Raw genomic sequence first — 72089 nt, 5'->3', positions numbered from 1 at the left:
GATGCAAGTAGAATCATCAAAAGTTCTATTCACTTCGTTTACTCCAAGCATTAATTGCATCATGGCTTTATCCACCTCTTCTACTACAACTGGCAGATTTATGCAGTCACTTCTGAATAGCGCATTGTTTTCTATTGTATTTGTAAATCTACAGCTCTTTGCAACACTCATTGTTGCATTTTATCTAAAATCACGTTCTTTTCCCTAATGAATATTCCATGTAGCTGTTCCATAACGTGGTAAATGTACTTGGGGATGAAAGTGTAGCAGAATTTTTAAACAGTGGTATTTGCAATCGTTGATGTTGAGAAGCAAGACATGTCAAATTTAAATCTTCCCTTCAAAGAAATTACTATGAGTTGTAACAAATGGAGTTGAATTCAAATTCAAGATTATCACAAAAATAATACCTTCGGAAAATCGGATGCAAATCATGCTTTTTCAGTCATGTTTTTTTAAAGAACATTCGAATCGTAAAACGTAAATCAGTGCTCCATTCTTGCATTTATTCAACCATTTTTTTTTCTAAAAGGAAGGCTACGAAACGTCTCGGATTAGAAAAAAATGCACAATATTTAACAAGCTTTTACCTCCTAAAAATCCTCCATATCGGTTATGGACTTCTATTCCATAAAACGAATCTCAGCGCTTCCTTCCTTTATGTATAGGTGTACCAATTCTGAGTTTCTCTAGATTCCTTATTCGCTTCAGGTTTACCTTTCATTTTACCTTCTGCGGTCCGTTTTACACTTCTCGACCTCAAAGACAATCGGCGGAGCTCTCGATCCGTGAGGAGTTGTCGTCGCTCTATTTCGTATTTGATTTTCATAGCCAGCCAAATTAATCAAACTTTTGGCAGATTTTTTGTGACCCATCAAACGTTCGGTATTTTCAGGATTACAGTGTGTCACTCGATCAGAAGTCAAGCCTGAATCATCTGCTTAAATTCATCAAGCGAAAGTAACCATCTTCCAGAGCTTAGTAATGAAGAATACCACCGCTCCCAGAATTATTTCAGAGAAGTTGACACAATCTGGCTAAGCTGCATACTGACATTGGATATTTCTAGTGTCTTCATTTCTTCTTTCTTGTTGAGCCGTGGTATATCGCTGATAATGAACCCATCTAGTGCTCATATAATTTTTTAATGGCACTCTTGTCACCGAAGCCATTGAAATTTTTCAATCTCTGAAACTTTCTACGAAATTTCAACTCTGTTTACGTAGAAAGAAATCTTTATTATATATATCAAAAGTTTTAAAATGTTAAGAAGTTGAAATCTTTCGAATTGCTCATAAAAATATCGAATCTATTGACGGCAATAGCTCTAAATAAAAAAAATCACGTTAAGCGACATAATATTTATTTCGGTAGACCGAAACAAATTTTTCAAGAGAAGTCGTGCCTGAGCAATGGCCTCAAGAAATATTCCGCATTCGAACTTAGCCCATAATTATCAAATTTAAACTTTTGCTTTTTTTTAGTTTTAAGTGCGTTAAAAATGCTTTGAAAGTAACCGAAATAAATTATTCGGTAAATTAAAGAGTACTGTAAGGCGAAAATTTGTAATGCTTGTCGACTTTAAAAAATAATGCATAAAATTAACATATTTTATTAAAGATTAACATGGATTTCAGATGCTGTAATAATGATTGATTTAATAATGATACTTTAAAATTTTAATATGTCACTATTTTTGTAAATGAGAAATGCATGTTCTCAAGGAAATTGATATATCAATTTGGTCAGAACGTACGATTTCTAAAATATTTATCCGAAATAGAGGCAATAAACAACTAAAAAAATGGATTCAGAATTTTATCAATATATTTATTGAAGAATTTTTATAAAACATTGAACAGAACATTATAGAAAAAAATTTCTTTCAGCTTTCATAGATCAGGGGGTCAAACGCTCCAGCCAGTTTCTCCATAACTGAGTTCAGCACTTTTTTCAGGGTTTTTGCGTGTAATCCATAAAGCAACTTTCATTTCGCTATCTGCATGACTGTCCGCCAAGAGCAGTGCTTCGCATGCATTACGTGTGGAGAGATTATCCTTCATATGAGAACATTCTTCAAACTCATTGTAGTACACAGCTATTCGCTGTATCATACAATTTAGAAACAATCGCTATAAACATCTTATTTAAGGTATGGATAAAGTGAAAAATTAGACTGACCAACATATTTTCACTCGGATCTTTGATATCGTACTCATTTTTTTTTTATCGTTCATGTTATTCGAATACGTTCTTTTAAGCACAGTAGAGACAATTGAGAAAATAATCTTGTGTGCCTAAAAAAAGTCGGTACTTGTTTAGCTAAACACAGGAGATGAACTTAGTGTTAATCTGAAAGGCTGAAGAAATCCCTTATCACTATTCATTTTGTGATCTTCAGAAACATTTTCAAACATCGAGTATCCAAATTGAATTTTTGACGTTGCATCCCACCTCATTATTTTCGGGGGGAAATATATCCCCAAATCAATAGAACGTTTTTGGGTCGAAACTTTCTTTTATTAGGCAAAAGTATTTTCTTTGTAAAAAAAAGAATGTGAGTACGAGCTCTCAGTGTGCTCATCGTACCAAAATTACTCTATCGTTTTTATATCCTCGAACTATTTTTGTCTTGTAACATCTACAAAAGAAATTCGGTAAGTGCAACATTTCGTTGATTCTTATTTAAAAGAAAGTATTCGTTGAACATTTTGATACAGACTTACTCCTTTCGTCACAATACGATTTACTTATATAAATGGTGCATTGTTCATATGTGACTTAAAAAGATTGCAATTAAAATTGCACTTTTAGTCACAATTCCATACCAAATTTGATATATTTAAATCATTGTACTTCTGAGTTATCGCGTTGCCTTTTTTTATTATTTGAAGATCGTTGGAGATTTTCAGGTTTAAACTGTGCTCATCCCCAGTTTACCAAGAGAGGGTGTAAAACCAACGAAAGGACACGGGAAAATGGAACCAACCAAGGAAGTCGAAAGTCCCACGAGCCCAACCAGACCAACGGAGAGATTTATTATACCTCAAAGAAACTTTACAAGCATTGTCCCTGACATGGGTAGTAATTTATTACAGAATTTTCAGTAAAATGATACAAGGCTCAACTTTTTTTGTTGGGGAGGGTAAAATAATAATTGCCCTATCAGAAGATAGCAGAACTGATGAAAGCAAAAGTAAAATTGAAAAAAAAATTAGAAATTCGCAAATGAAGAAAATAATGCGCCTTGGGGGCAGGTATCAATTGTGTAACAATCGCTCAACACTAATTCGTTTATAACATTTATTTGTTATTGTATTATAGCTTGTTATTGGTATAACTTATATCTAGAAAATATTCAAATTTATACTCTGTTAAATCAGTTAACCGAATGAAGTGAAATTCATGCCTGCCAATCCGTGGACGATCCACTATGCTAGCCATTTTCTTAGAATGGTATGCTAAATTCAGTATCCATTCATTGAAATGGGACTTTAATTTGCCCTCTTTCCTTTCACCATGTAGAACTTTCGCAAAAATGAAAATGGGAAAACCAAATCTTTTAAATCTCACTTTTATAAGTAGAAGGTACACAAATCGAGGCCGCACCGAGGAAAGCCTCAAATCTTGCTTATCATACAACAGCGGATATCGAAAGCGAAAGATTCCTTTCATTGAATTTAACAGCTGCTCTGGGTACTGGGTGTAAACTACAAGACGTTGTTTTGTCTTTATCCGAAATAAAGCTTGCGTTTGCTCTCTCGATTCGTCTTCGTTATTTGCTAAAATTTGGGTTCCGGCTCGCTTTTACCGTGCTCCAACTAGTGAGAGAGCGAAATCCTTACTTTGAAAGTAAGAATATCCCAGAATTTTCTTGCATGAATCCCTTCACAGGATTTAATAAATCGTCAAATGATCCATTTATTTTTAAACGCCTGTTTTGGGATTATCGCTATCGGTATTCTTCTCTTATACCAATTTTTAACGATGGCTCAAAATCAGATGTTGGTTGTGAGACAATTCTTTCTTCTGATACGCTTCATTATTTATACCGATAGTTTGAGTGCTCTGGAGACACTTTCGCACTACAGCAATTGGATGCATCCGATTGCGATTAGAATTCTATTCACTCTGCAGCTCCTGCAAAATGGTTTCCAATATCCTGTTTAGTAGACTTCCGAGTCATGAAGGTATCTCAGGGAATGAAGTGGCAATATTTTTTTCTGTCCAAAGGACTTCCATACTGTGACATTAAGAGGTCTTTCACCAAACATATTCTTTCAACCTGGCAATATCATATGGATTCTTTCTTTAACTTCGTTAAAATCGAATGCACTAATGATACTGCCACCTTGTGTTTCTCATACCCTAAAATGCATAAATTTCTCAGGATCACATGCTGCCTTTTCCATAACCTCTTCAGTCCTGAGGTACACATGTATGTACCTGCAATTTTTTCATTTTTCTTATCCGGTAAAGTTAAATTTTGACGAAATAAATGCATGTATTTCAAGATTTATGAATATAGCTTCCATTTTGGATCAATAAATAGCACTTCAGTTCGATATTTTTTCATATCCATCGCTATTAGAGATGTAACGAAAATGGCATTGAAATGAAAACACAACAAATATGAATACATTTTTTAATATTTATTATTAAAATAAACGCATATTTTCTTTATAAAATACTATGTGTCTGGTTAAAGTCATTACGAAATTATCTTGTTATCTATAATAAAATCGGTGAAAATACAAATTTAACCAAGGTACACATATGTGTACCTCTAGGCGTTTTCGCCCCCGTTTCCTGACTGCTCGCGATTCATTGCGCTGTTTATCTTTTGAACGCTAGTTTTTAAATTGTCATTTCTTGTCCTTGAATATTTTGTATATCTTTTTTATAATAATTCATATATTACATTACAGAACATAAATTTAAAAATATTTTTCTTCTTGACTTTAGACAGAAATTTAATTGTATAAATGTCTTGTAGTTAATAATTGATATTTCAAACCGACATCATGTATAGAATATACGGAATTTTATAAGCTAATAATTTTTTCACGTCAAGTGGCTTCAACTCAAGGAGGTTATTGGATTTTTAGAAAAAAGCGATTTGAGGAGAAGCAATCGAATTTCTCGTGTATCGGAAATAAGGAAACCTGACAAATAGGATGAATGGGCTACAGACGATAGTCAAATGTGCCTTGTGAAGTAGAAAGATAATAAATCCGTGACTATTTTCCGCATGTATAGGTAATGAGTCAATTGGAATAGACAGAAGACAGTCAAAATATTTGAAACAATAAGCTGATATAAAATAATCATTATTGTAAAAGCATATTATATGGGATGCATCGACAATTATTTTGCACAATTGTATGCAGTAATGATAAAAAATGACCGACGCGAGTATTAACGCATTTTGTAGATATAGTAGTTGTCAATTGCTTGATATACTATTAAATGGTGGTAAAGCGACAAGCTGAGCTATCGGAATGAAGCCGGAAATGTTATAACCTTATTACAATTTCAAATGCATATAATTCGATCTCTGTTGACATATGAGGGAAAATTCTCATCAACTAGAACGGAAACCAAGAACAAGTAAAAAATCATCTTTGAATGAAAATTAATAGAAGGGTCATCAAATGATGGAAATGCAACTACAAGACCATTGGAGATTTCATTACTACCATTTGGTGAAAATACCTCTAAAAGAGCAAGAAAAATTGTCCCTTCCCAGTTAAAAAGAAATAAGACTAGATATGTCAAGTCATCTACAACATTTTAAGGTTAAGGACGTATCAAAATGCAGGTACCAGGATATAAATCTAGACGAGTCAAGTGCTCAAATTATAATATCTACTTATGTAATATTTTTAAAAATGAAATTTCATTAAAAATGAGGTTTAAAAGATTATTATATTAATAAACTTTGTATTTTTTTTATTTACAAGGCCTTAAAATAGGAAAAGTATAGATATTAAATTACCAGGAAAATTAAATATTTTTTTGTCGAGGATGCTTTAACTTGAGACCTGAGTTACATATACGTGTACCTTAAAATTATGGGACTTAAAATTTTTTTATCAGCAAATATTTTTTCCACGAACTATTGAGATGTAACAAAGGTAAAAGATCTTGAAACCCTTTTTAAACCAGTTTTTAAAAAGTCGGATCTGAAGAGGATATAATGCTCTCGGTGGAATTTGGAAAAGGAAATGATTCTCCTTAAAATAAAACCCCCTCAGGGGCTCACCTACTATAGGTGAGTAAGGGTGTCCCAATCCCGAGGTACCCAGGGATCTTTACTCCCTTTAAGTTTATACTCCTCTACGCCTTCTGCTGTATTTCTTCCTTCCCTCGACGGCAAGTGAGGGAGCTCTCCATGAGAAGCTGTCGCCGCTCTGTTTGCTTCTTGCTTCTCATGGACAGCCAAAACCCCACGTGTTGGCCGTGCGTGGCAACCCATTAGAAAGACGAGTGGTGCACTGTGGTCCCCGGTGTATCAATCGGCTGGTACCTAGTCACCTGAGTGGCTAGTCTGCTAGGGATCAAGCAAAGGGGTTACTCCTTGGGCTTGGCGTTAAGGGTGGTCACTGTCCCCGGGGGTAACTCCGAGCGTATAGGTTCCGGCTAGCACCAAGGTAAGCGCCGAGGCTGGGAATGGCCAGAGCCGGTGGCTGCCTTCCCTTGTTGGGCTCCGTGGTGGGTGGTGCCGTCGGGCCCGAATCTTTTTCAATATCGTATGGCTCCTCCCAAAAAGGGTCCCCCCCTCAGGGGCTCACCTACTATAGGTGAGTACGGGTGTCCCAATCCCGAGGTTCCCAGGGATCTTTACTCCCTTCATGTTCAAACTCCCCTACGCCTTCTGCTTCCTGCTGTTTTTTTCCTTCCCTCGACGGCAAGCGAGGGAGCTCTCCATGAGAAGCTGTCGCCACTCTGTTTGCTTCTTGCTTCTCATGGACAGCCAAAACCCCCACGTGTTTGCCGTGCGTGGCGACCCATTAGAAAGACGGATGGTGCACTGTAGACCCCTGTGCATCAATCGGCTGGTAGGTAGTCATCTTAGTGGCTAGTCTGCTAGGGATCAAGCGAAGGGGCTACTCCTTGGGCTTGGCGTTAAGGGTGGTCACTGTCCCCGGGGGTAACTCCGAGCGTATAGGTTTCGATTAGCACTAGGGTGGATGCCGAGGCTGGGCATGACCAGAGCCGGTAATTGCCTTCCCTTGTTGGGCTCCGTGGTGGGCGGTGCCGTCGGACCCGAATCTTTTCTAATATCGTATGGGCTCCTCCAAACGTGGTCCCTTCAGTGGGCGTAAAGTACATAAAACTTTTACTAATGTTGATCATTTTGACAAATTTTTTGTAATTAAACGAAAATCAGAAAAACAAGATACTTTTAACTCCGTTTCACCTTTTTTAGTTTAGAAAGCCGTCTCTGCTACCGTCGGTGAGGTGCAGTCTATTAAAAAAAATGCGTTCTGGTGACTTATTAGTTGAAGTCGATTCTAAAAAACAATCGCAGCAAATCATGAAACTGAAAGCTCTAGCTTCTATACCCATTTCTGTTAGTCCACACACATCCTTAAACTTCTCCAAAGGTGTAATAACTTGCGGAGAATTATTTAATGTCTCTGTGGAAGAAATAACTTCAGAATTGAAACCTCAAGGAGTGACTCGTGTTCGCCAGATTGCCATTCGGCGGGATGGTCAACTCCTTCCAACAAAGCATTATGTGCTCACCTTCCATAGCCCCAAGCTACCTGAATTTATATATGCCGGTTATATTAAGTTACCTGTGCGTCATTATATACCAAATCCATTGAGGTGTTTCCAATGCCAGCGCTTTGGCCACTCGAAGATTAATTGCCGCGGGACACTCACTTGTGCCCGCTGTGCTGATAAAGGGCATGATAGCCAGCAGTGTTCCGCAACAGAAAAGTGTGGTGGCGATCATCCCTCTTATTCTCGAAATTGCTCCCGCTGGAAACTGGAAAAAGAAATCACTATTATCAAAATAAAAGAAAACATAACATACCCAGAAGCTAGACGTAGAGTTCAAATTCAGACACCTACGCCAGGCATTAGCTATGCCTCCGTTGTTCAAAAACCATTTTGTAAAAATTGTTCCTGTGAAAACTGCATAAAGCAAACTCCAAAACCAAAACTTCCTGTAAAAATATCAGAATCAGATTCTGATAATTCAGTTCAAAGTATTTCAGAATCTCCTAAACCGGATCTATCAGCATCTAAAAAAACTCGAAAGAAAAAACCTCAGTCCTCACTGACATTGAAACTTGCTAAGCGTGGCATATCACATAAAGATCTTTCTGTCAAGTTACAAAAATCTACTTCACGGAATTCCGTCGCTTTAGGATTAGCAAGAGATGGTGTAGCCCATAAGGATTTAACGTCTATCTTTGGAGGCACACCAACTATCCCTGATTTTAAGCTCCATCCGTCTGAGGATGAAGATGCATTTTCTATGAGTTGCGAAGATCAGGCAACTCCTACAGCTGCTCACTCACACTCCCCATCTAAATCTCTCTCTTAATGGGTACCTTCGTTTCTTGGAATTGTCGCGGCATTCGTTCCAAACTTCATGACATGAAATAAATTAACAAATTTCATCCTATATGTTTCGGTGTTCAAGAAACCTTCTTGACACCCAACATTCCACTAAAATTACGCGGATATAACTGTGTTCGGAAAGATGCAGGCACTGGATCTCATGCTTCTGGAGGTGTCTGTATTTTCACATCAAACCTTTATCCGAGCACACCTCTCAATTTGCATACCACTCTTCAGGCTGTGGCTGTACAGGTCCATATACGATCTTTGGTCACAGTCTGCTGTATTTATCTTCCGCCTCACGGTATCATCCGTCAGCAAGACCTGGACAATCTAGTAGACCAACTTCCGTCACCCTTCATTTTATTTGGCGACTTCAATGGACATAGTATTTTGTGGGGCTCGGATAGTACAAACTCTCGAGGGCAGCAGATTGAACAGTTTATTGCTAATAACTGTCTCTGTCTGCTCAATAATGACGAGAAAACGTACTTCCATGCGCCCACACGTAGCTTCCACTGTCTTGACCTAGCCATATGCACTCCTGAACTGCTACCGTTGATGAATTTGAGAATTGAAGATGATCTGCACAATAGCGATCACTTCCCCCTAATAATCTCCCACGTTGATGGTCGAGGTGCGACTATTTGTCCTCCGCATTTTCTGTTCCAGCGGGCAGATTGGACTACATTCTCACAACTAGCAGTTATCAATGAGGCTATGGTCAGTGATGCAGATATTTCAAAATCAGTTCAAAATGTCATTGATACAATAATGAACGCCGCGAACACCACCATTCCAAAAACATCCCCACGTGTAAGAAAATTCCATAGGCCGTGGTGGAATGAAGCCTGTCGCGACAGTCATAAGAACCAAAAGAAACTCTGGAATCTTTTTAGAAGGTACCCGACGACTGAGAATTTGATCGCTTTTAAAAGAGCCAAAACGCTAGCTCGCCGCTTTCGGCGTCGTAGTCAGAAAGAATCATGGATTAAATTTGTTTCATCCATCACATCCTCTACTTCGAGTAAACTTTTATGGAAAAAGGTTAAGGCTGCTAATGGGATCTATCACGAAACTTCTATCCCGGTTTTAAAAACCGGTAATATGATGTATTCAAGCCCATTAGACGTTGTTAACATTCTCGGCCAAGCGTTTGCACAAGTTTCCGCAACGGATTCTTACAGCCCTGAATTTCTGGCAATTAAGAATCGCGCGGAACGGTCGCCTTTGCGCTTCAATGCCCGAAGTACTCTTCCATATAATTGTGACTTCAGGATGATTGAATTGGAAATGGCCTTGTCTCAAGTCCATGATACCAGTCCCGGGCCAGATGGGATCACATATAATATGCTCCGCCATTTGAATGCAACTTCCCTTTCGAATCTGTTATTACTATTTAACAGAATATGGATTGAACAGAAGTACCCTTCACAATGGCGAGAAGCTATTGTGATCCCAATATTAAAACCTGGCAAGGAAGCCTCAATTCCTCTGAACTACAGACCGATTGCTCTTACAAATTGCCTTTGTAAGATCTTCGAGCGCATGGTCAATGCTCGTCTAATTTTCGAACTAGAGATACAGGGATGCCTCTCCCCGTTGCAGAGTGGTTTCCGTAGAGGTCGGTCTACCTTTGACAACCTCGTATTACTGGAAACCCAAATACGCAATGCCTTTGTGAGGAGGAACCACCTAGTTTCTATATTTTTCGACATTGAGAAGGCATACGACCGTACATGGCGCTACGGCATACTTTCAACACTTTTTAATCTAGGTTTTAGAGGTAACTTACCCATATTTTTACAAAACTTTTTATCGAGACGTACTTTTCGTGTTCGAATTGGCAACTTTTACTCTAATCATTTTATTCAAGCTGAGGGAGTTCCGCAAGGAAGTGTCCTCAGCGTTACACTTTTTATAGTTCATCTCAGCCAAATTTTAAATCATTTGCTTCCATCTATTAATGGAACTCTTTATGTTGACGATCTGCAGATCTCATGTCAAGGTAGTAACATGAATCTCATTGAACGACAATTGCAAAACGCAGTAAATAAGGTGGTAGCTTGGTGCAATAACAATGGGCACGCAATCTCACCTGAGAAGAGTAGATGCGTTCACTTCTGCCGGAAGAGAATAATTCACCCGGATCCGAATATTTATATTCGAAATATACCTATCACAGTGGTGAGCGAAATACGGTTTTTAGGAGTGATATTTGATCGGAAGCTCACCTTCCTTCCGCATATTTTGCATTTGCGAATGAAGTGTGAGAAAAAGTTAAATATTTTGAAAGTACTTTCCAGAACATCCTGGGGTGCCGATCGGACCTCTCTACTCCGTATTTATGATGCAATCATCCTTTCGTGCATTGACTATGGGTGTATGGTATATGGTTCGGCGCGATCATCTGTTTTACGTCGGCTGGATACTGTACACCATTCTGCTTTAAGGATCTGCTCCGGTGCGTTCCGTACTTCTCCTATTGAAAGCCTTTATGTCATTTGTCACCAGTTGCCCCTTTATTTAAGACGCCAGAAAATTTCTGTTTCATATTATTTCAAAACAAAATCTATTTTGAAACACCCCTTAAGTCAAATGACATTACCGAGTGGTCTTCGTAGATTGTATAATGCCCGTCCGTCTCACATTCTACCATTCTGTGAGAGAGCCAGAATGCTCATAAGTGACTCGGACCTCAATACTGTTAGTGTTAAAACTGTTGACTTCTTTATTTTTCCACCTTGGGATGCCCCGAAATTCTCTTTTGTGAATCCATTCAAAGGCTTCGATAAATCCTCAACTGCACCTGTTGTCTTCCAACAGCTATTTTTCTATCATCGCCATCGGTATTCCTCATTTGATCTAATTTTCACGAATGGCTCGAAATCACATGGTCATGTCGGTTATGGCATAGTACTTCCATCTGATATAGTGAGCTATCGGGTTCATAATTGTTGTTCAGTATTTACTGCTGAGTTGCTTGCCATATTCTGTGCTCTACAAAAGATCTCATCTTTGCTACAGCGAAAATTTATAATTTATACCGATAGCATGAGTGCCCTGGAAACACTTTCTCACTATCATAATCGCATGCATCCAACAGCAATACGAATTTTATCCCTTTTGCGCCTTTTGCAGAATGAGGATTATCAAATCATTTTTTGTTGGGTTCCCAGTCATGTCGGCATTCATGGAAATGAAATGGCTGATTCTGCTGCAAAATCTGCATTGTCGTGTTTGAACCAACGACTTCCTTATAATGATATTATGCGGGCTTTCATTAATTACATCTATTCTACCTGGCAAAGTAAATGGGATCTGCAGATCCATAACAAACTGCATGAAGTGAAGAGTAAAATTGGCTCGTGGCCGGTCCTCCCTGTACGTGGGGTGGATGTCAAGGTTTCTCGCCTCCGTATAGGACATACACGTTTCACGCACAGGCACCTTATTTTTGGCGAAAGGGCACCACATTGCCTGGCCTGCCATGTTGATTTTAGTGTAAAACACATCTTGATTGAATGCCCTACTTTTAACTCGCATCGTATCCAATATTTTCATACATCATCAGTAATTTTGAAGGACTTGGTGGGTGAGAAATACCACCCAAATATTTTTAACTTTCTGAGAGCCAGAGGCTTTTTAAATCGCATTTGATGTTTTCATAAATTACTTATGCCTTATCACTTTAAAATTTTTAACAACTTTCCATCATTCGTTTCCTTTTTACTCTTTTTCAAAATAATTGTTTGTGTTTTCTTTTTTACATTTTTAAATATTATATATTTATGTTTTATGAAACTTTTTATCATAGTCTGGTGCTGTAGATATTTTTAATTATCGATAACGCTTACTTTACATTTTGCTTGGCGCAGTATAGCCAGATATGGCTCTTGCGCCATAAAACCCCAAGCAACCAACCCAAAAAGGGTCCCTTCAGTGGGCGTCATTTAGTTCCTCAGTCTTCTAATATGGATTTTCATTTCGATAAATATTTTGTTTTCAAACGTATTTCGGAAAAAAATGAAACATTTGAAAGCGTGTCGCCATTTTTAGTACAGAAAACGATCACAGCAACAATCGGTGAGGTAACATCTATCCGTAAGATGCGTTCTGGTGACTTGCTGGTAGATCAATACCCGTAAGCAAGCTCACCAAATTCAAAAATTAAAAGCCTTGTCAAGAGTTCCTGTCAGTGTCAGCCCCCACCACTCATTAAATACATCTAAGGGTGTTATTATTTGTGCTGAAATATTTAATCTCCCTGTAGACTTAATTGCATCTGAAATGAAATCTCAAGGTGCCACACATGTACAACGCATTACTATCCGAAGAGATGGTAATGTTCTTGAAACCAAACATCATATTCTGACTTTCAAATCACCAAAATTACCAGAATTTGTCTATGCAGGGTATATAAAATTACCTGTCAGACCATATATTCCCAATCCCTTAAGATGTTTTAATTGTCAGCGTTATGGACACTCTAAAGCAAATTGCCGCGGGACGCTCACTTGTGCTCGCTGTGCTGCTGAAGACCACGATAGCCAGCAATGTTCTGCACCCGAAAAATGTGTGAACTACGGTGGCGATCACACGTCCTACTCTCGATCCTGCTCGCGATGGCAGCTTGAAAAACAAATAACTCTCAAAATCAAAGAATTTATCTTACCCTGAAACTAGGCGTAGGATTGTACCTCAAACTCCTACTCCTGGCATAACATATGCTTCCGTTGCACAAAGGTCATTTTGTGCAAACTGTTCTTGCACAAACTGTGTTAAAAACAAGACACCCAAGCAATTGAAAAAAGTTTCCACTTCAGATACTGAAAACTCCACTAGTAGTACCCGTGAAACTCCTACAGGTTTAAAAAAGAAATCAAAGAAAAAAAGCTAAAAACTCGCTGACATTGAAACTTGCAAAACGCGGCCTTTCATTACAAGACGTTCTTCAAAAATTGAAAAAGTCAACATTAAAAAATTCCGTCGCTCTCGGGCTTGCGACGCAAGGTAATGTCCATAAGAACTTAACGTCCATATTCGGCATGCCAAATAGCCCTGATATTAAATTACACCCTTCTGATGATGAGGATGACTTGCAGATGAGTTGCGAGTATGAAGCAACTTAAACAAATACTTCTAAAGCTTTTTCAAAACCGCTTTCTTAATGGGTACCTTCATTTCTTGGAATTGTCGCGGCCTTCGGTCCAAACTTCATGACATTAAGTCCATTTTCAATATTTTTCATCCTGTTTGTTTCGGTGTTCAAGAAACCTTCTTGACCCCCAACATTCCAATCAAATTACGCGGATATAGTTGTGTTCGGAAAGATGCAGACACTGGATCGCATGGTTCTGGTGGTGTCTGTATCTTCACATCTAATTTGTATCTGAGCACGCCTCTCAGTTTGCATACTCCTCTTCAGGCTGTGGCTGTACAAGTTCAAACACGAACACTAGTCACAGTCTGCAGTATTTATCTTCCGCCCAGTATTGTCATTTGTCAACGAGATCTTGACAATTTAGTTTACCAACTTCCTTCGCCTTTCATTTTATTTGGCGATTTCAACGGACACAGTACTCTCTGGGGCTCGGAAAGTACCAATTCTCGTGGGCAGCAGATCGAACAGTTTATTGCTAACAACCGTCTCTGTCTGCTCAATAATGACGAGAAAACACACTTCCATGAGCCCACACGTAGCTTCCATTGTCTTGACCTGGCTATATGCTCTCCTGAATTGCTACCGTTGTTGAATTTGGCTGTTGGGGATGATCTGCACAATAGCGATCACCTTCCTTTAATAATCTCCCATGCTGATAGCGGCGGTGTGACTCTTTGTCCTCCGCGTTTTCTATTCCAGCGGGCAGACTGGAATACATTTTCCCAAACAGCAGTTATCAATGAGGCTATGGTCAGTAATGTAGACATTTCGAAAGCAGTACAAAATGTCATTGATTTGATAATGAATGCCGCTAACGCCACCATTCCGAAAACCACCCCACGGCTAAGAAAATTTCGTAGACCGTGGTGGAATGAAGCCTGTCGCGACAGTCATAAAAAAACAGAAAAAATTCTGGAATCTTTTTAGAAGGTACCCTACGACTGAGAATTTTATCGCTTTTAAAAGAGCCAAAGCACTTGCCCGTCGCATTCGGCGTCGTAGCCAGAGGGAATCTTGGATAAACTTTGTTTCATCCATCACATCATCCACTTCCTGTAAACTTTTATGGAGAAAAGTAAAAGCCGCCAATGGGATCTATCACGAAACTTCTATCCCGGTTTTAAAAACCGGTAATATGATGTATTCGAACCCATTAGATGTTGCTAACCTTCTCGGCCAAGCGTTTGCACAAGTTTCCGCAATTCATTCTTACAGCCCTCCGTTTCTGGCAATTAAGAATCGAGTGGAACAGTTTTGCCTCTGCGCTTCAAAGTTCGAAGAACCATTCCATATAACTGTGAATTCCGGATGCATGAATTGGAGATGGCTCTGTCTGAAGTCCATGATACCAGCCATGGACCAGATGGAATCACGTATAACATGCTTCGCCATTTGAATACCATTTCCCTTTCCAATCTGTTACTGCTTTTTAACAGAATATGGACTGAGCAGAAATACCCTTCACAATGGCGAGAAGCTATTGTGATTCCTGTCTTAAAACCTGGCAAAGAACCATCTGTCCCTCTGAACTACAGACCGATTGCTCTTACAAACTGCCTTTGTAAGACCTTCGAGCGCATGGTCAATGATCGTCTAATATTCGAATTGGAAAAACAAGGCTGCATCTCCCCGTTGCAGAGTGGTTTCCGTAGAGGTCGTTCTACTTTTGACAACCTCATATTACTTGAAACTCAAATTCGCAACGCATTTGTTAGGAGGAACCACCTTGTTTCTATATTTTTCGACATAGAGAAAGTGTATGATCGTGCTTGGCGTTATGGTATATTTAATTTAGGTTTTAGGGGTAACTTGCCCATATTTTTAGAAAACGTTTTAACACAACGTACTTTTCGTGTTCGAATTGGCAACTTTTACTCTAATCATTTTATTCAAGCTGAGGGAGTTCCGCAAGGAAGTGTCCTCAGCGTTACACTTTTTATAGTTCATCTCAGCCAAATTTTAAATCATTTGCTTCCATCTATTAATGGAACTCTTTATGTTGACGATCTGCAGATCTCATGCCAAGGCAGTAACATGATGCTAATAGAGCGACAACTGCAAAACTCAGTAAATAAATTGGTAGCTTGGTGTGATAATAATGGTCACACTATTTCCCCAGAGAAGAGTAATTGCATTCACTTCTGTCGGAAAAGAAACATTCACCAAGATCCTTGTATTCGAATTAAAAATATTCCGATTCCTGTGGTGAACGAAGTACGGTTTTTGGGAGTGATTCTCGATCGGAAACTCACCTTCCTTCCCCATATATTATATTTGCGGAAGAAGTGTGAGAAATCATTAAATATTTTGAAACTTCTCTCAAAAACATCTTGGGGGGCCGATCGAACCTCCCTTCTCCGTATTTATCAGGCAATAATTCTCTCCCGGATAGATTATGGATGTATGTTGTATGGTTCCGCCCGCTCATCTGTTTTGCGGCGACTGGATACTGTCCATCATTCTGCATTGCGGATTTGCTCTGGTGCGTTTCGTACGTCTCCAGTTGAAAGCCTATATGTTATGTGTCACCAACTACCACTTTGTTTAAGACGAAAGAAAGTGCCTGCCTTATTTTATTTCCGTACTAAATCTGTTCTCAATCATCCCCTAAGCGATATTTCCTTGCCAGTCGGTCTCCGTCGACTATATAATACCCGCCCCTCACATTCTTCCATTTTGTGAGAGAGTCAGATTGCTCCTGCATGACTTGGAGCTTAATACTGCTCGCGTGAAAGCTGTTGACTTTTTTGTTTCCCTCCTTGGGATATCCCACAATTTTCATACTTGAATCCTTTCACAGGATTCGACAAATCATTAACTGCTCCTTTTGTTTTCCAACAGCTCTTTTTATATCATCGCTATCGGTATTCCTCCTTTGTGCCAATTTTCACGGATGGCTCAAAATCGGATGGTTATGCTGGTTGCGGCATCGTACTTCCATCTGATATACTTAGCCACCGTCTGCATAATTGCTGCTCAGTTTTTACTGCCGAGTTGGTAGCAATTTTCTACGCTCTTCAGAAGATTTCATCCTCTACTCAGCGTAAATTTATTATTTACACCGATAGCATGAGTGCTCTGGATACACTATCGCATTACCACAATCGAATGCATCCGATTGCCATTAAAAAATGATGGGTTAAATATTATTTTCTGTTGGGTACCGAGTCATGTCGGCATCTTGGGGAATGAGAAGGCGGACTTGGCCGCAAAATCTGCAACGAACTTTTTAAGCATGGGAATTCCCTTCTGCGACATTAAAAGGTGCATCTATCACCACATCTGTTCAAACTGGCAAATGTCATGGGATCTGCAGATCCAAAATAAGTTACATTTTATAAAAACGGACGTTGTTTCTTGGCCTGTTCATCCTATACGTGAGATGGATGTTAAATTGACTCGTCTCCGTATAGGGCATACGCGCTTCACCCACAAACATCTCATTTTCGGGGAAAATGCGCCTATGTGCAACAGCTGCCATGTTAATTTTACTGTTCACCATATCTTAATTGAATGTCCTGTTTTTAATTCGTATCGTGCTCGTTTTTTTAACTCGTCTTCAACATTACAAGACTTGGTGGGTGAAAAATACCACCCAAATATTTTTAAATTCTTACGAGCTATTGGCTTTTTTACTTGTATATAATTTTTCTATTCTATTTGTGTTCTTATTCCTTCTTCTTTGTTTCAAATTTCCATGTTTTTAAATGTTCAGATACCAAGATAACTTTTTACATTATGCAATTTTATCTTTGCACACTTTTTTAAAACACTCATTTGTTGGTTCAGTATATCTTTTATAATTTTACCATTTGATTGGCGCAGTATGGCCAAATGTGGTTTTTGCGCCAATAAACCACACAAACCAAACCAAACATATTTATTATCTGAACTTGTATTTTACCCCTGATATTATATTTTACCATTTGCATGGCGCAGCTTAGCCAAATGTGGCTCTTGCGCCAAAAAACCTCACAAAACAAACAAATCCTTGGCCTGTTCATTCTATTCGTGAGATGTATGTTAAATTGACACTTCTCCGTATAGGACATATCCCTCAGGGGCTCACCTACTATAGGTGAGTACGGGTGTCCCAATCCCGAGGTACCCAGGGATCTATACTCCCTTTATGTTTCCACTCCCCTAAGCCTTCTGCTTTCTGCTGTGTCTTTCCTTCCCTCGACGGCAAGCGAGGGAGCTCTCCATGAGAAGCTGTCGCCCTCTGTTTGCTTCTTGCTTCTCATGGACAGCCAAAACCCCCACGTGTTGGCCGTGCGTGGCAACCCACTAGAAAGACGGGTGGTGCACTGTGGTCCCCGGTGTATCAATCGGCTGGTACCTAGTCACCTGAGTGGCTAGTCTGCTAGGGATCAAGCAAAGGGGTTACTCCTTGGGCTTGGCGTTAAGGGTGGTCACTGTCCCCGGGGGTAACTCCGAGCGTATAGGTTCCGGCTAGGACCAAGGTAAGCGCCGAGGCTGGGAATGGCCAGAGCCGGTGGCTGCCTTCCCTTGTTGGGCTCCGTGGTGGGCGGTGCCGTCGGGCCCGAAAATTCAACAATGTCATATGGGCTCCTCCAAGAAATCTCCCTTCAGTGGGCATCATTCTAATTACAAATCCTTCACTCACCATTTTGATTCCTTTTTTGTTATTAAGCGAGTATCCGATAAAACGATACATTTAACTCTGTTTCACCTTTTTTGGTCCAAAAAGCAATATCGGCGACAGTCGGCGAAATTGCATCAATCCGCAAAATGCGTTCAGGCGATTTGCTGGTTGAAGTATGCTCTAAAAAGCAAGCCCAGCAAATCATTAAACTAAAAGCATTGGCCACAATACCAGTTACAGTCTGTTCACATGCATCGCTAAACTATTCGAAAGGGGTAATAACATGCGGAGAACTATTTAATGTACCTATAGAAGAAATAACGAAAGAACTATCGTCGCAGGGAGTGACACATGTACGCCAGATATCAATTAGGCGGGATGGACAACTCCTCCCAACAAAGCATTTTATTCTAACATTCCATAGCCATCAGTTACCTGAATATATATGTGCTGGCTATATAAAATTACCTGTACGCCCGTATATCCCCAATCCATTGAGATGCTTTCAATGCCAGCGTTTTGGGCATTCGAAAACTAACTGCCGCGGGACTATCACTTGTGCCCGCTGCGCAGAAAAAGGCCACGATTGTCAGCAGTGCACTGCACCAGAAAAGTGCACAAACTGCAATGGCAACCACACATCATATTCTCGTTTATGCGAACGCTGGCAACTGGAAAAACGAATAGTTGCAACTAAAATAAAATATTTCATACCCAGAAGCCAGACGGAAAGTTTTGGCCCAGACTCCTAAACCTGGTCTTAGCTATGCATCTGCGGTCCAAAAGTCCTTCTGTGAAAACTGTTCCTGCCCAAATTGCTCAAAACACACTTCCCATAAAAAACCTCCTGAAAAAGCATCTGATTCAGAAACAGAAAATTCAACTACCAGTGCTCCTGAGCCTGTCAAATCAAAAACTTCCAAACAAAAACCGAAACCTAAAACTTTCTAAACGTGGCCTATCTGAAAAAGACCTTTCTCCAAAATTAAAAAAATCCCTTTTCAAAAATTCAGTCGCTCTTGGTCTTGCTAATCGGGGCATAGTCCACAAGGACTTAACCTCAATTTTTGGTGGAACGTCCAAAAGCCCTGAGCTCATATCACTCCATCCATCAGAAGAAGAGGATGACGATTTAAAAATGAGTTGCGAAATCTCGCAACCCCTTAACACTGTTCCAAATTTTTCTGCAACAAGAACCTCTTAATGGGTACCTTCTTATCATGGAATTGTCGAGGCCTCCGGTCCAAACTTTCTGACATCAAGTCCATCTTAAACACATTTCATCCTGCTTGCATTGGTGTCCAAGAAACCTTTTTGACACCAAGCATTCCCATTAAATTGCGTGGTTATAACTGTATTCAGAAAGATGCAGGCACTGGCTCTCACAGTTCTGGTGGTGTCTGTATCTTTACATCAAATTTATATCCGAGCACATCTCTCACTTTGAATACAGCTCTACAGGCTGTGGCTGTACAAGTTCATGTACGATCATTGGTCACAGTCTGTTGTATTTACTTGCCACCTCACGATGTCATTAGCCAACAGGATCTTGATGATTTAGTGGATCAGCTTCCTAAGCCTTTTATTATTTTCGGAGATTTCAACGGACATAGTACCTTGTGGGGTTCGGATAGTACAAACTCTCGTGGGCGGCAGATCAGACAGTTTATAACTAATAACTGTATCTGTCTGCTCAATAATAAAGAGAAGACGTACTTCCACGAACCTGCACGTAGCTTTCATACAATTGATCTGGCCATATGTTCTCCTGAACTTCTGCCATTGCTGACCTTTGCAGTGAGCAGAGATCTTTATAATAGTGATCATTTCCCTATTATTGTCTCCCATGCTGATAGAGGTGGTGTGACTCATTGTCCCCCCCCCCCGTTTTCTATTCCAGCGGGCAGACTGGGGTGCCTTCATGCGATTGGCAAATGTAACCGAGACTATGGTCAACACTTGCGACATCACATGTCGTTGATAACATAATAAGTGCAGCAAATGCCACCATTCCGAAGACTTCCCCACGTTTAAGAAAATATCGTAAACCGTGGTGGAATGAAGCTTTTCGCGACAGCTATAAAAACCAAAAACGACTTTGGAATATTTTTAGAAGATACCCGACAACAGAAAACCTTGTTTCTTTTAAGCGTGCCAAGGCCCTTGCTCGTCGAATTCGTCGCCGTAGTCAGAGGGAATCTTGGATTAAGTTTGTATCATCTATCACATCCTCCACTACCAGTAAACATTTGTGGAAAAAAGTTAAGGCTGCTAATGGGATATACAGTGAAACCACCATACCTATTTTAAATATAGGAAATGTGGCGCACTCAACCCCATTAGATGTTGCCAATATTCTCGGCCAAGCATTCGCACAAGTGTCCGCAACGGATTCTTATAGCTCTTCATTTCTGGCAATTAAGAATCGCGCGGAACGGTTGCCTCTGCGCTTTAAAGACCGATGCACTTTTCCATATAACTGTGAATTCCGGATGTTTGAACTGGAAACGGCCTTATCTAATGCCCATGATAAAAGCCCTGGACCAGATGGGATAACATACAATATGCTCCGCCACTTGAATGCAACTTCCCTTTCAAATCTGTTACTATTATTTAACAGAATTTGGACTGAACAGAAGTATCCCTCACAATGGCGCGAAGCTATTGTGATTCCGATATTAAAACCTGGTAAGGAAGCATCCAACCCTCTGAACTACCGACCAATTGCTCTGACAAACTGTCTCTGCAAAACCTTTGAGAGAATGGTTAATGCACGTCTCATACACGAATTGGAGAAACAAGGATGCATCTCCCCGTTGCAGAGTGGTTTCCGTAGAGGTAGGTCAACTTTTGACAACCTCGTACTATTGGAAACCCAAATACGCAACGCATTCGTCAGGAGGAACCATCTAGTTTCCATATTCTTCGATCCCGAGGTACCTAGGGATCTTTACTCCTTTCATGTTCAAACTCCCCTACGCCTTCTGCTTTCTGCTGTTTTTCCTTCCCTCGACGGTAAGCGAGGGAGCTCTCCATGAGAAGCGGTCGCCGCTCTGTTTGCTTCTTGCTTCTCATGGACAGCCAAAACCCCACGTGTTTGCCGTGCGTGGCGACCCATTTGAAAGACGGGTGGTGCACTGTGGTCCCCGGTGTATCAATCGGCTGGTACCTAGTCACCTCAGTGGCTAGTCTGCTAGGGATCAAGCGAAGGGGCTACTCCTTGGGCTTGGCGTTAAGGGTGGTCACTGTCCCCGGGGGTAGCTCCCAGCGTATAGGTACCGATTAGCACTAGGGTGGATGCCGAGGCTGATAATAACCAGAGCCGGTAATTGCCTTCCCTTGTTGGGCTCCGTGGTGGGCGGTGCCGTCGGACCCGAATCATTTATCATATCGTATGGGGCCTAAAAACTTAAATCAACAAACGACACGGAAAAATACTGAAAAATATTACGACCATTTTTTTGTCATCAAAAGACTTTCTGAGAATAAGGAGACATTTCACACGGTCTCTCCGTTCCTTGTAGAAAAAGCCGTTTCTGGAACACTTGGGGAAGTTTCTGCCATTCGCAAACTTCGTTCGGGAGATTTGCTGGAGGAAGTTAATTCTCGAAAACAATCGAATCAAATTCTCAAACTGAAAGCATTGGCTACAATTCCCATTTCTGTAAGCGCGCATACATCTCTTAATTCTTCTAAAGGTGTTATTACATGTGGGGAGTTATTTCATACATCAATTGAAGAAATTACAAATGACCTAAAACCTGAAGGAGTGATACATGTACGCCGTATCTCAATTCGGCGGGATGGACAACTCCTCCCTACAAAGCACCTCGTTCTTACCTTCCAAATGCCTACTTTGCCAGAAGTAGTTAAAATAATATATCTGAGATTGAAAGTGCGTTCTTTTATACCTAACCCTCTGAGATGCTTTCAATGCCAACGTTTTGGGCACTCTAAGATCGCCTGCCGCGGGACACTTACTTGCGCCCGTTGTGCAGAGAAAGGACATGATAGCCAGCAGTGCACCTCATCTGAAAAGTGCGTCAACTGTGATGGCGAACATACTTCCTTTTCCAGATCATGTCCACGTTGGAGGTTAGAAAAAGAAATTATAACTTTGAAAACAAAAGAACAAATTTCTTATCCAGAAGCGAAAAGAAGAATCGAGGCACAGACACCTTCCCCTGGGGTCAGCTATACATCAGCTGTTAAAAAATCATATTGTAAAAACTGTTCATGTAAAAATTGTGTGCAGATTGTTGCTGAAAAAGTTCCTCCCGCAAAAACATCCGAATCTGATACAGAACCTTCCACAAACAGTGCTCCTGAATCTCACGATCCACCGAAACGTAAACCAAAACCAAAGCCTCCACGTGCTCTTAAATTAAAGCTTTCGAAACACGGCCTTTCACAAGAAATGATTTCGGAAAAATTTAAATCAAAATTGAAAAAATCCAATATTCGAAATTCGGTTGCTCTGGGACTTGCAACTACGGGGACAGTCCAAAAGGATTTACCTACTATTTTTGGAGGAAGTCCTGATTCAATTGCTCTCCATCCATCCGACGAAGAGGAGGATGACCTTGAAATGAGTTGCGAAATAACGCCAACTCAAACTAACGCCCTTTATAATTCCCACGCTAAAAAACTCTCTTAATGGGTACCTTTCTCTCGTGGAATTGTCGCGGCATTCGGACAAAGCTAACTGACATCAAAGCTCTCATTAATAAATCAAATCCTGTTTGCGTAGCTCTTCAAGAGACATTTTTGAAACCAGATATTCACTTCAAATTAAGAGGCTATAATTGTGCAAGGAAGGATAACGAAACTGGTGCATCATTCTCTGGTGGAGTGTGCATTTTAACCTCCAACTTTTATCCCAGTACTATCCTTAATCTACGCACTAACTTGCAAGCTGTGGCTGTGCAGATTCATGTCAAATCCTTGGTCACGGTCTGTTGCCTTTACTTGCCTCCAAATGGGGTTATTTCGCAGGACGATTTGAATACTTTGGTTGATCAGCTTCCAACTCCCTTCATTTTGCTTGGTGATTTTAACGGGCATAGTACTTTGTGGGGTTCGGATAGCACTAACTCCAGTGGGCGACAGATAGAACAATTCATTTCTGATAACTGTCTCTGTCTGCTCAATAACAACGAAAAGACATACTTTCATGAACCCACTCGTACTTTCCATTCCCTTGACCTCGCTATTTGCTCTCCGGCAATTTTCCCATTATTGAATTTGGCAGTTGAAAGCGATTTACATAATAGTGATCATTTTCCTCTTGTCATCTCTCATGATGATAATAGTAATTTGATGCAAAGCCCACCAACATACATTTTCCAAAAAGCAGATTGGGCTACATTTACTAAGTTAGCATTGATTACAGAAGAAATGATTTCATCTGCCGATATTAGTGAGGCTGTCCAAAATGTCACTGATTGCATTATTAAGGCCGCTGATGCTTCAATTCCAAAGCGTACCCCTCTTCCACGCAAATTTCGCAAACCATGGTGGAATGATGAATGTCGTAATGCTTATAAGGAACAAAGAAAATATTGGGGTATTTTCCGCAGGTATCCTACCACGGAAAATCTTGTTGCATTTAAAAGAGCAAGAGCAAATGCTCGTCGAATTCGGCGCCGCAGTCAAAAAGAATCTTGGCAAAGTTTTATATCTACCATCACTTCCAATACATCTAGTGCACAGTTGTGGAAGAAAGTTAAAGCGGCAAACGGAATTTATAAAGAATTCGCTTTCCCCATCTTAAATACAGAAACGGCTTCATATTCCTCGCCACTTGATATTGCAAATGTTATTGGAGAAACCTTCGCTGATGTTTCAAGCTCTGTTCCTAATAATCCGACTTTTCGTGCGATTAAGAGACAAGCTGAACAAGTGCCTTTGAAGTTTAGAACCCGCATGGTCCTCTCTTATAACAATAACTTTAAGATAGTGGAATTAAGGAACGCTCTTTCTCGTACTCGAGATACTAGCCCAGGTGTCGACGGGATTACCTACAGTATGCTTCGCCATTTAGACGAAACCTCTTTTGCATCTCTTGAACCTGTTCAACAGAATCTGGAGTGAGCAAACTTTTCCTGAACAATGGTATGAAGCCATTGTGATACCTACCCTTAAACCTGGAAAGGTTCCTACCAATCCCTCAAACTATAGGCCAATTGCTTTAACTAGTTGTCTCTGTAAAACGCTCGAACGCATGGTAAATGCCCGTTTACTCTATGAACTGGAGAAAAATGGGTATATTTCACCCTTCCAAAGTGGTTTCCGTCGAGGACGTTCTACCAATGACAACTTGGGTATGCTTGAATCTCAAATTCGAAATGCATTCGTCCGGAGAAACCATCTAGTTTCTATATTCTTCGATATAGAAAAGGCGTACGATCGTACGTGGCGGTATGGCATCCTCCGTACTTTAGGTGATTTTGGTTTTAAAGGTAACTTGCCAGTTTTTATTCAAAATTTTTTAAAATTTCGGACATTTTGAGTCCGTATTGGTAATACATTTTCTCATCATTTTATTCAAAGTGAGGGTGTTCCTCAAGGAAGTGTTTTGAGTGTCACCCTTTTTATTCTCCATATAAGCCAAATTATTCATGTTTTACCATCATCCGTTTGTGGAACACTATATGTGGATGATCTACAAGTCTCCTGCCAGGGGTCTAATATGGTTTTAATAGAGCGACAACTTCAGAGGGCTGTTAACAAACTCATTTCATGGTGTGATGAGAATGGACACACGCTTTCCCCTGAAAAGAGCCGCTGTGTACACTTTTGTCGGAAACGGAGTCTCCATCCTGATCCTGTAATACAAATTCGAGGTGTTGATATTCCAGTCGTTGAGGAAGTACGTTTCTTAGGGGTCATATTTGACCGGAAACTCGCTTTCCTTTCGCATGTTCTTCATCTGCGAAAGAGGTGTGAAAAATCCCTCAACATCCTAAAAGTTCTCTCGACTACAAGATGGGGGGCAGATCGAACATCTTTACTTCGTATCTATCAGTCTGTTATTCTGTCGAGAATTGATTATGGATGCGAAATATATGGTACAGCTCGTTCTGGTGTTCTCCGAAATTTAGACACAGTACACAACAGTGCTTTGCGTATATGTTCTGGAGCCTTTCGTACATCACCAGTTCATAGTTTATATGTGATTTGTCATCAACTTCCACTTTATCTGAGACGGAAAAAATTATCTGAACTATATTTTTTCCGTATTGAATCCTCTATCAATCACCCTATTCGTAGAATTAATTTACCCATTGGCCTGGGGCGATTATATAATGCACGTCCTTCTAATATCCTACCTTTTCGTGAAAGGGTAAAAAGAGCTTTTGCTGATGTAAATATTTTAAATCTGCAGGTTCATAATACTAACGCTTATGCTTTGCCACCCTGGGATATCCCAGAAATATCATATCTTAACCCTTTTCTCGCTTATGACAAGTCTACCACTTCATCTGTTGTCTTTCAACAACTTTTTCTATATCACCGCAATGAATATTCTACACACATTCCTGTTTTTACGGATGGCTCAAAGACAGCTCATCAAGTAGGTTGTGCTGTCGTCATTGCTGAGGACACAGGCAGCTTTCAGTTGAGTACTTTGTGTTCAGTTTTAACTGCTGAACTAATGGCAATTATGATTGCTCTTGAAAAAATTTCTAACCTCACTTACCACAAATTCTGCATTTATTCTGATAGTATGAGTGCTCTGGAGGCCCTCAGCCATCCTCATACTAAAACACATCCTCTAGCTGTAGATATCCTACATCTTTGGAGAGATTTGCAAGCTCAGAACTACCAAATTTTATTTTGTTGGTTACCTGGCCATGTTGGCATTGTTGGCAATGAATCTGCTGATGCTGCAGCAAAGACAGCATCCACTTCTCTACAACGAGCTATTCCGTACACAGATTTAAAAAAATATATTTCTCAACGTATTTTTTATTTATGGAAAGAATCATGGGATTTGCAGATTTCTAATAAGCTGCATTCTATTCAGCCTGACATCACTTTGTGGCCGGTAGTTCCAGTACGCGAGTTGGACGTCAAATTGACTCGGCTTCGCATTGGCCATACTCGCCTCACACATAAACATCTTCTATTTGGTGAGCGATGTCCAGTCTGTAATACGTGTGATGTTAATTTAACTGTTATTCATATTTTATCAGAATGTCCAATTTTTAATTCTCATCGATTACGTTTATTCGGTAAATCATCTTCAAACATTCGTGACTTGGTGGGAGAACATCCCCACCCAAATATTTTTACTTTCTTGAAAGAAATTGGTGTTTTCCATTTTATTTAACTTGTTCAATTTTATCTCCACATTTCATGGTTTTTGCAAATTTTACTTTAACTTTTTAGAACTTCACTGAATATTTTTTATCTTCAACCATATGTTTGGCGCAGCATAGCCTGATATGGCTCTTGTGCCACAAAATCAGAAATAACCATAACCATCCATATTCTTCGATATTGAGAAGGCCTATGACCGTGCTTGGCGCTTTGGCATACTCTCAACACTTTTTAACATTGGTTTTAGGGGAAACCTCCCCATATTCTTACAGAACTTCTTATTAAATCGGACTTTTAGAGTTCGTGTTGGAAATGTTTATTCAACTCATTTTAATCAAGCTGAGGGAGTTCCACAGGGTAGTGTCCTCAGTGTCACACTTTTTATCGTTCACCTTAGTCAAATTTTAACTCATTTACCTTCATCTGTTCAGGGATCACTTTATGTAGATGATTTGCAGATCCCATGCGAAGGCAGTAATATGAATTTAATCGAACGACAATTGCAAAATGCCATTAATAAAGTTGTAGATTGGTGCGATAACAATGGGCATACTATCTCTCCTGAGAAGAGCAGATGCGTTCATTTCTGCAGGAAAAGAAACATTCACCAGGATCCAAGTATTTGCATTAAAAATACCTCTATTCCTGTTGTGAATGAAATTCGGTTTTTGGGAGTGTTTCTTGATCGGAAGCTCACCTTCCTTCCGCACATCTTCACCTACGGAAGAAGTGTGAAAAAGCATTGAATATTTTAAAAGTTCTGTCTAAAACATCTTGGGGAGCTGATAGAACCTCCCTACTCCGTATTTATCAAGCAGTCATCCTTTCTCGCATTGATTATGGCTGCATGGTGTATGGCTCCGCACGCTCTACAGTTTTGAGGCGACTGGATACCATTCACCATGCTGCTCTAAGAATCTGTTCCGGAGCGTTTCGCACCTCTCCAGTAGAAAGCCTGTATGTCATTTGCCATCAACTTCCTCTTCATTTAAGGCGTTTGAAGTTATCTATTTCATATTATTACCGTACAAAATCTGTTCCCAATCACCCCATTTGTCAAATGAACCTTCCAGTTAGCCTTCGTAGACTATATGACGCCCGTCCTTCTCACATTCTTCCATTCAGTGAGAGAGCAAAATTGCTCTTGCGTGATTCGGGTCTTTCAAATGTCACCATCATGGCAATTGATTCATTTTGCTTTCCGCCTTGGGATGTCCCATACTTCTCCTTTCTGAATCCATTTGCAGGATTCGATAAGTCTTCTACTGCTTCTATTGTTTACCAGCAGATTTTTCTTTATCATCGCTGTCAGTATTCTTCTTTCACACCAATCTTTACAGATGGCTCCAAATCAGATGGGCATGTCGGCTGCGGCATCATAATTCCAGCTGATACTCTGAGCTATCGCCTACATAATTATTCCTCTGTATTCACAGCCGAGTTGGTGGCGATTTTCTGTGCTCTTCGCGAAATCTTGCCTCTTTCTGAGCGTAATTTTATAATTTATACTGACAGTCTGAGTGCTTTAGAAACACTCTCTCATTATCATTATCAGATGCACCCAATTGCCATTCAAATTTTGTGTACATTACGACTCCTAGAAAATAGGGGTTTCAAAATTATTTTTTGTTGGATCCCAGGGCATGCAGGTATATCCGGAAATGAAAAGGCAGACTTTGAAACCAAATCTGCAACATTATTTCTATCGCAATCGCTTCCATATTGTGATGCTAAGCGGTCTCTTGTATGTCAAATCTTTTCTAAATGGCAGATGGCATGGGATCTGCAGATCAATAATAAATTGCATTTCATCAAACCCACAATTGGTTTATGGCCCATTCTTCCACAACGCGAGGCTGATGTCAAAATGACTCGCCTCCGTATAGGACACACTCGTCATACTCACCGTCATCTCCTTTTTGGTGAGAGAGCGCCAACGTGTTCCAAATGTCGTACTGAACTTAGCGTTCAACATATTTTGATCGAATGCCCTGAATTTAATGTTCATCGTCGTCACTTCTTCCACTCGTCACTTAACATGCAAGACTTGGTGGGTGAAACATACCATCCAAATATTTTTAAATTTTTAAAATCTATTCGGTTTTTTACTTGTATCTGACATTTTTATCATTCAACTGTCTATTACTGAGCTTTTAACAGCATCATTTTTTTCTCTTTTGGAGTAATTTTGTTGTCTTTACTCAATGTTAAATTTGAATTTGGACAATTTTTTAAAAAGAAAAAATAATTCATTAATTTTTATCAGAACTTTCTATTTTAAATTCTAGAAAAATATCTTGTATTATGAGATGAAACCAAAAACCATACGCTTGGCGCAGTATGGCCAAGAATGGCTCTTGCGCCAATAAAATCGCACAACAACAACAACCGTATAGGACATACTCGCTTTACCCACAAACATCTCGTATTTGGGGAAAATGCGTCTATGTGCAACAGCTGCAAAGTTAATGTCCTGTCTTTAATTCATACCGTGCTCGTTTTTTTTACCTTGTCTTCAACATTGCAGGACTTAGTGGGTGAAAGATACCACCCAAATATTTTTAAATTCTTAAGAGCTATTGGCTTTTTAACTTGTATTTAGACATTTTAATCATTCTTTTCTTGCGTAGAACATTCCTTTTTGTATATTTGTACGTTTCATCATTGTATCAAAATCTCATGAATCATAGTTTTTTAATTTTAAGATGTTATAACTATTTTCACATCTTCTTTTGGAATTTTTCTTTATTTGTCTGTGTTAATTAAATAAATGTTTTTTAATAAATTTTATACTTTTACCATTTGATTGGCGCAGTATAGCCAAATATGGCTCTCGCGCAAGTAAAACACACAAAACCAAACCAAAGTTGTTTTTTAATAAATAAATGAATGTTTTATAAACCTTTTTATAATTCTACCATTAGATTGGCGCAGCATGGCTCTTGCGCCAGAAAACTCAATCAATCAGTCTTCGTTGGGTTTTCGAAAGTAGCAATAAAGCAGAGGAATAAGTCAATCATTTTAGCAGTATTTCCAAATTTATATAATTGTCTTATATCTGAATTTTCCTACAGAAACTTAATTTTCTTAATTATTGATAAGGTGTAAAATTTATCATCACTTTTGCACTTTTAAATAAATAAATATGCAATACTACGTGCTATTGTTATTGAGAAAAAATGTTACATTTTTTATTCATTTCTGATCTCAATTTACCGAGCCCCCTCCCCCCTCCTAGAAAGAAATAACTTGGTAAATTTGGTAGACTTAAACACAGCGATTATCTCTGTACAGAGTTTAGCATGAGTATTGGCTTTGCATATCGGATCGTACAGTTTACATACATAGTATTTCAGCTTATCAAATCCATTAAAAGTTAAACTGCATTCTTATGTTACAGAAATTTAAAAAATGTAATTAAGAATTGGAATTTTTTTTTAAAAACAGAAAAATATATACATATCTAAATTTGACAAAAAATAACATTAGTAAATCAGTAATTAGTAAAAATGATCTTTATTCAGATTTTTAAAAACTCAGATTTACAAAAATATAACAAATTTAAAATTGAACAACTTATTTTACTACTTGTTGATATCATTAAAGTAACCTATTAAATAAAAACACAATAAGAAACATGTATATTGAAGAGATCAGATCTTAAATAAGAGACATGTTTAAAATTCTGATTAAAAAAAAGTTGTAATTTAGATAGATTCTGCAATTATCAATGTCATCATCTCTCGTTGTTTCAAAATCCTCATTATTGATCTTCAAGAACAGCTCTGTGGGAAAAAAAATCTATTTAAAATGTAAAACAGAACTTTATTGCTGTATTTTCAGTTTCAAAAATAAACCAACATTTTAATGGAGTCTTTTATTTAATTTTATTTTATTAATTATTATTTTTAATTTTAATTTTTATTTATGTGCAACTTCATTTTTGTTATATATTATTCGTTGCTGTTTCTTCAACTAAACTAAAGAGTGGTTACAAAAGCCAAACTGTAATTGTTCGGTAAATATCATAATCTAAATCTGTTAAGACATTTAGCAGACGATTCCTTTTCAGACATTTTATAACTGCTACTATTTTTATTTTAAAATAGTATTTAATAGTAAAAGCAAACGATTTTTTCTTTGAACATATTTTGTTAATAGCTGATGATCAATTGTAAACCTTCTGGAATCTGGCAATGCTTGTAATATACGCTGTTATGTTGAAAGAATAAACAAGCCGATGGAATTCTAAATTGCTTGGAGTATTATTTTAGTTTTAAGAATTTAAGATGCTCTGCAAGCTATAGTTTGAAGCTTAAGAAAACGGGTAGTTTTCTAAAAAGCATGCAAAAGTAACCTTTTAAAGGCGATGAATTTTCAAAAATGGTAACATTCTTTATGATAACTATTCTTTAGTTGATATTGACGAATTTTCTACTGTCTGGCATGATTTGGTCTGAAACATTACACCGTGAGTGTGTGTGTGTGTGTTTGGGGGGTGGGGGTCCTCCTTTATTCTCTGTATATGAGAAATTAAAGTATTGTAATCGTGAAAAAATTCGAACTCCAGATTCTGACGAATCTATATGTTTTAGACATCTATCAGTTCGAAAAACCCATTTTTGGAAAATGTCTGTATGTGACAAACATCTCCAGTGTAGATACCTATCAATTTTGATTTAAATCCAACAAGAAGTTAACCGTCTGTCGGTTAAAAGAAGCTAGAAGAAAGATAGATAGATACGATTCAGTACACATAATCAACTTCTCTAAGCTAGCCACGTATCGAATTTTGAACCAAATCCAATAAGGATTGATTGTCTGCCTGTCTGTTCTTTCAGTAAAATGTAAACTCGTTATCTTAAAAATGTAATGACTTAAATATACTAAATTTGGTATGGTGTTTTATGACTATGGTATGGTATTTTATAGCAGTTTTGTATCACATATTTGTTTCAATTGGCTGGGAAAAACGCGTCAAAAATAGAAATTCAATTTTCGGATACAATTAACTGCATGCCAGGGATTAATCTCCAAAAAACCTTGTCAAGGACTACACGATAGATTTAGAAAAAATTTTAATTTCACGCCAAATGTTAATATTTCGTAAGTACTGTAATCAGTGCCAAGTAAGGGGTTCTCTGAGATAACATTTATTAGAGAGTGTGAGAGAAAGTTTGGGGAGAGTCCACTCTCACTGGTTTGTTCTACCATTTTTTCTCCTTTTTAAATTTTTAGGGTTTTAGTATAATTACATTTTACTGCAGAGAAAAAACTACATCATTATGTATATAAATATTTTAAGTAAATTGTTTATTTTCCGTCTATTAAATAAATATATTATTTAATATTTGGCATATAGCCTGTTTCATTTTATCATTGGAAAAAAATTCTTATTTAATCTTATCGCATATTTTAATCGTAAAGATTTGTTAGAACTCTAATAATAGGCTAATTTTTCACTGCATGAAGGATAATTCAAAACGCCGATAAAGCTTTCAGAATTGATAATTTCGAAGCGAATGAAAATGCCATTTATACAGAAAAAAAAATGGAATGAAATTGTATTCCATTTCATGAAACTAGAATTTAATAGTGGTACAATTTACACTATTATTTGGTATAATTTACACAATTATTCCAAATCGCCAGATGGCTCTGCAACTGTCTGAACAATGCTTCATATTAGATAAAGCATCGAATTAGATAAAGAATCGAATATCGAATCCCTCTCTCAATGTATTCTTCTCCATTCGATACAAGATTATGAGATAAAGAACCACATTTTCACTTATTAAGCACTTTTTCATATGAATAAAAATAACAGAACAGAATATATAGTGCTTACTAATATGTAAACTATGACTCTGCTACCCGATTCTCGATGTCTTATCATATCTGCAATATGTGTCTCCATCTAGTGAATAAAATTGTAAGCTGCATAACTCATAAATTCCGGTTTCATAAGAAAACGAAAAACGGTTTCAATTTTATTCTTTCTTTGTGTAAACGAATTAACTCCAGCTTTATAGATAATTGTTGCTTTTCAATATTACTCTAGATTTCATATATCATTTATTCAGAGGAAGAGAGACTATGTAATGTTTATTTTACAGACGCACATATCCTAACTGAGTGTCCTAAATTTCATTCTCATTCTTTGAGCTGTTTTAATTCAGCATCACATAATGACAAAATTCAATTTTCTATTTTTCAAAAGATATCTAGAATGCTGTTTTATTTAAAGCCATATATTTGTATTTCATAAGTTGTGTATTATTCTGCTTATGGTCTGGTACTAAGCGAAGGAATTCTTGTAAGTATACGATTTTTTTTATGCTTGGAAATCAATGCAATTCCAATAAATGACTATAAAATGAAACTTGTGTCCTGCTTTTTTACTTTATTGGTTTCCTTATTTGATGAAATTTCTATTTCAGTTCAAGAAGTTACAGCCCATTAATTTAATTAATGCTATATCCCGCCCATGTTAATTAAATTTTATAAGCTATATATTATTGTAACTAAAGAAATTGAAGTAGTGAATGAGGGTAGGGACACTGGTTCTTTGCTTTTCCTATTGAATTTAAATACAGGGTGTTCTAAAAGAGAGAAGCAAGCGCTTACTTAATTAAATATTATACGTGGGATTCAAATTTCAAAACTCCATTAAATAAGATAAGCAATTGTATGAATACATTTTGAAATCTGCGAACGCTTTGATTTCAATTGGAATTGATATTGAAAAATTAATTTGTTTATACAATGCCCATAGTAAAAAAAAATGAAAGTAATTAAAACATCTCCCTAGCATTCATTTATGAACATGTAAAGTTTCATACTTTTGTCTACAAAATTTAAAAGATATTAAAAGGCAAATGTACTGACATCGGTTTTTTTACATACCTCTAACAGATATTTGAACAAGTCTTCGGTTGTGCTGGTAAGATTAATGATCATATCACGATAAGTTAATTAACAAAACATGCATTTAACTGCACTTATTACACTTTTAAAAAAAGTATCAGACGATGCATTAAGGGAAACATTTAAGATACCCAAAGAAAGTTCTATAGCCTTTTAATAATACTTATATAAGCCTACAGTTGCATTCGAATTAAATACTGCATAATTTGTCAATATTTCAAAACCATTATTTTCATTTCTTCTTTTTTTAAGAAAACTAAATATCTTGAACATAATTTTAACAATATTTTTTTTTTTCATTTTGGAAATTTTTGTATTTTTTTGATATAATACCTTAAATGGTCAATTCTCAACCTTTTCTATAATAATAATTTGCAACTATCAACTAAACTGAATAACAATGAGTACGAGTAGCAAATTTCTTTCAAGATGAGAGGATTGAATGATGCTCTATAAGACAAATACTTGCGTATGAGAGTTTTTATATATCGGAAACATTTTAGACATGAACATTAAATTCATCTGCATTTAAGATAAATTTAAAAATAAACGCATCTTTGCACGTTTTGTGTTTAGAAACCTAAAACTTTGAGTGTTCTTAAATAAATGTAAAAACAATGTAAGTTATTGAAAAAGAATGCCAAAATTTTGGAAATTAAAAATTTACTAAAAATTTTTTAACGTATGGAAGTAATTTTTTCTCTGAAACGCGGTGAAAGAATTAGTTTTTCCTCGGTTCATTAGATGGCGCTGTTAGTTCTCTCCAATACCACAAAGTTTCTCATTCCCAGTTATTCTTTCAATTTGAAAGTTTGCATCCAGAGATATAGAACATGTAACAAAAAGCGCAATTTATATTTTGGTACGCAGAATTTATATGTATAGCAATTTGATGTGGTTTTATAGCACAAGGGCCAGATTTGGTCATTCTGCGCCAAACATTTGTTAGACGGGGTTTTCGTGTTAAAAAATACAATTAAATCTGATGTAAAACTTGATCATCTTTTTTTAAAAATCCAAAGTAATAATGTAACGTAAGTGGCGTATGTTACATTCCAGAGAAAAGGCTCCACGTGACAAAACATGAAATCGATGGAAGAAGCATCAGCAATTCAGAAGAAAATATCGAACGCATAAGGCAATCCTACGTCAGAATTCATAAAACGTCCATAGATCGTTGCAATTTAGCATTGGAAATTCAGAAAATTGCCATTCAAAACGTCCTTCATAATGGTTTACGACTTCATGCCAACAAGATTAAGTTTAGATATGGAATGAAGCCTAGGGTAAAACTAAGCGAGCTGAATTTGCTATTTTTATACCGTTGAAAATAAATGATTATGCAAGCTTCTTACTTCGTATTCTTTTCACGGATTAGACGATATTTCTTATCAATGAGTGTGCCAATCGTCATAACTGCTGCGATTGTAAATCGCATAAACCCTTTAGTACGTTCGTGATTTCAATATTGGATGTTGTCTGCTTCACTATCATGTTATTGGGAATTTATTCCTCACAGAGAATAGCATAATTTTAAAATTCTGTCTACCACGAATTGATTATTTCTGGGGACACATAAAGAACATCGTGTACAATGAAACAATTACCGATATCTGCCACCTAAAACGTCAAATCATAATTGAACCTCAGATAGCTGAACCGATCACTAACCGAAACTTCAGAAATGCTTCACAAGACATGGAAGCAGATTGAATACAGTCGATGTTTCTCGAATGATAAATGGTGCACATATCGAAATGGATATAAAACTTTTATACTTTTTGTAATATTTTAGTATCAAATTTGTATTCATATGAGCTAATTAATTTGCATAATAAAACTTTGGTAAATAAATTCTGGTATTCTTTTTTGATGATCCTGTAGTTCGTTAATCGAAACTTTTTACTTTATAGGGGCTTAGAGGTTATTAAAGAGTTAAGTTTATTATAGAGTTATTTAAAAAAATTATTATATAAAAATTAATTTTTAAAAATTTTTACTCTAAACCTCCATAGGAGGCAACATTTTCACACAATCAGTCACCTAATTTAATGAAACTTCGTAATTAGAGATATATCTAGGTGCAATATTTAGGAGAAATAAATACCTGTTTCAATTTTTGGGACACTCTCTATAAAGATAACACAGTTTATTTAAATCATTATATAACAGAAGTGTAATCAATAAGATTTAATTAAACATACAGATATAATTTTCTTAGTGTCCGCTATAGGTGATAATTTTTACAAATTTTATTCTTGATTTTGATTTTTCCTTTTGGCTATAGAAACTTTGAAACATTTAAAGCTTAGTAACTGAACGCAAAATCCATCTAATTTTTAGAAATGAAAAGTTAACATACCTATTTTTCTCCCTGGTTGCTCTATTTTAGCAAAACTTTCATTTCATTTGTTAGATGTTCTATCGAACTTGCAGTAGATACAAAAGCATCAACATTTCTACCTAAAATTCCATTATTTTTGTGCCTTCTTTCTCTGAATTTCTCTGCATAGGGCGTAAGTAGTGACATGAAGCAACTGAATATGCACAAAACTGCCACTATGATGAATATGGAATTGTAGGAACCCAGTTTTTCTCTGAAGTAACCTAGAAAAAAATGTTAAATGCCTATTCATGTGTGGGCATTTAAATGCTTCATCAGTAGAAAAACACTTATTACTAAAATACTAGAAGATATGCCTGTCTAGAGGGGCGGTTGACCTTTTAACAATATTTCATGTATGATTTTAAGAGATTAACAATGCCGGCGATCCCGGCCTAGAGATAACGCGTCTTCCCCGTGATCTGGGCGTCCCAGGTTCGAGTGCTGGTTCGGGCATGGTTGTTCTTCACCCTGTGTTCTATCTGTGAAGTGTGTGAAAGGGCCGCCCTGTAAAAAGGGGTTGTACAAGCGAATGTGTGAGTGTCATCTTCACATGAGCTAGAAGTCAGACTTCTGCCGTCGGGTGCTCAGGGTATTTCCCTCAGAAACTACTGCATCCCGCTTTCCGCGGCAACGCGGGCACAATATCATCATCATCAGAGATTAACAACGAATACTGTTGTGGAAAATCGCGTGCGCATATGCAAAATGCTTTAATAAATAAAATAAGAAAGAAAATGAGTATAATAAGATATAAGAAATATATGTCAACATAATTTTGCAGATGCGTGACCTAAAAGAAGAAACTTTTGGAATTAACTTCAATTTATTTCTCCACGGGTGCTATAATTTGTACAAAGGAATACGTATTTTCGCACAAGTGAAAAGTGACAGAATTTCTTCCCTTCAGTGATTTTACTATGAGACTCTGATGAGGATTTTTTTTTCATTAAGGAAAAGGAATCTTGTTAAGGAAATGATGAGATATTAGGTGATTTTTACACCTTTTCCCGTGGCGTGGAATTTACCGTCTCAGCAGATTTTTAGAGTGCATGTAAGAAATAATTATTAGATAAGAAAAGTAGATTAATTATTAGATAATTATCATATCATATATAAGAACACACAAAGAAGATTATATTTATATTATTAAGATTATATATATATTAAAAAACGTTAATTAGACACACGGAAAAAACATTGATAAATATGATAATTAAATTCCAAAATAATATTTTTAATTAATTATAACTTAAAATTTTACATTTAAAACTATTTTAATTATGTAATATTTAAAAGATATTTAAAGTTTATTGTGCATTAAGAACTGAATATTAAAAGACAAACTATATTTATTCATAACAAAATAAGATTATAATGCTAAAATCGAAAAAAATTAGTAGTGGCCTTCTTCAAGCAATCTAATTTTGAAACACGAGTTCGGACTTCAGAGGCCTATTCATCCGTTTTTTGACGTAGAAAAATGGGGGAAATTCCCTAAAAGCCTTTTGTCCACTTTCAAATAACTTTTAATGCGGTTACAGTAAAACTGATTTCTTTCAATGAAAAACAAACTTTCTGTTATACATCGGTGACCCGATGAGACAATTCCGGATTAATAACGATAAAATTCGGGGAATGAGCCTCTTTCAGTTTAATTCATTTTGATATACCAAGCCAAGCAAAATTCACCATTAAACCAAATTCTTGAAAATATCTACTATTCGTTTTAATATTAGCTCTCGAATGTTGACTAATATAATTCCAATTTGGGTGCTGCTTCAAAAGGACAATAAAAAAGAGAATATATATAAGAAATTATAAATTCTAACTTTAATATAAAATGTAAACAATAAATTACACAAAATTAAACAAGTAATTAAAAAGCAACTAAACTTTTCATATTAACAAAGAAGATATAAAGAAAAAAGCAAAGGAAATTAACTTAATGAAAAATAATTATAAAGTGTGCAATGTAAGCCAAATTTGAAGATAGAATTTCGAAAAATTATAGAGTATATAATGTCATATGTTTGAGTATGTAAAAACTACATTTAACATGACGAAAAAGGATGAATTTTTGTTTCGTTTTAGATATATCAATCCAAAAATGCAAAAAATCAGCTTCACTTATAATTGTTTTCTGGAACATTTTGATGCTAAAATATCAATAACTTAAAATATTCTAATTATTTCATAAAATTTTAATAGCAGAAATATTTTTTTAATTCTTAAATCGGCTTTAAACATCTCTTTAGAACTGAAATTATCGTACATTATGCATGGATTGTGCTTTTTCCCCGATGAGTTTTGAAATGGGCTATAAACGTTTAAAACATTGATATTCAGAGCTCCGTCTTTTAGTCTCAGAAAAATGAAGCTTTATTTCTTTAAATTCTCAGCATGCTGAGAATATTTTACTCAATATGGTTATTAAAATCAAGAGCAATATTCATATTTTTCCCATCATTGCATTTTTTAACTCACACGCAATACGATATTAATTATTTTATGGTATTTAAAACGTTCCCTACATGGGTAATAATCTCAAGAAGGTAAATCACGGGTTAATAGGTAATATAGTATCTAAAATATCATTGCTAGTGTTAGTTTTTTTTTTTTTTTTTTTTTTTTTTTTGCCTTGTGCAACTTTACTTTTTTCCTTTACTTTTTCTCTTTCTCCAATAGTGTTAATTAAAAAAAATCTTCATTTTTTTCATAAATATACGTTTTTACAAACATTTTCAATCCCTTTGGTTGTTACATCCACTCCACAATCCAAAAAACATTTCAAATCTCTTAGATATGACCGTTTTGAAATATTTTTATACTAACATTACTAAAATAACCAAATAGACTAATGACGATACTTCCGCTGGAATTACTTAATTATTTTACTTTCTGACAATTCAAGATTGCTATTCGACAATTAAAGTTCATCCAGATTTTAAATCTATGAACTAAATTGCTCGTTTTTATTCCAATGGACTAATTAGTTCCATGGGATAAGAGAGAACTTAGGAACACCTTATTTATTTAAATTTTCCAAATAACAATAATAAGACAATCTAAGCATTGGATTTTACCGCATCGAATAGTTTGCATTGCTTTTGAAGGATTTACATATTTCTCTGATTTTGATTTTCCTGTTAAAGTAATAATCTGCTAAAACTATATTTACAGGGTGGTTACAATTAAAGCTCCACTTTGAAATGGTCATAAAACGAAAACTACTGCACCAAATGTTATCAAATTTGGTAATAGTTTAAAGGAAAGTCATGGGAATTTCTTTTCTGCCAAAAAAAAACAAGTTCAAAACTCACCACTAGGGGTGAAATGGCGCTGTATCAATATTGTTAAGCAAAATACGATATGAAGACACCGGTTTAAAATGTGTTTAATCGTTTCTGAAACGTGTTATAAAGCATGTTCAATGTGTGTTATCTCAAAAGCACTGTTTATAGTGATAATTTAAACAATTTGGCGGAAATAAAAGAAGCGATGCACCGACATGTGCTTAACATTCCTCCTGGTATGCTAAGAGTTACTGTTGAGAATGTAGTAAAGCGATTCAATTTGCTTTCAGATAATGATGGGCACCACATCGAACATGCTTTATAACACGTTTCAGAAACGATCAAACACATTTTAAACCGATGCCTTTATGTCCTATTTTGTTTAACAATATTGCATACAGAGCCATTTTCCCTCTGGTGGTGAGTATTTGAACTTTTTGGGGAGGGCGGAAGAGAAATTCCCATGACCTTCTTTAAACTACTTCCAAGTTTGATAACATTTTGTCCAATAGTTTTTCTTTTATGACCATTTCAAAGTGGAACTTATATATTATAAACCCCCCCCCCCTGTATATTGAAACTTATTTTCTAAGAAACCCGTTCGATCAAAACAAACTTCAGTTTGGCGTAGCATAATCAATATCATGGCTCTTGTGCAAATAAAATCCAAATCTAAAACAGACTTCAAATTAGAACTAAATTTCATTTTAGTAATAAAATTCAGCAATTTTTAGGACAAACTATATGGAACATCGAGATTATTATTGATTCCTACATTATTATTATTATTAATTACGTTCTAAATTTGAGTTACCTTTTGTACTCACTTCGAAATTCCTTTCTTACATCCATTTGTAATTTACTTAAAATACAGAGCAATAAATTTTGTACATGGAATATTCAAAAAATATAATTACCTATTAATGGAGATTGGGATAAACTCATCGGTGCAAACAGAAAGAGCCTCGAAGCTAATGCCATTCCTCTCATATCTGGTTGAATATGGTCATTTACCACCCCTGGACAAACAATCAAGAATCCTCCAAGACACAGCCCAAAAAGAGACATAGAAGATCCGATTGCAGCAACTTCTCTGAAAAAGACTAAAGCTCCGACGGAAATACCCATGCCAAAACAGCACACACCAGAAAATGTCGAATTTGACACACAGCCAGCATCAGTAAACCAGCCTAGACCCAAACGCCCTATCATATCCAAAACAGAGAAAAAAATCAAGACGTAAATTTCTTCTCTGGATGATAGACCACTGTCTCTGGAGAAATCTACAATTACTGTCCAGACCAATGTAACGTTGTAGAGCATGGTACTTTGAGTCAGAAGTATCACACAGAAAACTGGATCTAAAAAGATTTTAAAAGGATTGGATGGCGAGGTCTGTTCTGGCGAAGATGCCGTTAAATATGATGTCGAAATATTTGGTAATGTCACTTTAATGCTGTGTTTGTAGAGATTGTCTGATGACTTTTCATTGGTAGATGTTATTGGTAGCTCTGGCAGACTGCTTAATTCTTCAGATAAGTTACCAAACTTTTGAATTTCACGGTCCAAAGATCCATAATATTTCATTGAAGCATACTGGTTTTCTGTCTTAGAATGATTTGGAATATTTATTTTAGAATAAAAAGCATAGCTACATTTTCTCTGTTTCCCTGGATATGAGTGAAAGATAATGTCTTTAGATGTTGATGCTTTTGAATCTTGACAGTCAGATTTTCTTGTTTGAATGTTTAGTTTTTTATAAACTTTTGCATTGTATCTATTTACTGGACAATTTCTTTTATTGGTTCGCATTTTTAAATCTGGAAGTAGATGTTCCTTGGAGACATCTAAATAAATATTTCTATTAAAATTTGAATTTTTTACATTAAAATTACTTTTATTTATTTCATCCTTTCCCATTATACTAAACCTTTCTACAGATGGAAATTCTTTTATTTCTGAAGATTTTGGATACGATTCCTTTTTTGCCAATAATGCCGTTGTTACAAGAGGCATATCACAGTCTTCAATTTCAAAAGAATCATTGTTTGCTCCATTTATTGAGCAATGCAGTCCATTTTCACCAGTAGAATGCTCTTGACTTTGAGTACGTTGATGCTGTTCAGGCGCCTGGCAGTGGGAGAAATGTTTCAACAGGAGTGTAACAGGGATGCTGTTTAACATTAGACCAGACAATATTAAGAATGTCCCTGATGTGCCATAAGTATTGAAAGAAAATTTCAAAAATATAGGCAACACAAATCCGGCAATGCACTCCCCCCCAAAAGCTATTCCGTTGGCATTCGAAACGTACTTGTCAAAATGCTGGTTTAGAATTTCCGGAATTAAGACTGAACCCATTCCAAATCCAAAACCTAAAGATAAATAAAAAATATTTTCAACAGAAAAATCTTTATGGCATTTCGATAATTGAAATTTTAGATTGAAGCCCCCATAAGCTTACTTTTAAGTAATTTTTAAAAAAATAACAATCAATAAAATATAATTAAAATAATTATATTAAAAATTAAGGTGTATGTACACACTTGAAACTTCGGAAATCGTTCAAAATATCGAATATTTTCCTATTGCTTAATAATGTTCTCTGATCCTTTAGCTTTCAAACGATACCAAGATGTTATCAATATTCAAAATATTTCTCGAATTATAATTATTTTTCTTGAGGTGCTTTCATTAAAACTCAAATCATGGCGTTTTTAAAACTCATTTTATGAAGAATGATATTTTTCCACTATGTTGCTTCATTCAAACAATCATGACTCAACAAGAAATGAACCAAATACAGTTATTTATATATCAAAATTATCTGTATGAAATAGCGGATGTTTTGTGCCTCCATCAAAGTTATATTTATAGAAATAAATTTTTAATAGCTATTTAAATGTAAAAATGACAGAAAAAATCTCGCTTTTTCTATTTATCGTTGATGTAAAAATTGTTTAAAAAAACTATATACCTTTATAACTTGATTGAGGCAGACAACATGAAGACTAATATTAGGCATAATTTCCAACTATAATTGTGTGTCTTTACAAATTAGAATTTAAGATATCATGTTTCAAAAAATAGGCTAATTAGCTCATTAAATATTATTTAATTAATTAATAATTAGTGTAATATGGTTTTTTCTCACTGAAATGAGTTAAAAAATATATTAATAACCTACTGTAAAAAAACTGAATTTTTAAATTTTAAATTTAAAAAAAAATCTTCTAGTGTGTACGTACACCTTAATAATATAGATGCTTAGTAAGTAACACTGAGATAGCAAATTCAAATATCTTATTTTTAAAACTTTGGTTACTGAAACCTCGTATATACAAAATGTCCACTCTAATCTGGACCCATAGTTAATTTATTAAACGTCAGAAATAGTTATATATTTCTAGTTGGAGAAGTGCTCTAAATGAAGAAAAGAATACGTTGTTTTAAATAGATAATTTAATAGGTACTAAATTTATTAAATTAAAAGTTTTATAAAAACGGATGAACTTTTTATTCATATTTAGAGAAATATTTTTCAAACATTAATTTTTTTTAAATCTTTTTTTGTTGTCAAAGTTTTTTGAATTATTAAGTTTCAAATTTTCTTATTTTGGAACAATCAATGACCATCTCGAAAAAGCAGTATAATTTTTTTTATTTAAAAATATAAGAGTTTGAGTGCAATTGCTAATTTTGATTGCTAACCAAAGTAACTGCAATGTGATTAAAAATAATACATTTTTGTTTATGTGTGCGTACGTGCGTACACATGTATTTTAAACCTAAAATATGCTATAAGGTATGCTATCCAGCTATAAATTAAGCTTCAAGTATCCAGTATTGTTTCAACGGCGGCAGTCGAGTCCTAAGGGTTATACAAAGAAATTTAGATTCGGATGAAGACGTAAAATTGCTTGAAAGAGATTACGAAGAATCGGAAGAAGTAATTTGTTTTGTTACAGTTTTTTATGATATAAAGGGTCATAATATATGATAATTACATGAAATAATATTAAAAAGTATTAAAACTAAGCCCTACAGAACAGTAGTCCTGCAATTATTTAGTTACTACAATTATTTTATATATTTTATATTTCGGTGTCGAAACGACACCGTCGGATGTTTATAAGGGTAATCGAAATCCCGAACATTCTAGTGTTAAAACACATATACGCTCCCACATATTCAATAAAAATTCTAAATTTAAGCCAAACCTTTATATTTCTGAACTATTTTTCGCCCATACCATGCAAAGGCATCTGCGGCCGTATTCAAGCTCCATAATTCTTGGTGTAAAGAAAAAAATTAGAAATTTTCTTTATCAGTTTTAAAAAATTCAGTTACTTCTTCATTTCATAGCATTTTGTAAGTTAAGACTGATTGTGTTATGCTATAAAATGTGACTAATACTATTAATTACAGTACAAAATACAAAAATATTATCAAGATTTCGGCTATTTACCAAATACAACTCCCCAACACAGGATAACCACAACAATATCTTCAGCAAAGAAACAACCTCCAATGCCAACAAATGCTATTAGGCCGCCCAACATAGTCACCGTGTAGATACCGAACTTTGTCGATAAATATCCGACCAAAGGGCCTAAATGAGAAAAACAAATGTATCATAAAATTTATTTTTAAAAAGAATAAAAAAGTAACTATACATTTAAATATTATCACAGCGTCTTTGAGTTCGTCATCCAAGGTCCGCTGCTTGTTGAAGTCCTTAAGCACAGAAGAACCATTAACTCCGATGTGTACTGTGAGACACTCCGAAGACTACGCAGGTTCATCAAGAACAAAAGAATGCGGGACTACTCACTGAGGATGTGGCTCTTCTTCATGATAAACGAGCGTCCACACGCATCTCCAGAGTCACACCCGCGGAGACTAGCCAAGTTCAAGTGGGAGCAGCTCGACAGCCCGGAGATGTCGCCCTGCAATTTTCATGTGTTTTATCCTCTGGAAAAACATTTGAAAAGGAAGCACTTCACCTCGGATGGCTAACTCAAGGACGCTGTGAAGGACTGGGTCTCGTCACGGCCACAGGAATTCTTGGAACAAGGAATCCTTCGGCTCGTTAATCAATGGGATCGTTGTGCTCAGGCCTATGGTGTATACTTTGAATAAAGTTATTTATACCCTCAGTGTCGTTTCGTACCTTTTCATTTGAACACCCCTTGTATAATAATGGTTAAATACGCTGGCTGAAACTGAGTCTAAAGTTTTGTTTTATTCGCATTTTTTTTTCATAAAAATAATACAAATTATGATAATAAAAATCCTTAAAAATCAAGCTTTCAATCAAATAATGTAACTTTCAATATAATTGAAAGATAAATTATTAAAAGATAACTAATCTTATTTATTTTATAAAGCTCAAAATTATTGCATATTTTTGTAAGGAATTTTATTTACCGTAGTCATCTAGGCTCATTAACTTACAACTTTTACTAGATTCAAAAAAAAAATAGCAGTTACCCACAAGTCCAAGCAGATTTTTTTTTTGGAATTTTTAGCTTTTTTATAAATGCAGAACATAAAAAATATTAATTTTAATTAATTTTTTTTAGATTTTAATTCGAAATGTTTTATTTCTAGGTTTATAAATTCTAATGAAACCATTCTTGGAATTATACCTGACTGTCTCTTTATGAAAGAAATATTGATCGTCTAAGTAATGTCAATAGATATATGAAAATTTTGGATGATATACTCCAACGGGAAGTCCTGCTTTGCAGAAACCCCTATGTTTACTTAATAATAGAAGAATACAAAATTAGGAGCATAATTTTATTATAAGAGTTATAAAATCTATGAGATTCTTAGTCAAATCTATTTATCATTATCTCACGATCTTTCTATTTAGATATACGTAAGTCAATAACTCAAAAAAAAAATAAGATGTGCAAAAATCAGATGGCCGTATCACCACAATATTAGATGTGAATCGTTTAAGATCAAACCCGTTAAAAGACTTACTGTCTGTTAGTACGTCTATTCGTATGTTTGAGATCATTTTTAAAGAACTCCAAAGTAATTCCAATTGAATAAGCCGTTTTCACACCAAACTCGAATATCACTATCAAATAATTAACATAGTCCGTAAAAGGAGGAAAATCAAGAAATGAATCTTCTCGCAAAGCAAAGGTGTTATTACTATATTATAGTAAAAAGATAATATTAACTTAACATCTAAATTAATATTTTCAAATTTCTTTCAATCGTTAATCAAAAACAATGAAATATTGTATATTGAATCGAACATCGATGATGAATTTATTCATATCGAATAACTTTGCGTTTACTGCTAAATAAATATTCAACATGTATAATGAAAATAAATTTATTATATGTACATTAACTATATTGCTACATTTAAACATATAAATAAACATAATTCAATACATTCAAAAGAGCTAAAACATGAGCAACGTCAGAAATTTTCCCGAGTGGCCATATTTACATAATAATAATAAATATCTCTGGTCTTTTATTTTTATGCAATTAGTTTTCTTCCTTAATCTATGTGTTTTTAATAGCTTCAAATTAAGAAAAGTATGTAACGTATTTTTTATTTAATTAAATATGGCAATACAAATATGTTAAAAATAATCGAAATGGTCTGTTTAGTTTAGTAATATTAACGCCCCGTGTTAAAGCATCACTAGGGCTATTTTGGGACTGACCTAGTAATTTTGAACCTCGGTTAGATGACGAGGACGACACCTGATCTGGTACCACCCCCCTCCAGTCCACGCCACACCAGCGGGAGGATGTTTGGCCCGGACGATTTAACGTGCACCAGACCCGCTTAGACCCGATTCCACCAGACGATGGTTCTTCGATGGAATCGGGTATGGCAGCTTATTGAAAAAATTTATATCGTTACACGAGACCGCAATTATCATAGTAATCACAGGAACGGAATGAAATTTTGATTCAAGATATTTTTAGGTATACGCTCAAAAATCATATGAAACCAACAGTTAAACTCTAACATTTACAGTTACAAAATTTAGAAATTTTCAAATGCAACATCAACTACTTTTAGTGTTATCCTTAGCAGAAAACAATAAATGGTGTTGGAGCGGTACCTGTAGTACGAAAATCCCCAGCTGTAGATAGAATAAGAAGAACAGACAAAACGACCAATAACAGCAGAGGAACAACAGAAAACAAAACGTTTTATTGTGTTTCACAAATTTTCTACTTGGCCTACTTCAATTACGACGACACAATGGATGCAGCAGATGGTACCTAGAACCAAAGTACATACCATGCCGAAAGAAATCTGTTGAGCTTCACGTCTCTGGTAGACACAACACAGATGTTTTCTCTATTCTTCTTATTCTGTCTGACTCTGGTGATTTCCCTTCTACAGGTACCGTTCTAACGCTATTTATGGTTTTTTGCTACGGAGAACACATTCCAATAAAAAAGTTGGTTTTGCCATTTTAAAATTTTGTCACTGTAACCGTAACTGTTAGAGTTTAACTGTTAACTGTTGTTTTGCATTTGATTCTTGAACTCATACCTCAAAATAGATTGAACTAAAATTTTATTCCGTTCCTGCGTACGGTATGATAGTTACGGTCTCATACATCGGATAGTCTTTTTATAATCACCTGATATATATTATATATATATATATATGAAGGGTGATTTCAAGCTCTTGAGACCACAATCGATGAAGATATTTTTTCAAAGTAACGTTTTGAGAACTATTGTAATAGGCAATCTCCCTATAATTAAATTACTTAAAAGTGTACTTCTATTTTCTCCACCATTACAAAAAAATAATAAATAATTAAAATAACAGTTCCGCCGGGTTTTATATATAACAACTGCACTGAATATGATTTTATTAATTTGCATTTCGAAGCTGCGAAACCATATTAAAAAGTGCAATGCAAGAGGGTTGTACATTCGAAGTTTCTGCTAAAATGCAAACGATTCACTCCACCTACCGTGAATCGTATAGGTGATTATAAATATTTAACACAACATAGTGATTAATATGATAAATTACATTTAATAAATCAAATCAACGTAATCACACGCAAGGGAATAACAGATAACACACTATTCTAATTACAATCTTTGTTCGGAGAGATTAATTTAACAATTTGGCACGAATAGTTATGTATTTAATAAGCATAACCAAAACGATAGATTTCAGGATAGGTATCTTTCCCGAATGTAAAATTATAATTGAACTCGAGAAAAAAAAGTGCGGAGATTTCAATAACGCTACAAAAAAAATTTATCTCGTTGTACAAAGCAAAATTTAAGGAGAGTGTTTCAATTGCTTCCATGAATTAGGTACCTCATAAAGGATAAAGATTTTCATAGTGCATTAAGTGGTTTAGAAAATGTAGTTTGGATTGATTTTTAAAAATATTGTGACATATTTCTTGGAAAATAAACGAAATTTTAAATAAAAATAATTAAATGTCTCTTGAAAATTTACCAAAAATTATAACGTTCAAAGCCATTCAAAATTCATTTCTTATCGTTTCGTTTAAACTTTTCCTTGAATGATTGGACGCTGTAAGTGACAAATACATAGAGCTCTTCTACAAAAGTAATTTTACAATGGAAGGCTAATATCAAAGTAGGTGTATACTTTGATCAAATCAATCAACCAAATACCCTCGGATATTATTCTTGAAATTTATTATGGAAGCTATGTATTATATATTAATAGTACATATAAAAAAGCAGCCGCAATTAAGGCATTTACTTCTGCATACATTATGAAGTAAGGGAGTTTTTTTATGAATATGATTTCTTTTCATATAATATTCTTGGCTTTTCTAAAAAAGTTAGTTAGTTAGCTATATTAACGTCCCGTTTAAAGCAACACTAGGGCTATTTTGGGACGGACTCGTTATTTTGAACTGCGGTCAGATGACGAGGACGACACATGAGCTGGCACTCCCCTCTCCACAACACACCAACGGGAGGACGTTTGGCCCTGACAGATTTATCGTGCAAGAGAACCCCCTTACACGTCGGTTCTTCGGTGGAATGGAGTCTCGAACCTGAAACCCTACGGCTCACAAGGCGAGACCTTACCATCAGGCCACTCTAAAAAAAAGTTATAAGCTATGTAATATTTTAATGTTTTCTATTATTTTTAAGTTTTAAAAGTGTCTATTTAATCCTTTATTAATATTAAAATTCCAGAAACCAAAATTTATAAGATAAAAGTACGGATAAATTTTATAAAATTAAGATTTTCAAGATTTTATATATTTTTAAAGCTGTATGAGTGATGGGATGTTTCAAATATTATATTTTTCTTCCAATACTTTCAAAAATATAAAAATCTGAAATTGCTTAATGCAGAATAGAAATTTTGTTTACCAGCTACATTGAACAACCACATAAAATGCACCTTTTATTTTTACTGCTCAAATTCAGTAAGTAGTGTTGTAATTCAAATAAAAGAGATCACAACTTCAGGATTACTCTCTGCAGTTTTCTCTCGCCCAAATACCATTTCCAGGATTTAATTTAGTTTAGCTATATTAAAGGTCTGCTTGAAAGCAACACGAAGGATACTGGGAAGGAATCCCTTCATTTTGAACCTCTATCAGATGACGAAAACGACATTTAAATGGACCTCCTCTCCAATATTTCACACCATTCTAAAGGAAGGCATTTGGTCCACGTCGTCAGATTTAGCATTCAGCAGACCCTCATACTCAACGAATCTTTTGTGATATCTGGTTTAAGAACCCTCCGGCTCCGAGACCTTACCATTAAGCCACTGCTGCCTACAAATACATACAGGCAAAATGTTCGTTATTTCATTTATTTTCAATGACTTAACCTTCTTTACGTCATTTGCTTTTTCAGCCGTCATTTTCTGCGTGTTAGATTATTGTGAGCCATTCCAAAGGAAGGCATTTGACCCACGACGTCAGATTTAGCATTCAGCAGACCCTCATACTCAACGAATCTTTAGTGATATTGGGTTTAGAAACCCTCCGGCTCCGAGACCTTACCATTAAGCCACTGCTGCCTACAAATTCATAAAGGCAAAATGTTCGTTATTTCATTTATTTTCAATGACTTAACCTTCTTTACGTCATTTGCTTTTTCAGCCGTCATTTTCTGCGTGTTAGATTATTGTGAGCCATTCCAAAGGAAGGCATTTGACCCACGACGTCAGATTTAGCATTCAGCAGACCCTCATACTCTACGAATCTTTAGTGATATTGGGTTTAGAAACCCTCCGGCTCCGAGACCTTACCATTAAGCCACTGCTGCCTACAAATACATACAGGCAAAATGTTCGTTATTTCATTTATTTTCAATGACTTAACCTTCTTTACGTCATTTGCTTTTTCAGCCGTCATTTTCTGCGTGTTAGATTATTATGAGTTACTACACAATTGTCTGCGTACTCGATTTATTGATTGAATGCTTGTTAGACTACTGTTATGCAAGATTGATTGTTAGATTAGATGCATGATAGACTACTGCGGGCTAGATTGACTGAAATTCAGTCTTGTTGACTGGCATCAGCATATACAATATTAGTTCCAATAGCAATCAAAATGTAAAGAAATTTGCAGTAAAAACGCTTTAATGCATACGACAACTTAATGAAACACGATGTTATTTACAAAATGTTTACAAATATATACGATCACGTCAGCAAGTTAACAAATCTAGTAGTCAAATTTTGTGCATTTGTGTATAAATATACTATTTAATTATTTTTAGAAAAGAATAATAACTAACTTATGAAAAGTTAATTTAATTTTGTGCCCAAATAAATGGCACCACTTGATAGTGAATTTGGAAAAAAATGCATTTTTTAATAATAATTATAATAAATTCAATAAAAAGCAACAATCAAAATAAAAAAAATATCATACTTTTTAATATTGTCACGAAGACGGAAAGAATTACGCCGTTAGTTTAAACAAACACTTAGATTTATTAAAATTAAGCAACTCACAACAGCACGAGGCTGAGACTTCACCCGTCACTGATGGGGTTCAGCTTTTATACATATATAGAATTTTTGAATATAATCCAATTTGAATATTTAACGAAGATCTAGAGCCTTCCGGATCTTACATAAAATATATTTGAATTTAAATAAAAGGATTCCAGTATGGATAAGACACCGAGGCTAGGATTCGAACCATGGACCAACCCTTCTTAAATGAGATGCTTTGCTGGCTAAGCCATGGCAACTGCTAATTATTCCGGTTTATGTGGCAATATATTAATAAATATTTTTCAACTTGCTTGCATTAAATTATTTTTATTCATTTTTTTTTACGTGTGGAATCCTTTTTGGGGCATCTTGCAGTGTTTAAGTAAAGAATTCTAACTCACCCGATATATTCCTCACTGTGTAGCACAGTATAAATGGAAGTGAGGCTTTGCTTCTGTCGACGTGATATCTCTCCAAGACGGCAAGATACATAGTACCAGAAAGACGAGCTGTACCCAAGTGAAGGAAATTCAAGGCACTGCATATCACGGCAACTATCCATCTGCTGGAACCAGTCAGAGACATTACTCAGACTGTCACAAGGCGAGGACAAATTATCTGAAAAAAACATCAATCTACCTAAATTTTTTTCAATTTTTTATTGCGATAAAGAAGTTAAATTAACCGTTTCGACTATTAAATGTTGTTTTGACTGGAAGAAACATTTATTGTCTAATTTGTACAAGGTTATGTCAAAAAAATTTACATCTTTTTCCTATTTATTCCACATCTGTATCTGTCTTTTTTGTCTGTGAGGACACAATCTAAAATACCCAGTATCACACTGAATCAATCAATCAAATGATCTTAGAATAGAAAATACTGTGGGAATGAGGTATAGGACTATCAACCGATTCTAAAAGCTTCATTATCTCTCATAAGATGGACAAGGAAAAATTCTTTATTACATGTCCTGGCTCTTTTCAATCATACTTTCATATATTCAAACTTTTCAATATTCCTTTCTGCTATTTTATCCCCATTGAAATGAAGCCTCATTTCATTATATAACAAATTGTATCTTAATATCATCCCGGCAATAAAAAGTTCATCAATTTAAAATGAATTTGTTTGGTTCAAATAAGATGTCTAGAAAAGAAAAATCAAAACAAAAAAAAATTAGAACCTCATCAACCACATCAGCAAATTCCAGTATGTTATTAAGCTATCAAAATGCTAATATTAATGTTCATCGAAGAAAAATCTGAAGCAGCATTTTCATCTAAAGAAACATGCATCACTGTGCGCCAATTCCGTCCACACCTACAATACACCTTCCGAGAATTCTATATTAATTATATCAACATTCTCTGTAACTTAAAGAAACTATTTAAAGGAGAGAGTTATAGAGACAATGTGTATTTTTACAAGACTTGCATCCTAAATATAACAAAAAAACAACACATTGCACAGGATTTGTATATATACATTAATTCATGCTTTTTTTATTATATTCATTTTTATTTATCTTTATTATTTAAATGTTTATATATATAAATATATTTATATTAGTTTAAAACATTCAAAATTATTATAAAATGTTTACGAGCTTTTCAATTCAATTTTATATATAATATTTATGTAACTTGTGTAAATATTCAAAATTTTACGCTGAAAATTTTTTGATTAAGTAACTGAGGGAGGTACTTAATTCAATTTACATTTATTAAACAGAGATAACCTATTAGTTATTGGTAAATGGGTGGTAAAATTGTGTATTATAACATCGGATGATTATAAAATTAAAACTATCTCGATATATGAGACTATAATTATCATAACATTCACAAGAACGGAATAAAACTTAGATTCATTTTCAGGTATATTTTCAAGAATCATATGCAAAACAACAGTTAAACTCTAACAGTTGCAGTTACAATGAAAATATTTCAATATTTTTTCGAATGGCAGCATCACCTTTTTTTATTGGAATGTGCTCTCCATATCAAAAATATCACTATTTTTAATACATTTTTGTTTAATTATTACCTTAAGTAGCTTTTTTGAATAATTCTTTATTAAAATCAATTTCCTTTCATTCAATCATAATAAAGTTCTTATCCCATGGTCAGTCCCGTTATTTTGATCAGTTACAGAGCGAATGAGTAAATATTTAAGTATTTAGTGCAAGGATTTCAAGATGTCACTTTGACCACGAATTCTCCTTCTAGGAAAGTATCAAGAATTATGCGAACAAGCAGTAATAATGAGATAAAATAATATTTCATTTGTAACTTCAAATATATTTCTAACATATATCTAATTCTGACCTAGTTAATCAAAACATATAAATAAACAACTTCTTGAAACGTTATTTTCATTATATCAAAAAGTCACTCGCATATTTATTACAGTTCAAGGTGCCATAGTTAAAGTTAATAAAAAAAATTAAAAGGTTGTAAATGTCTTACATTACGTACCGTGTATAGTGGTTTTTCGAATTTCACTGATGGCATCCCATAGGAAATAAAATGCAAATATATGCAGTAATATGTAATATAATGTAAAAGTATGAGACTAAATAACAGCTTCAAATGTTTCCGAAGAAAAGTTCCGAAACTATGAAAAGATGGGCATTATAGAATCTTTAATATCAGTTGGCATAAGGTTTAATGATACATTACGCGAGCAATGAAGTTCAATGACATATGTATAATTTGTGTTGCATAATTCTTCCAATTCCTAACTTAATAAAAGGCATAGGACAAACAAAACCATCATCCCTCCTCCCTCTCTAAATTTATGTGCTGTAATTTTTGAGAAAGCATTGATTCCCCAAGGATTTGTCTACCAAAATCTCCACACACATGACTAATGGAATCTATCTTCAGCCTATGGACTTCTGATATCAAATCCGAAATTCAATACTCTTAAATATATTGCAAAAAGCGGGAAATATGTTTATTGTACAAGACTGTAATTTATAATTCTGAACCTTTGTCTTTCTTTCATTATTCTTACATCTGAAATCTCAACGATTGAATTTATATTCATAAATTGCGAGTTGACAAGAAATGAGAGCGCAATAAAGAAATATAATAGCTACTTTTAAAACCACTGAAAATAACATTTTCAAATTTCGAGGCTAAACTAAATTTATAACAAAAGTTCATGTGTGTCTTCTCTTGTATCGTGTTCATTTCAACATAAATTCAAAATGCCAAGATATTCCATTCCTGTCATATTTTCAATGTAAGAAAACAATAAAAACCAATTTACCGTCTCAAGAGCATTTGCAAAAGAGTTTAAACTACATGTTAGCCCTGACCGAATTACTCGAATAATCAAGAAATATCAAAATGTTGCCCGAAAGGTAATTGTTTCCACATTTGACATTGTGGAGCAAACTAGAAAAGTACTTGTGCGAAGTCCGCCAAAATTGATCGGACGGGCAGCGCAAGAGGTTGGCATTAATTGAAAAAATTTGATGCAAATTATCGTCACTTAGTTGAAACTCTTTCCGTACAAAGTTCAAATGCATTAATCATTAATGTGTTCACGAAAAAACAAAGATTGGGGTTTGCAAATGATTTAGTGGACTGCATTAACAACAAAGTGTGGTTTGATTATGAAGTAAATTTTCATTTTAATAACTATATCAACAAACAAAATTGGGGATTTGTGATGGTCAGAAAGTCCTTATTCGAAATAAACAGGTCAGTAACCCGCTGCATGTCACTATCTGATGAGCAGTATCTAATTAAGGAATAGTTGGTACGTCGATGGAACTCCACGAATCTAAGTTACTATAATGTTTTTTGGCCAATAATTTCATTCCATCATTTAAAACACTCCTGGATTCGATTACATGTGGTTAATCAAAGATGGCGCTCTCCTCCACGTCGCACCTATTAATTCTGCAAATAGAGTATTTCAGAATTGTGTTATTGTTCTAGGTACCGGATCACACAAGAATGGTATTAACTGTTCTCCTGAGCTCAATCAGTGTGAAATTTTCCTGTGCAGATATCTGAAACAGAGAGCGTATTCGACGAATTCCAGAATGGTGTCTGAGCTATTCAATGACACATCGTGGCTAACACACAATTCAATGATGGAATATTTTATTTTACTCATGAGTCATGCAAATGTGCGTGATGGTAGATACATAGAACGTGTGATTTTCTTAATACAAAATTCTATCTGCATTCTCTACTCGGAATAAATATATCCATGCACCCGCTTGCTAATTGTTTTGTTCCCAATCACTCATTCAATATCTTCCAGTTCAGAATCTGTTTGGATGGAATCATTCACAGTACAATTTCTAAGCTATTTAATGCACCAAATATCAAACGCATATCTAGAAATCATGTGTTTCTTCATCAATAAATGCTTCTAGATTAGTAAGGAATGATGGTCTTGCTATAAGATGTCATGGAATACGCCAACTTAAGCATCTACAACAGAATTTGTTCTCTATATCATAATTTGAATTTTTGCTGTATATTTTCTGATAATTGTATATTCATAGTTTCGAATCATTGTATATAATTTAATTGTTTTTTTCTTTGGAGCGGCTTGTAGGTTTTAATCAGCAGCTTTGAAGTCATTGGAAATTACATTTGTTTCCTTTTTATCATTGTTTCACGGTGGAAGTTTGATCGGCTGAATATTTTATTCTTAATTCTATATATTTTTTATATATTTTCTAATCAATTAACTTTTTCAATTTCAAGAATGTCTTATTTTATTTTATTATAAATGCAATAAAGGTGATACATTTATGTATTCCATCAGATTTTAAATCTAATTATATTTTCGATATATGATACCATTTAGATAATAAGTTAAAACATTCAAAGTTACTGATGCGCAAGCATGATGACTTAGGAATTAAATCTTACGATAAGCAAACGATTTTCTTTGTCTTCTATCAGTCTTTAAAGAATAAATTAAATTATTATTTTCTCAACATTTTATTCTTCAGAGATTTAATATCTTTTATGATTCCAGGTTAACATCTTTTTTTTTACGATATTATATCTACATTTTCATTCTTTACACAGTTAACAAAAATTTTCAAATGGGATTGGAACGATCCGTAAGCGAAGCAGCTATTTTAGTAATTCGTATTTTAAAATTTATTCCTTATTTTTATTTGTTGCTAAAATGATGATACTTTTCAGTGTTTAAATAAATATCACAATCGTTTTTTTTTTTCATTATAGCAGTTTTAAAAACTAGAAGTATTATCGGAAATAATTAAACCACAGATTCATTTATCGGCAAAAATTGAAAAAGATATATGCTACTTTAGTTTTTCCAAAACAATTTATATTCTTGTAGAAAGAAAAAATAATATTCCTTAAAGAAAAAATAATAAATTTTATATTTCGTCAATAAAAACTTACAAATTCCTCAGCATCCTTTTGCTGAAAAGTCTCCAAATTATAAACAAACACATTATCAAAATAAATTGTAAAATATTTAATATTTTTTGTAAGACTGATTGATATACTAAGCTTATATACTTACTCGGAATTAAAATACTTTCTTGTATAATATTTTTAATGTAAAAATTATTTTGTATAATTTATTACAATGCACACAACACCCTTGGTATTACATAATATGTCACACAATTTGATTGTTCTTCTGTCACTTGCAATCGCTTTATGATAAAGGATATGTCATGCATTTTAGTTCTTTTAGGCACCGTCAATAACTACTTTAAATTAATTAAAAAATTTCTGAAAGATATAAAACATAGATTTAAAAAATAGACTACAACAGAGTCTATTACCGTATTTAAAAATCCTCTAAAAATTATTAAAGATTAAAGAATAATAATTGAAAAGAATTAATAACAATTGAGGAATAACAATTTAAAGAAATTAATAACAAAGAATAGCAAATTAATAATAATTGAAGAAAAATTCACATAAATGAATTTGGTATCACTTAAAAAGTAAAATTTTGAATTTTTAAATATTAAAATATATAAATTACTACAAAAAAAGTTATAATTTCTGTTAATTTCTAACTGAATATTCAATTAACTTCCGCACTTTGAAAAATGGCCAGTATTTTTATCACGTGAGAACATGATGTTGTTTTGGCTTGAGGTTTTTGAAGCGAATTGAAAGCAACAAATTGTTGAAGCCTCAAAATGCGACAGGCGCCTCAATCTCAAGAGACACCCGAGCACAAGTCAAACCTGATTGGTTTGTCAGATCAGTAAATTGAAAATCGCCAAATTCGTTTCCCGCCAATTTTACAGTAACCAATTTTTATCTGTGAAGCGCTAAGCATTGTTCCTATTGCAAGGATAAGCAATAAAATGGAATTCAAATGTGCGTTATGCGGCGCTAAATTTTATAAAAAACGCAGTTTTTTTTTAAATTTTATTTTAAACGCATTTTATAAAACAACAGCTCATAATATTTTCTTTTCAATATAGAAATAAGAGTTTCTCCCTGTGAAGTTATTGCCTTAAGTTCCGAACACATATGTTAAAATGGATCCAGTGAGAGTTTTGAAGATCTGTGCATTTCATTTTTATTGAAAGACAACATTTATAAACCTATATAATAACAGTTCATAATGTCTTCTTTCAAATAAGAGCACGCTTAAAACATGCAGCAGACCCTGATTTCTTCTATATCAGCTTTATTATAAAACAGATGCGAGTGTAAAATTTTAATCAACTGAATACAGTACTGATATCTATTCCCAAATTAATTTCTCCAAAGAACGCATCTAATTTCCAAAAGGAAAGATAAATAGCCAACAGATTTCCTATGACGTATGGTTTAAAGTCATGTGATCGACCGAACCAATCAGGTTTGACTTGTGCTCGGGTGTCTCCTGAGATTGAGGCACCTGTCAAAATGCGTAAGCAACAAATTATCCCTTTTCTTTAATTTTGGAGTCGGCTTCCACAGTATAGCTTTTGAAATATTTATCGTCTGCTAATGCAGTTTTATTTTGGAGGCGACTTTCACAGTATAGCTTTTGAAATATCTATCGTCTGCTAATGTAGTATTTCCCTTGGAAATCACAGTGTTATTGCCTAACTCGCGCAACGTTTTTTTAAAAATAATCCAAACAAGATAAAATATTGTTTGTTTAATCGATAAAGATTGTTGATTCAGGGATAATTTCAACTAATTATAATAAAGTTATTAAAAAATAATGCAGAAGGTTGTCGCGTTTGGCGATTTATCGCCAACTAAAATTACAACTTGATTTCCAAATTATACATTCGCTGAATTCTTACGAATTGTCTTGATTAATTTAAGTCATTAACCAGTTTAAACCGGTTTGAAACAATTACGAGATTATCAGACTACGCATGCGTCGTTAAAAAAACGATGGGGATTTTTTTCCCTCATTTCAAAATCGATCGAGCTCCAAAAATTTGCTTGCCTGCTAGAAAAATTTAAAATGAAAATTTAATAAATATATATAGAGTGAGAGAGACAGAGAGAAGGGGGGGGGATAGAGACCGATAGAGAAATTTCGTGATTTTGTTTCAAACCGTTTTAAACTGATTAATGACTTAAATTAATTACGACAAATAATTACTTAAAAAATAATAATGTTCTTACATGATAACTTGAAATTTGAGACAGTCGATTTCCTTTTTTTTCTTCTTATTTTCACTTGCGTGAAGAATAAGTGTTCAAAGTATAGTTGAAACTGTCTTAGTTATTTAGAAAGAGATATGGAACATACGTATATATTATATATAGTCACAATCACGTGTATTTATATTAATAATAAGCAGTGACGCTACTGCTTAGACTGTTCTGGGAAAACCCTCATTGTATTGAGTTGTCCAAACCTCCTCACCAGGCAGATTTAATCTTGCTGGAATCGGATGTTGAAAAAGTCCAAAGTTTTCCCATCAAGTCAATATAATCACTATAATACGATAAAAATATTTATAATTCCATTTTAAATAGAGACGACAATTTAAACCTCCAGCAGTGTATTCCTTAATTTACGAAGGTTGGAAATAAATATTTTCTACTGTATCCCGCGATGTCCATATATCAATGTTTTTACTTTCTATTACAGCACTGAATTACATTACACTGTTATTGCAATGGATTATTTTGTACTAATATAGCATTGAATTACATATCACCATTATAATTTTGAGTTGTATTTTACTATCATAGCTGCGCATGTATAAATAACAATTACCTTCGTTCCAAAGTATTTACATTACTTGAAAACATTGCATCTAAATAGCAACTTAATAAATTCTACAATTAAATAATTAATGGTTTAGCACTAAATAATATGCTATTATTTTATTTTTCAATTGCTGTGCAGTAAGCTGTGCTCTCAATTTACTCATAATTTTATCTTAACAATTCAACAAATTTAATTTTTAAATGACTAGTAGCTTTATCATCAGTAGATTTCTCATCACCCAAAAATTAGGATTTAATCGTCATCGCTATCTTTAAAGAAATGTTATCATTTAATGTAAAGACAGCATTAAAAGCATGTAAAGCAGCAGACAGGGACAATGAATATTATAATTGCTTCTCGAGGCGGTATCTTCTTTGTATCTATACATGCACTAATTTACAATCAGCGTACAATATTGTGGGCCCAAAATATGTATGAATTTTTGAGATTCTTTGTTTTTCAATATAAACAAAGTTACAATGTATTGAAACATCATTGGTGAAATGTTTCAATCATTCTAAACTTTACTATTTCACCGCCAGACATTGATATCACTAAAATGGCCACTATTGTGAAACAAAATTAAAACATATATACTTAATATATATTTCAATTTACAAATTGAAAAACGCATTTAGTCGTAATTACGGAATATTGAATGAAACTGTAATTCAACGAAAAACTCGGGCAATTATAATTAAATTCAATAATGAGTTAGATTATTATTTGCCGAGCCATATTAAATTAGATTATATTTTTTCTGAGCTAATCAAATTTTACTCAATGTTAAATTATAATTATTACCTTTAATTCTTTCAATAAAATTTTTTCAAGAAAGTGAAATAGATTACACAATGTACGGTCATGTTAATTAAATTCCAACTAATAAATTAATAATTTCATTTAAAAAAAATAGCAGATTGTCATATGGCACGTTTTAAACTTGATTGACGAAATGTATTTCAAAAACTCTTAAAGTTACTTTTTAACATCACAATTCTAGATATGTATTAATCCATTTACCGTACAATAATCATTCATACATAATTAAACGCAAGAACGGAAATATTTAACAACAGACGATAATTAGTTTTTAACAATTTCTGCAAATAATTTCTGTTGATTATAATCAGTTTTTTTTAATACCTTTCTGTATCTTGTAAATCGAAGATGTTCATTAAAATTAACTTATTTGTATGCAAATTAATGATCTATTGCATGTAATTAAAGTTATGTTCTTAAAGTATATAGAAGAGGAATTTAAAACGTTATAAGAAGTCATTCACTAACTATAAAAATTAATAAAGTCCATGTATCTTATAAGATTAAATATTTTTAACATCTATATCTTTATGCACAAAATCTACGAGTTAGTTTAATTTACTTTAAACTAATTCATAGATTAGGCATATTTCAACATCTGCATCATTTACAGCTTATTTCAATATCTGTGACGAAAAATATTTCAATACATATTTCTAAATGAATCAATTACTTAAAATGCCAGATAAGTAACAAAAATAACTTACTTTTGATTTATTTTATGACGCAGCACATTTTTGGAATAATATTGTTTTTCAAAGTTTTTCTTTCTATTTCATTTCACTTCATCCTTTAATGAACTGTCTTATTACTGAAGTTAAAAGGAAATCCAAATGGTCTGGTGACAGGATGTAGATTTCAAGATTAATCAAATGCTAGTTTTGTATTCGAATCAAGGATGATGGTATACAGGTAAGATTTACAATTTGTTTAAATTTACTGTTCTGGTATTTTTTTTTGTGTGTGTGGCATGAAAATTCGGAACGTGTGGGGAACGGTAGTTATTTTCTCCTTTGTTAACTAATTATGGTTAAAAGGATGAAATTAGCCTCTTATTAGTCTTCTTGTAGCTTTTAAATGGGATATTAATCTAATGAATCCTTATCCAAACTAAACCAGATTTAAAAATAAAAGCAGCTATTCAGTCAAATTCTTATTCTTTTTAGCAAATTCTAACCAATATATATAAATATATTTTTCGACAATTCATCATCCATAATTCATTCTTTCAATTCATTCATTTCATTGTTTCATTGAATAATAAATCTCGCGATTTTCTACTGTTGAGGAAAATTAATGATAAAGGCTTACATTTCATATTGCATAGGTTAGAAGACAGTAAAAAAATTAAGTTACACTACCACGAAATTTAAAAAAAGGGATGAATAGAAAATTTACACTTTTAATAATCTTTATGAGACTATTAGAAAGATACATGCATACAACAAATAAAACATATGCAAGACAATTAACCCTTTAAAGGGCCATTTTTTTCTAGTCATATAATGTTAAAATATTTTTAGGCTTGAAATTAGAATAAGAAAAGGGATTCATTTAGCTTATTAGATAAATTTAATTTAATTAATTAATTGGTTAATTAATAATTAAGTAACAAATCAAGACACATCATTTTGTGTTAGATAAAGAAATAAAGCATCTAAGTTTCGGTCTTTCTAAAAAATTTCTCAGAACTTATGCCAACCTATATAATTTCATATAAAGATTGATAAATTTGGTAGGAAGGATACTTCCCACAGCCTTAAAAAGGGTTTTAAATTAATAGGGCTTTGTTGTCAGACATTTGACGGAATCATGGACATGAAGTTAAATTTAAGTCATTTCACGGGATTTAAATGTAGCTACTACGAACCAAACCAGCAGATCGCCAAAAGCGACTGATAAATGATAAATGTCACTATTTTCAGATATTTTAATCAGAGTTCTCCACTCGAATGTCTCTAAATGTTAAAACCATTTCCAAATGAAACTATCAAAGTCGATCTGACCAGCACTAAGAGTGTTTTTTTTTGGGTGGGGGGGAGGATTATTCTTTTACACATCTTAGTTTTGATGTTATAAATATATCCTTTCTAATCATGATAATGTATCTAAACCCTTTTTACTTTCAGAATAATGTTTCAATTTATAAAGTGTTACAATATTGCATATCTTTGTAAATCTGGTATGTCCTGTGAAATCATGTGTGTAAACTTTCCGCAAAAAGTTTAATAATTAGTTTATTTTTTTCTTTACGAATTAAAAATAAATATTTTTTTTTTCCTTTGAAAAGTCTTTATAAGCTACAAAATTAAGGCAGTTGAATTTCTAGGATTTTCTAGGTATGGAGAGGCAAATTAAAATCGAATCCCTACTCCAAACCATTGATTCGTCTGCTTTTATTTTCTGAAAACTTATTCTAAATTGTGTTTACAATAATCTGCAAGAAAAATTTTATACACTAATATCATTGTAGTAGGCACAACTGTAAATGTTAGTAATAAATTAAATTATTACTATATGTGAGATATTATTGTAAAATATATTTATAAATATTTTTAAAAATTTAAAAAAAAAACATTTATTTAAATTGAGGGAGAAAAGCTGAAATAGATAAAAACTTTTTTTTTTAATTTTAAAATGTGTAAAACAGAATTTTTGATGAATAATTTGTTTCGAAATGAGTGAGAAAAAACTACAATATTCGATCCATTTTCAATCTAGAATCTAACTAAAAAGATCTTGAAAACATTTTTTCATGAGCACTTTTTACCTAAAATATAATTATGCATCAAGTTTGAGAGCTCCAGATCTAACGGTTTTCCCCGTAAAGCAAGCATCAAACCCTCTCTTCCTGCTGATATTGCATGGAAGTTCAAAGAAGGGGTGGATGTCTTGGACGTCGTCCTGGTCATTTCATTAGATTTGCCTCAATATAGCCTTCGTAATGCATCAAAGAAAAACGGAAATCTAACTAAACCGAATTCGTTTAATAATAACTATACTACTAACATGCCATATTATTACTTTTACTATAAATAAAATATAAATAAATCCTACAAAAAAGAACAAATTTAAAAAATATTTTAAACCGCATTTTATTTTTTATCAAAAATACGTAGGTTAAATAAAAATCGAAAAAACACAAAACTTTCATTTTTCTACTTTTGGGTTTTTTTAAAAATATTTTCTACTTGGCCAATAATGCATTAACCCTTTAAAGGGCCATTTTTTTCTAGTCATATTATGTTAAAATATTTTTTGGCTTGAAATTAGAATAAGAAAAGGGATTCATTTAGCTCATTAGATAAATTTAATTTGATTAATGAATTAATTTGGTTAATTAATAATTAAGTAACAAGTCAAGACACATCATTTTGTGTGAGATAAAGAACTAAAGCATCTAAGTTTCTGTCTTTCTAAAAACATTTGTCAGAACTTATGCCAACCTACAAAAATTCATACAAAGATTGATAAATTTGGTGGGAAGCATACTTCCCACGGCCCTAGAAAGGGTTAACAAAAATATTTTTTGCTAAAACTTTTATCTTAATTATTTTAATTTATTTTTTGCATTTTTCACTATTCATCATTATGAAACTTTATATTCAAATGTTTCTCAAATTCGTTCTCAGACGATAATTTCTTTATTCATGAAATTCTGAACATATTTATGAGTTCCATTAACATCGGGCAAGCACAACTACACAAAAATTCATGCGTTTCCTTTTCATAAAAATATAATTTAAAAAATGGTTAAGATTTATTAAAACTTAAGGTCGAATTATTGTCAATTTCAATATTTTTCCTACCATACTTCACATACCAGGGGAAAAAATACAATATGTGTTTGGCAACTTTCCTGTTGACGATTGCTAAAAATTTCGAACTGAATAAAACATTATTATTATGACATCAGCCCAAATGTCATCCATCTAGTTGCCTAGTTGTTTTAGTTCCTTTCACATATATACCTACAATATTCAAATAATATTCTGAAGATATTTTTATAAAAAAAAAAAGTTTGAAGCGTCAAAATTCATCAAAATCACGTGGGCAAATTCATCTGTCAACATGATACTTATGTTGATATGCCACCTTGGATATTGAGCTGTTTTACTCAAACAGAAAAATTGGGAGGAGAATGCATGTTTTTCATCACATGTCGGCATTTTTACTTTCTTATACTTTGTGTCAGAATTTTTACTTTCGCTTATACTATATGTGGGAAGCGCTGACAGATCCCGTATCCTGTATGGCGCCATGCTGGCCATGTTGCGTCACGTCATTAATCACGTAATGCTTTCCCGCCATTATTGGCAGACGAGAGTTAGGCAGTGAGACTGCAAGACGTGTAGCTCACGCTCATGTATCTTTTATGTTCTATGTAGTAATGTTTTGTCCTTTGTACTTTAATCTTAATAAATATATTTCAAATATTAATGCTGGTCGTTGCCTTTTCCCACATTTTGGGGGGCTCGGCCTTTCTCGTGAATACCCCTAGCAAATCCCGCCAAATTGTTGAAAAGCTGTGGACGTTAGTACAATTTAAGACGTTAAATTGATGCTAAGAATTTTGATAAGAGTGGATTTTTGCCGTGGATATTTTAATGGACGTTAGTGCACGTTTTGGATGGATATGATTCAAGTGGAAACGTTAAAGGTTCAATTACTTCGTGTTCTTGTGCAACTGTGCTGACATATACTGGCTGCTTTAAAAAAAAGGAACTTTTAAGAGTGAATAATTCGACTGCTCCCAACCAGGTAGGCGCAATTTTTTCCCAAGTTTGTAATTTATAGTATAGTACGTTACTTTATTCCATTCTCCCTTTAAATTTTAATCCCGAGTGAATGTGCATTAGTTCTGTTTTAATTCATTACAATGTCTTTAAAACTAGGCGATATTGAATTAATCGCTAACTCCCTTAAATATGCAAAAACTAATTCCGTAAAATTGCTTAACTCTGTGTTAGGTTACAGTAATTTTGACCATTCTTCTCGAAAAAGAATGAGAAATTTTGAAAGATTTGAAAATTTAGATGTAGAAAAACACAAACAAGAATTGCTGAAGATTTTTTCTTTATCTGATTTTATCTCCGTTTCTAATTTATTACACTTAGAAGTAACTGAGACCGACAAAGATGCTATGTGTGAAAATATTTTTAAAGCCCTAACAAATTTAAATGAATTTCAGAACTCGCTAGATATTAGTTTTTTATCGGAAACAGAAGAAAAACCTTTGTCTCCTCAAAAGGTTTCTCAAACCGAAACTTCATCTATTAATAACAGCTCTATGAGTAATACGGGTAATAATTCTTCCTTCCCCATCCCCGTAACTTCAGACGAAACATTAATAAATAACAGTCAGGCATTAATTACTGGCGCCAAAAGGGAATCACTCGAAAATGATCCCTCGAATAAACAAACGATGAATGAAATAAACCTTCAGTTTTGTTTTTTATTACGCGATCTCTGTGGTAGTAGCAGAAACTTCACAGGAAATGATTCCTATTCGATTAAAAGTTTTTTTTTATGATGTTGAAGAGAATTTTTCTCTTTTTCCTTCTTTAAGCGAACAACAAAAATTAATCTTTGTAAAGAGATTAGTTTCCGGCGCAGCTAAATCTTTTTTATTCTCTCAAAGAAATCTAAATTCCTATCATGCTTTTAAAAGTGCATTCATTAATGAATTTTCCGATAAAGTAACTTCGATTGAAATACATAAACAACTAGAAAGACGTAAAATGCGCTCGAATGAAACTTTTATGCAATATTTTATTGCCATGCGTGAAATTGCGAATCAGTCTGAAACCCTTATTGATGAATGTTCTGTTATTCAATACACAATAAATGGGATACAGGGTTCTCCTTCTGATAAAATTATTCTTTATGGTGCAAAATGTTATTCTGAGTTTAAAGAAAAATTACGAATTTTCGAAACTATCGTAAGTGCAATGAACGCAAATAATTCAAAGATGTCGTATTCTAGATATGCTAATGACGGCCAAAGACGTGATACAATACATAAAATCCCTGTCCAACAAAGAGAATCAGAATTGAATCTTAGTAATCCGACTAACAGTAAGACGCGTTGTTTTAACTGTAACGATTTTGGACATATCGCAAAGTCTTGCCCTAATCGTAATCGTGGTCCTAAATGTCTTTCTTGTAATTTTTTCGGACATAAATCTTCCGATTGTCATCGTACTACTCGGAATGACAGTTCTACCCCACGGGATAATGTCAACACTTTACATTTATTGCATTCTCCGTCGAATATGCATAAAGAGGTTGTTATTCTTAATAATACACTTTCCGGATTAGTCGATACTGGTAGTTTTTCGACACTTCTCAAACATTCTGCATGGATTAAACTAGGATCGCCGCCGTTGACGAATAACAAGATGACACTAACTGGATTCGGCTTTTCCCAAACTAAAATAATAGGTTCCTTTGAATCTGAAATTATTATTGACAAACAAAGTTTTCCTGTTTTTATTTCTGTGGTACCTAATAATTGTACTACTTATGACCTAATAATAGGTTGCGACGTAATAAATCAGGCAAATTTGACAATTAAACCTGACGGTGTTGTATTTTCCAAAATTTCTAAATCTGATGATCCTGTTGAAACTGACAGTTTTATAATGGCTATTTCTGCCGAAACTCCCACGTTTGATATAGGTCCGAATATTTCTAAACAAACTCGCAATGAGGTTGAACAGATTTTGTTAGCCTATAAACCTAACAAAACTAAAACCACGAACATCGCACTTGATATAACGCTTACTGACGATGAGCCAATTTTCCACTCTCCTCGACGTTTACCCTTTGCCGAACGTGATATAGTAAATGCGCAGATAGACGAGTGGTTAAAAAATGGAATTATAGAACCATGTTCTTCACCCTATGCTAGTCAAGTTGTCGTAGTTCGTAAGAAAGATGGAAAACATAGAGTCTGTATAGATTATAGAAAATTAAATCGTAAATTAGTTAAAGACCATTATCCACTACCATTAATTGATGACATTTTAGATCGTCTTCAAAATGCTAAAATTTTCAGTACTCTCGATTTGCGTAACGGATTTTTTCATGTGCCGGTAAAAGAAAAAAGTCGTTGTTACACCAGTTTCGTCACAAATACAGGTCAATTTCAATTCCGTTATATGCCATTCGGTTTAAGTTCATGTCCTCCTGTCTTTATGCGATACATAAATGCCGTTTTTCGTGATCTTATTGCAAAAGGCATTGTCCTCCCGTATATGGATGACATCGTCATTCCAGCAAATAATGAATCTGAGGCTCTCGAACGCCTTAACACTGTTCTAAAAGTAGCTCGCGATTATGGACTAGATATAAACTTTAAAAAATGTCAATTTTTGCATAGTCAGATTGAATTTTTGGGTCACGTAGTAGAACACGGCAAATTGCTCCCTTCACCCTCCAAAACTAAAGCCGTTCTTAATTATTCTGAGTTAAAAAATGCAAAAGACGTACAACGTTTTCTAGGTCTTACGGGATACTTTAGAAAATTTATTCCCTCATACTCTACTATAGCAAAACCACTTAGTGATCTTCTTCGTAAGGACAGCCCCTTTCTATTTCAAGCTCAGCAAAAAACTGCGTTTTTACGCTTAAAACAGTTACTTTCTGATAAGCCCGTTTTAACTATTTTTAATCAAGGCAGTCCCATTGAAATTCATACAGACGCGTCAACTGATGGCTTGGGGGCAGTCCTACTACAAAAATCCAAAGATGATAACAAATTCCATCCAGTGTATTATATGTCCAAGAAAACGTCTGACAGCGAAAGAAAATACACCAGCTATGAACTGGAGGTACTCGCCATTGTAGAAGCTCTTAAAAAATTCCGAATTTACATCCTTGGATCACACTTTAAAATTATCACTGACTGTAATGCATTCGTCAAAACGTTAAATAAAAAAGAAATGAATTCCCGCATTTCGCGATGGGCATTATACTTTCAGGATTTTGACTACGAAATAGAGCATCGAACCGGTTCAAAGATGACTCATGTCGACGCTCTTAGCCGAAGCCCATGCTGCATGATCATTCAAGACTGTGTCAATCTTCAAATTTTCAAAGCTCAACAGACAGATGAGCATATTACAGCTATAAAAGCATTACTTCAAAATGCACCTTACGAGAACTACATAGTCAAAAACAACATTTTATATAAGAACTTAGACGGAATCGATTTATTTGTCGTACCAGATGATATGCAGGTCAACATTATTAAATCCTGTCATGAACGAGGCCATTTTGCAGTAAAACGCACGCAGGAAATGTTAAACAAAGAATTCTTTATTCCTAACTTGAAAGAGAAAATTGAACAATGCATACGCAACTGTGTAGCATGCATTCTAAATAACAGAAAACGTGGCAAATTAGATGGCACTTTGCATCCACTTGACAAAGACGATACTCCCTTTCATACATACCATATTGATCATTTGGGTCCTCTTCCTAGCACTTCTAAGAAATATAAGCATATTCTGGCAATCATCGATTCCTTTACGAAGTTTGTGTGGCTTTACCCGACCAAGTCCACCGACACCGCTGAAGTTCTCAATAAGCTCGAATGCCAAAGATCAGTTTTTGGTAATCCTTCAAGGATTATTACGGACAGAGGTACCGCTTTCACATCTACGTCAGTCAAAGAATATTGTGAACATCAGCATATCACCCACATTGCTATTACAGCTGGACTTCCAAGATCAAACGGTCAGGTAGAAAGACTTAATTCTACTATCATATCTGTACTCTCCAAGCTATCCATAGAAAACCCTGAGAAATGGTATAGCCATGTTGCTTCCGTTCAGCAAATTATTAATTCTACATTTCAACGAAGTATCAATTCTACTCCATTCGAAATTCTGTTTGGAACTAAAATGAAATCTGAGCATGATATAAAAATCCTCGAAATCGTCAACGAAGAGATCCAGTCTGCATTTCTCCAACAGCGTGATGAGCTCCGTAAAGATGCAAAACAACAAATCCTCAAAATCCAAGAAGAAAATCGCCGTACCTCCAATCTGCGTAGGAAACATGCTCAAAAATTTCAATTGAATGATCTCGTCGCAATCAAGCGCACTCAATTTGGCCCTGGTCTGAAATTGAAACAAAAATTTCTCGGACCATATAAAGTGATCAAAATTAAAGCAAACGACACGTACGATGTTGAAAAGTATGATTTCTTCGATGGACCATCAAAAACTTCAACTTGTGCAGAATATATGAAACCATGGTCCAGCAATATAGAACATATCACTTGAATTGTGTTTCAAAAGAAAACACTGAACACTACTTAAAGAGAAAGAGAACAATTTTCCTTCTTTTTGTGTGTGTATATTTGGACGATATAGACTTTGATTTTTTTTTCTCTGTTTATTTTGTGTTTTTATATTTTTATATGTTCAACACTAATATTATTTTTATTTTTAGTTAGTTATTCGATATTTCCAGTGCACGCTATTGTATTGCTATATACTTATGCTGTCACGGATGGTATGACTATTTTATTTGTTTTATCTTGTGAATATTTCAATTTTGCAAATTATTTTCCTGTATTTGCTGTTTGTTTTATATATTTACTTCATTGTACTGTATACCATAAGGCGAGGTCGCCTATCCTGTCATGATGGCCGATGTGGGAAGCGCTGACAGATCCCGTATCCTGTATGGCGCCATGCTGGCCATGTTGCGTCACGTCATTAATCACGTAATGCTTTCCCGCCATTATTGGCAGACGAGAGTTAGGCAGTGAGACTGCAAGACGTGTAGCTCACGCTCATGTATCTTTTATGTTCTATGTAGTAATGTTTTGTCCTTTGTACTTTAATCTTAATAAATATATTTCAAATATTAATGCTGGTCGTTGCCTTTTCCCACATATATTTCAGCATTTTCACTTTCTCGTATACTTTGTGTCAACATTTTCAATTTCTCCTTTACTTTGTGTCAACATTTTCACTTTCTCCTATACTTTGTGTCAGCATTTTCACTTTCTCTTATACTATATCTCAGCATTTTCACTTTCTCTTATACTATATCTCAGCATTTTCACTTTCTCTTATACTATATCTCAGCATTTTCACTTTCTCTTATACTATATCTCAGCATTTTCACTTTCTCTTATACTATATCTCAGCATTTTCACTTTCTCTTATACTATATCTCAACATTTTCACTTTCTCTCATACTATATCTCAGCATTTTTACTTTTTCGTATACTTTGAATCAGCATTTTTACTTTTTTGTATACTTTGTGTCAGCATTTTAACTTTCTCGTATACTTTATGTCTGAATTTTTACTTTCTCGTATACTTTGTGTCAGCATTTTTGTTTCTCATATATCGTAATATCGTGTTAATATCTCATTCTCAAAATTATTGCGTTAATCTTTAATCGAACAGCCGGACTGACGGATTTCCTCTTAACAAATTTTACTCAAAATTTGGTGTAAAGACCGTATACCAAATTTCAACCGTCTTGCTCAAAGCGTTTTTAAATTATCTTTAACACAGACAGACGGACATTTTCCAAAAACGTGTTTTCCGAACTCTGGGAGGTCTAAAATGTGGACATTCGTCAAAATCTCGAGTTCGGATCTTTTGACGATTATTATAATTTCTCTACACTACCTATACGAGAAAGTAAAAATTACATTTCATACAAACAATATTTCTTCAAAATTCTAAAATGTAATATCATTCGTATTTACTGGCCTCTTAAAAAGGTCAGTTTTTCCCACCTTATTCTAAAGGCTGGAATTCCGCGGTTAAACTTATCTTCGGGGTAAAAGGGTTAAAGCTTCGAAATCCAATTCTATCGAAGAATCACATGTAAGTGAGCCTGGTGAAAGTTCAAACCTTTGGACTCAAATATTCTTCCGTTAGTGTGGTGCAAGAGTTTGGAGCGGGTGCTATCACCCCATGCACCCATTCTTGCTATTAGACCTCAATTCAAAATTACGCGATCATTCCCAAGAAAATCCTGTTGCTTTGAAACGGAATGTAAATATAATTAAACTAAAAGGTACAATGTTTTCATATCTATGTGCCATACCCCAGCTAATTGGACAAAAATATTGTCATGCAAAAATTATTTGTTATGTAATTATATATATTGATAATATTAATATTAATATCGATAATTAAATATTAAGGACAAAAAACATTAATTGATTAAATAAGCAAAAAAATGTTCTAGAAAATTAATTATTTAAAACAAGAAATAAAATAATCATTTGGCTAATACAGAAATGTAAAGTCGCCTTCAAAAATGCATATACTCATAAATACTAAAAGAGATATTTTGATATGAATTAATTTAAGTTTCAAAACTTACTAAAACCAATGCAGCATTCAATAAAAACCTTTTATAAGAATGTGCAATAAAAATTGATCTGAAAGGTTCATTTCCTAATGCTAAAAAATTAAAAATCCAAGAATTCTGATTAAACACCGTTCTAAGGTTAAGGTCAACAACTGCCTAATGTGAAAAAACAAGTTGGAAATTTCCAATCCTACACAGTTCAACACCATCCTTATAATTCAAACAAATACATTTACTATCTCATTTATGAAATACACGTATAGAAAATGTAGAATAATTTATTTTTAAGATTAGGAATTTTTAATTTGTTGTGAATTATAACGAAGTAAATAGCATTTTTATGAACGCCTAAAATTTTTAAATAGGAAAAAAAAATTATTCTTAACTTTTATATTTAAATAAATATTTAATATAAGTAAATAAATATTTATTTATATTTAAATAAATAACTTATTTATAATTAAATACATATTTATATTTATGTAAGGATACAAAATGCTTACCTTTTTCCCAACCAGTGCTGCAACATTAAACCAAAGCTCTGAAACTGTTGCTGATGCTCGGTCAATGACATTTGTATTCGCTAATCGCTTAATGTTTACCGATTTCCAACATCTAAAACAACTAGGTTAAGACTTCCGTCCAAAGTTAAGAGCTAATCTACTGTTGTCTACTATTTCAATCGTCAAGTGACAAAAATGGAGTGAGCTCAAATGATAAAAAATTATACTACCGGTCAAAGCAAAAAAAGGGAGAAAAACTGTGGTTTAAATCTTGAACTTCTTAGAAATAAAAAAAGTACAACAAAGCGCCGACTTGCAATTCGGACAGGAAAAAAAGTAAGAAAAAATTTACTAACTTGTAGCGCATACTAATCAGGAAAAGGTTACGCACATGCAAATTAATATACTTTCATTGAATATCAGTTCAAGGATATTTTGTAGCTGATAAATATTTATTTACAATTTAATTTCTAATGCGATTCGAAACTTCGAAGATTAGCTTTTGCTCAGTGAATCAAAGCATTTATATGAGAATTTATTTTTTAATTACAGTTCATACTGTTCAATAAGTTGTCAGCTATAAAATCAAATGTAATTGACATAAGTATTGATTCTTTCTATTCCCAAAATTAAGTAATCTTACTTCTCAGGTTAGTCGAAAAACATCAGTTTCTTACTCCTTGATTGATTTCAAATTTTAATTATATAGTAAAAGGTCAAGGAAAATTCCGAATTTTTCTTGCAGTTAAAAGCATTATGCTAAAAACTTATCGAAAAACATAAACCGAGTTGGATAATTTTTTTATTTCATTTCTTTTTTGTGCACGAAAAGAAAGAATTACAAAGGTAAATTGTATTTATCAAAAAATTCGAACTCCAGTTTTAAGGAATTTTCATATTTCAGATCTCCCACAGTCTCAAAATACATTTTTAGAATTATTTCTA

The 72089-nt window shown here is 34.3% G+C and overlaps 2 protein-coding genes across 3 annotated transcripts; one reads left to right on the top strand and one right to left on the bottom strand.

Annotated features, from left to right (window-relative positions):
- Positions 1–21744: 21744 nt before the first annotated feature.
- On the top strand, positions 21745–23007 carry LOC129987617 (uncharacterized). Its single transcript, XM_056095578.1, has one exon. The coding sequence runs from the start codon at positions 21745–21747 to the stop codon at positions 23005–23007; it is 1263 nt and encodes a 420-aa protein (XP_055951553.1).
- A 7250-nt stretch (positions 23008–30257) lies between these two features.
- LOC129987486 (uncharacterized) lies at positions 30258–71243 on the bottom strand. 2 transcript variants are annotated; one of them, XM_056095462.1, is made up of 6 exons: positions 71145–71243; positions 50658–50874; positions 43750–43893; positions 40199–41656; positions 35965–36209; positions 30367–30460 (listed from the first exon to the last, which is right to left on the bottom strand). In XM_056095462.1, the coding sequence occupies exons 2-5, from the start codon at positions 50839–50841 to the stop codon at positions 35986–35988; spliced, it is 2010 nt and encodes a 669-aa protein (XP_055951437.1). In that variant the 5' UTR covers positions 50842–50874; positions 71145–71243; the 3' UTR covers positions 30367–30460; positions 35965–35985. The 2 variants fall into 2 exon arrangements, with proteins under 2 accessions (XP_055951438.1, XP_055951437.1); XM_056095463.1 differs by lacking the exon at positions 35965–36209 and having other exon boundaries at positions 30258–30460.
- Positions 71244–72089: the final 846 nt, after the last annotated feature.

The sequence above is a fragment of the Argiope bruennichi genome, chromosome 10 (genome assembly GCF_947563725.1).
Source record: "Argiope bruennichi chromosome 10, qqArgBrue1.1, whole genome shotgun sequence".
NCBI lineage: Eukaryota > Metazoa > Arthropoda > Arachnida > Araneae > Araneidae > Argiope > Argiope bruennichi.
The sequence above is the reverse complement of the archived record's forward strand: the minus strand, read 5'-3'. Positions and strand labels throughout refer to the sequence as shown.

Excerpts from the sequence above, each read along its gene's own strand:
- LOC129987617 (XM_056095578.1), top strand. The coding sequence starts at position 21,745 with ATGGGGCCTAAAAACTTAAATCAACAAACGACACGGAAAAATACTGAA.
- LOC129987486 (XM_056095462.1), bottom strand. The coding sequence starts at position 50,841 with ATGTCTCTGACTGGTTCCAGCAGATGGATAGTTGCCGTGATATGCAGT. Across the intron at positions 43,894-50,657 it reads CACAGTGAGGAATATATCGG|GCCCTTTGGTCGGATATTTA; the intron begins GTGAGTTAGAAT and ends TTTCTCATTTAG. Across the intron at positions 41,657-43,749 it reads GTGTTGGGGAGTTGTATTTG|GTTTTGGATTTGGAATGGGT; the intron begins GTAAATAGCCGA and ends ATTTATCTTTAG.